The sequence below is a fragment of the Heteronotia binoei genome, chromosome 8, assembly GCF_032191835.1.
Source record: "Heteronotia binoei isolate CCM8104 ecotype False Entrance Well chromosome 8, APGP_CSIRO_Hbin_v1, whole genome shotgun sequence".
NCBI classification, from domain to species: Eukaryota; Metazoa; Chordata; class Lepidosauria; order Squamata; family Gekkonidae; genus Heteronotia; species Heteronotia binoei.
Window position 1 is genome coordinate 54,288,546 of NC_083230.1, and position 72,089 is coordinate 54,360,634.

The following is a 72,089-nucleotide window of genomic DNA, read 5'->3' on the forward strand; positions in this document are numbered from 1 at the left end:
CCTCAAACTGAAAACCTAACAACTCGAAATCGGTGGGGCGATGTCACATTTCGCCATTTCTGCCCCTGCCCCGCAATCCCAAATAACTTTGACTGCCTGGTCAAACGATGTATAACAAACAGAACATAGGTGGTCGGTAATGCCATCGTTCACCGAACCCCCGGAGGGATATGACAAATGGTGAATCAGCCTAAATTCCCCCACGGCCTTCTTCGGTACAACGCCCAATGGGTAAACCTTCAAACAAGGCACTGGCAGGGTCTTTAAAGGACCTAACACTCTCCCTTCAGCACATTCCTTTGCAATTTTGTTCCTAACCACTTGCTCCATGCCCGCAATGGAACGCAAGTTGGATGCCATGGACGGGGCCCTGGGCCCCATATATGGGATCTGAAAACCAAATGTAAATCCCTCCCACAGATAAACTCTGTCGGCGACCCTAGGGTAATTCTCAAGCAATTGCTCAAGGACTCTCAGCCGAATGGGGCTGGGACCCTTTTCCCAGAGGTTGCAAACCACCGCCACCTCCGGGGCGCTTGGGCCCACCCTTCGGCTTTGTATTATTGCATGCCGAGAAGGCGTGGGGGCCACCACATAGCGGGCATTCATGTCTGAATTTACATGACTTCCTGGAACATACTCCCTGTGAGGTTTATTCCCAACATAACAGTCGGGGTTGAACAGGCTGACCCGCCGTGCAGCGGGCTGTTGGGATACTTGTCTGCCTGTGAACCAAATGCCCACTATCCGCCCTGTCCCCCAGATTGGGCTTAGCCGGGGCCATCAACTGTAACCATAACTGTTGGTTAATTTGGTCCCACAGTAACAATGGGTTAATCGCCGCCCTCATGCGAAAAGTCTCATCATACTGTAACCAGGCTGCACCTGCGAAGTCGGTATAGGCCCTGTATATTATGTCACAGTATTGAAACAAGGGTGCAGCCCTATTTGGCTGCGCCCTAGTGATAACCTCCACATATATAAGAAAACCTGGAAGCCAGTTAGCCCAGGTTCTATCCACCTTCCGCCGCCTAAACTTTTCCTTCTCCTTTTCGCCTAATTCCTCTTTACTCTTCTTTTCTAGCTCCCTATACAGGAGGCTAAAGACGTCCACGTATTCCCCCCTTAGGATCTTCTCCCTGGTAGCAGGAGTGAGGTGGTCCCCCAGGGGCATTGCTGGGTCTCCAAAAGGGATGGATAACAAGGGAACAGACCCATATGGGTTATGTGGATAACCCCAAGGATAACAAGTCATGGCAGGCCATCCAAATGGTTGGGCCACCGGCATTTGGCCTCCCCACAGGAGGACTCCCGCCGTTGCAGCTGTTGCTGCGGGCCCATGGGCGGCCATCACCCCTCCCATGGCTGGGGACACCTGGCCCCACCCCGCCTGCATGCATTGAGGCCGCCCCATCGGTAAACTACCCATCACCCAAGGTGGTCCCGGTTGGGCTGGGGGCGGCCACTGCCCACCTTCCACAGGCGTGGACACCTGACCTGACTCCCCAAGAGGCTGTGTTGCCCTTGGGCCCCAACCCCCCCATGGCCAGTTTGTTTTCTGAGGGGTAAATGTAGCCCTACCTTTGTCCGATGCTGGTGTCACAGCAACAGCCACGGGCTGCGCCGTCTGCTGCCGGCCTTCCCCGTCATCCTGGTCACCGCCCTCTTCACTCAACACCACTTCTTTAGCTGCACTGACCTCCTGGCTACGGTCATCCCTTGACTTAGAGGCCATATTTTCCTGTAAAACAGAAAGCCTGGACAACAACTCCCTTTCAAAAGTGAGTGTCCCTGACCGCCCAGTGGTGCTGTGGTGCCCCGGCCAGACCACCTGTGACCCAGACATCCCTTGATCTCTTTCCATCACACAGATCCTATCTAAGATTGTCTGCCTTATTACTGTGCCATCAAGTTCATCCCCCGGGGGGTCCTGACTCCTCCACTTTGGAGCTGCCTTAGCTGGCTGCTTGCCCTTGGAAGGGCCCTGTCCTTTTTTGGGGCCCATGCCTCAAATGGACCGCCCCTCTAAAAATTCACACAGAATGAACTCCTGGTGGGAATGAGGGGGGGGTGCACCCGAGGCCCCCAACAACGAGGGAGGGGGGGAGAGTCTGGAGTGCAAAAAGGGGGGGGGGAATTGAGGTGGTGTAGGCCACACACAATGAACAGAGCACACCCCTGTCTGGCGCTCACCACACAAAGCACCAATCCACCTGACCCTTCCACCCAAGTCCCTGTCCTCCGTGTGCCTTCAAAGCGGCCCCAAAGACCTGCTGCTGAAGAAAATTACAGGGCGTCAAAACCCTCGTCCCCACGAAGAACACAGTAAAAAACGGGGGGGGGGGGGAGAGGCTGTGCCTAATCCCTTAATCTGCCCCACAAACCCGGCCAGCTGCACCAAGGCCTCCCAACAAGAGGCCGTCTTCAAGCACGCCGCCCGAATCGCCGCTGGAAAAAATTCACCCCTCCACACAAAGATCAGGCCGCCAGTCAGCCTGCCGATGCTCGCTGCACTCAGAGCCGCCTCCCGGCCCGAGGTGTGACGCAGTCCAGCGATTGAGGCAGCTAACGTGCCTCCGATCGCACCAAAAACTCCCCGGGACTGCGTGGGGAGAGGCGGGCCTAGGCTACTTATAGCCTCAACCCCCGCCTGCGCCAAGTTCCCGGATGCCCAGGAAGCAGCCCTTTCATCCTGTAGGGGCTGCAAAGCGTGGCCCCGCGGCCGCAGCTGCTTTTGCGACGTGGCCAGGGCGGGGCCGGATTACGTATATTTCAATTTCCCCCCAAATGTTCATTTTTTCCTCTCTGAGGGGGAATTCCATGGCTTCCAATTTCTAGAATTTTTACAGTTCTGTTCATGGCTGGCTGGGGATTTAGATTTCTTCAGTCCTAGCCTGACTAACCAAAATACCAGATAATGAGAAGGACACTCTAGTAGTCAAAGATAAGAAAAACAAAACACCCTAGTAGTCAAAGATAAGAACAGGTATGCTGAGTCAGTCTTACAGGGATGACCTCTTATGCCAATATGGACATGCAATTCTGGCATTTATATTTTATAGGTACACGAGTTTAACAAGTCAAGCAATAAGTATTTTTAATAGAAATCTGCTTTAACATCCCCTCTGCATTTGGGAACCATTTGTTCCTTGGTAAAAAAATTTGCTTTCTATGTGTTTCCTTATAAGGAAGCTCCTGTCCTAAGAATAAAATCTAAGCATAAAGGTAACCATGTTTTTGGAGGAAATAGACTAGAAAAAGTAACTGAATGATGTGTGGCATATTCACTCACAATTGGTGCTTACTAACTTGCATTAAGAGAAGATAACTACAGAACTAGGGTTCCACATCTTACCCTGTTGTCATGGGTATGAAAGCCTATGGTGAGTGGTGCTATAAGTAAAGACAGAACTAGGACAGAGAAAATGAAATTCTTCTTTACTGAACAAGAAATTAAATTGTGGAATCCACTTTTAGTGGATGTAGTGATGGCTACAAGCATAGATGGCTGTAAAGGGGGGGGGGGGGTCAACAGATTCATGGAGGATACTTCCATCAATGGCCACTAGACACAGTGAATATAGGAAACTTCTATATTTAGAGGGAGTAAACCTTTGAAACTCAGTGCTAGAAAGCAATTGTGTGGTCCGCTATATTGTCATGCCATGTATGATGTGATGTGGGAGATTCCGATGCTTGGCCAGGGTTTCCCAGAAGGCGAACAGCGAACTAAGGAATCCAATGACAGGTGGATTGGGTCAATTCTTGTCTCACCCTGGGATATGAGCGGAACTGATTGGCCTGTACAGGCATGATGGGGTATATTTCTCTGAAAAGGGCAATGATATGTTCCTGGAGGACTTGTGGCAAGGTCTGCATGCAGCATTAGGCTGCCTGGTGGGGGGCAAGGTCCTAAGCAGAGGTTTCGCCTTGGTGGTGGCAGGTTAGTGAGGGAAATGGGAATGTGGGTTCACTGAGCACCTTCCTGTTGGAGGACAAGGGGTCTGTCAGACTCAGCCTTCGGGTTTTACGACCCAGGATGAGGAATGAGGACTGCGTTGGAATTGCCCTGGCTGGGCTCCTTGTCTCTAAATTTTGCAGCTTTGGAGGAGAACTCCAGGGCAGCACCCCATTTGCCATGCTAGCTGGTTGTGAGCCAGAGGTTTGGCTCACATCTGGGGCAAAGGTAGGTCACCCAATATATAGCAAGGAGATGGTCTGGGACTACTCTTTTACTTGGCTCATTCCCACACTTGGGGTTTGCCCTTGCTGCAAATGGTGTAAATTGTTAATAATGTAACCCTGTGTCTGTCTCTTTCTTCCAACTGGGAGGCAATATGTGGTATACCTAAGGTTTTCCAGGATATAAACCTTGTTCTTGTAGAAAGCCTTGCACATCATCTGCATGCATGACTGTATTCACCAATGACGCATACATTCAACAAGAAATATGCTGGCATTACTTCTCTGTCCAGTTCATTCTCTTGTTACCAGCACTGTTTTTTGTACTTACTTTGATGGACTTTTACTGCTATTTCAACCATAGCAATCACTGTATGTCCTTCTGTAATTCCAGAATTAATATAGAATTCTATTTCTGTTAGCCAGGTTGGTGTAGTGGTTAAGTGTGAAGACAGTTATCTGGGAAAACCAGGTTTGATTCCCCACTCCTCCGCTTGCAGCTGCTGGAATGGCCTTGGGTCAGCCACAGCTCTGGCAGCGGTTGTCCTTGAAAGGGCAGCTGCTGTGAGAGCCCTCTCCAGCCCCACCCACCTCACAGGGTGTCTGTTGTGGGGGAGGAAGGTAAAGGAGATTGTGAGCCGCTCTGAGACTCTTTGGAGTGGAGGGCGGGATATAAATCCAATATCATCATCATCTTATATTTTATCACAAAAGAATTTACATAAAATAAAAAATAAACATTGGTCTTCCTTCCTCCATTTTATCCTCAGAACAGTCCTGTGAGGTAAATCTCAGAGAGGCAGCCATGTTATGGAGCTACCTTCAAGTAGCAAAGTATCTTATAGCTCCTTATTATGTATGTAAGCGTCATCAAGTCACAACCAACTTATGGTTATCCCAGCAAGGGGTTTGCAAGCCCAATGAGAAGCAAAGGTGGTTTGCCATTTCCTTCCTCTGCAGAGTTTTTCTTGGTGGTCCCTCCTCCATGTTCCGACCCTGCTTAGCTTCCTAGTTCTGACAAGATCAGGTAATATCATGCCACCTTCTTTCCTGCAGCATCTTAAAGACAAAGAAATTCATGTAGCATAAAAAGCATGACCTGAGTGACTTGCCTAAACCTGCCCATTTTGTTTCATGGCCAATTAGGCACAGTTTCTTCCCACACCTGCCTCTGAACTGCTTCACTATTCTGGCTGTCAATTCTCTTTGTTCAGCCAGAAGTGGAGAGGGGTGGCACAGCACAGGAACAGTTCAGGGGGGGGGGGGGGATTCACCTTCACTTACAGTCTACAATGTTGTACATTTTGAGAATGACTGAGATTCAAAAAATCACAGTGGTTGAAGATATTTCATGAACATTCAAAGAAGACCCACAGCTCAATCATAATAAGCTTCACTTCAAGATGGAACTGAAAGCTGAGCACAACAGCTTGCATATTATCTCAATTGCTACTACTGCCATCTCTGCCCCTTTTCATCTGACGATAGAAGGTTACCAGGCTGCTCTGCAACCAATGCCTGACACAGGTCTAGACCATGCTGCTTCCATCCCTGGCAGCTGACTGGCTGGTCTATAGCTACTGCCATGGAGAACCACTAAAGGGGGAATGGGATTTGCTAGAGGACACTAAAAAGAGCAATAGAAGCATCACAGCTGCTGAAGAACATTTGCAGCGTTGTAAGTGGATAGCAGAGCCTAGGAGTGAAAAGTGATGTCATTATTTGCATTCATGTCAGGTACAGCTATCCTCTCCACAATGCATATGCACTATGCAGCACAATGTCTTCTGTTGCCCCCTCCTGATACTTTCCAGTAAGTGCACAACTTCACACACCCCTCAATAGGCTCAGTGGCAACAGTTAGAAGCCACATAAGTTGGGCTTGCTGTAGAGAAATTGGTTAATTTATCTGACCTGTGCAGAAGAGGAGGAGGTAACAGTTGCAATGGTAACAAGCAGGAGAGGAAAAAAGTGACAGGGAGGAGCAAGACTTAATGGTTTAATAAGTGCTTTAACAAGAGCTTGCTTGGTTGGAAAACGTGTCTGTTGATTTACAGTGCCAGCCTAATCAGAGTTATACCACTATATGCCAATTGATTTCAGTGAACAAAGAAAGGTGTAACTTCTGCTTAGGATAGCAGTGCCAAGACTTGCAGCAAAGCTGAAAAATCCTCTTTTTTATGAGCTTCATCTTTACCTTTGAAGACCCCTCCCCGAACAGACTCCCCCCCCCCCCGGACCAGCCCAGTCCCTCCAGTGTAAGCAGTGAACAGCCCGGCCACCCCCACTTACCTGGAGGATGGAGGAGCCAATGTCTGCTACCACAGCCATAGCGACAGTCATCCAGAGGAGTGGGGGAGGAGCATGGACTCATGAAGACATGGAGTCCAGGAGTCACCCAGCAGACAGGCGGGTCCAGCCCTGGACAAGGGTGCAGCATTGCCTGCCCTCCCCCACTTCGGGGCTCTGCAGGTGGATGGAGCATCGAGGCTGGAGGGGGAGACCAGCTGGAGCAGGAGCAGCAGGGGTGCGCTGTTTCAAGCTGCGGCAGGCCCTATGGGCCTGCTGCACAGCGCCTTAAAAGACAGACAGCCACAGCTGGCTCAGCAAGCCCCGGAGAAGGGAGGGGGCTGCTGGGCATCATTTCTTTAAAAGGAGGGTTGGGCCTGGGGAGGCAGTCACTGGGAGGAAGGCAAGGGAACCGGGTGGGGAATAAAAGGAGAGAAGGACAGCCAGTGGGGAGGTCAGTGATGACCTAAGAGGTGGAGCTGGAACCAGATAGAGCCTCGTGCAGACAGAGAGAGAGGGAGAGGGAGACGGAGGCCCCTTTCCGTCTCTCTCTCACTCCCTCTCAGAGGGGTGACAGGGTGCAATAACCCGGTCCACTACCCTACTCTGAGACCTCCTGGCCACCCCAGGGTGGGGCTCCGGGGGTACCAAAGCAACAGAAGCTCAAGGGGTGGGGCCCCCAGACCAGGCTGGGCATGAAAAACTGGTTATTTATTTTATTCATTGCATGGCAGGGGTACACACCGGAAGTATATAATATCAAATATGTAACCAAGTTGATGCAATGAGTATGTAGACCAATTGGGCAATCCCCCTAAATACTAATATCTAGATTTTCAATGCACTCAATCACAGCTGGGGGAGTTCAAAGAGTTACATTATATTTTCCCGGAAGGCATGATGCTCACATTCCTGTGACAAATGGAAAATAGTTTTGCAGGCTGTACCACAGTTGCATTTGTGTCCTGGTATTTTGCCCCATTTAAACAACAGATCTGCACAACTGCAAAAACCTGATCGTATCCTGTTAGCTGTCTTCCATACTTTATGTGGTAGGTCAAATCCTGTGGGATTCTCATTATTTTTTATAAAGTTAACTGGCTTTAAAAAGCATTGCAGTCTGTGATTGTCCCCCAGCAGAGAGGATCTATGACTCCTCTCTATTGACCTTCTAAGTAGTGGGAGAACATTGGGAATAAATTTTTGAGGATGAATGAATTGTTAGTCAAATTGCCTTCAAATGAGGTTTGGGGGAATTATTTTGGTGGGCAAAGATGGCAAACTAAGCAAGGTCCATAACCTGTGTATACAGGGGTCAGTCCTCCCAGGAGCCCTCTTTAAATAACAAGAAAATTGGTGTACTAAAAATAGGATTTTTATTAGAAAAAAATATTCAAGCACACAAGAAAACTCAATTATCAATCATTCACACAAAACTAGGAAAAAAAGGTAGGAAAATGGACAGGAACATATGAGGGAAGACATACAGGGTTATACTACTTGACGAATGAAGGATGATCCTCCAGCAAAGACAAGGGGAGGGGGAGCAAGAGACAACCAGCATCACTTGCAATAATGGGCCCAATACTGAACAGGAATTGGGGTGGCTCTGGCAGCAAGGTAGGGGTACTGTCAGAGACACATCTTATTGGCCAAAAACCTGGCCTTCTTAGCCAAATTTATGTCCCAAGGCAGGATCATGTGATGGTTGACACCTACCTGGGGATGGCTTCCAGGAAAGAAAACAAAATAATTTGATTGGCATTGATGGTTTGCTAAGTGCAAACCATATTCTAAACAAAGAAACTAGAGTGGTCAATCTTGAGCCGAATCATTTCCCTATTGTAACACCTTGGGTAAAACAATGGAAAAGGGCTATGTGACAGGATGGAGCTGTTGACTGATGATCATCTTCAACTATGCTCCACTGTATAAGAAGCTTGTCTTAATGGGCGACAGGAAGGTTCTTTTGTTAGGTGAGAAGATGTTGCAGCAGCTTATGGTTGACTGTTGTTCTCTGCATTTACATTTCCAAAATGTGGCTGGTCTCTGGAATGTGATATGTGATGGAGACATCTCCTCTGCATGGTGGATTGCAGGAGTGAGTGTTGTCTTTTTGGGACACCTCAGGAACATGGCTTCTATCAGGGCTGCTTCTGGCACTGTCTTCTCAATGACAGAGATGCAATTTGTTCTGCAGGGTTGAGCAACTTGTCTGAGAAGCACAATCTGGAGTCCTCTAATTGTGGCAGGCATAAACAGTCACACAGTAACAGAAGGTGGTGTTGGCTACAAGCATAGACAGCTTCAAGAGGGGATTGGATAAACATATGGAGCAGAGGGCCGTCAGTGGCTATTAGCCACGGCGTGCTGTTGGAACTCTCTGTCTGGGGCAGTGATGCTCTGTATTCTTGGTGCTTGGGGGAGGCACAGTGGGAGGGCTTCTAGTGTCCTAGTCCCACTGGTGGACCTCCTGATGGCACTTGGTTTTTTGGCTACTTTGTGACGCAGAGTGTTGGACTGGATGAGTCATTGGCCTGATCCAACATGACTTTTCTTATGTGCTTATGTTCATAGGCACAGGCATGAAGCTTGCTGAAGTCTGGCTGGAAACACTGGATAGTCCATACAGACTAAATATTTATACTTGGATGGGCATAAGAGTCAAATGCTTATAATCCAGTGAGGCTGAATGTCCACAGCATGAGAGCCAAAATGATTATTGTCCATCATAACTGAATGTCCACAGTGAAGTTGACATAGAAGCTATAAGATTTTAGTCTATTGAAACAGCATGTCCATAGTGAGTCTGGCCTAGGAACCAGAGAACTATAGTCCATAATAGTTGATGAGGGGATCCAGGGCTAACAGAATGCACCACAACTTCCCCCCTCCATTTTATAATGTTTTGCAGTGAAACACACACACACACACACACACACACACACCAGTATATAAGATTAGTGACATTTCAAGCCATAGAAGCAAAAACTTTTTCTGAAACCACTGAAAGACTCCTGGGAACAAATAAACATTAACCTATATTTTAGCTGGTTTCCCCCCGCCTTCTTATTGCTATATTGTATTTGCAAACAATATTTGATGTTAAAGAACAAAGTAGGAGTCAAGTAGCTCCTTTAAGACCAACAAAGTTTTATTCAGAATGTAAGCTTTTGTATGCACGCATACTTCTTCAGACAAGGAATGAGGTACAGTGAGCAGAGTTATATATACAGTAGCTGGTGGGCAGTGATTTAGAATGCAAAGTGATACAAAGTTAAAATACAGTTTGAGAGAACATTTGGTATGGATAGCATTTGTGTGGGAAACCAATAAAACAGTAACATGTCAGAATGTGAGAATGTCTGTTAATTACTGTATTGCTAGCAAACCTGGGCCAAAATGAGGACATTTCTTTCTCAGAGGTTTTCCCCATCCAACTAATTTACCTTGTAACATGTAACATACATATAAACATTCTAGTTTGCCATTAGAAAAATACATTTTAAAAGATGGGTTTAGTAAACAGCCACTATCCTTTATTTGAGTATGTCAATACAAAAAAAACATTATTCTGATGCACTATTCTAAAAGAGAAATACATTGGACTACTGTGGATATATAGCTATACTTGGTGAAAGTGGGTTCAGCATATATAATGAGATTAAAAAACCCAATATCCCTGTTCAGTCCTGGGGAGGTGTTTGTTCCAAGTTTCATAACAATTTGTAATTCAGTAATTTCCTTCTCCATTCTGTTCTTGAAGTTCCTTTGCATTTGATGTTGATCATTTAGAATTTCTATTCAGAGTACATTTCAGTGGGGGTTTTGTACTTCTGTGCTTGGTGCAAGTATAATAAAATATGTTGTGCATGAAGCCCTGTTTTTGGGATGGTTGACTGAAAGAGCTGCTTTTGCTAGGAAATCTCTTTTTCAGGGAAATTTTCAGTAGATGGTTGGAGAAGCAGCTGTTGAGAATGCTTTGACATTGGGCACCTTGTCTCAGGGCAAAGACATTCAACTAGGTATTCCAATGGATGCTTTATAACTCTTTAAGTCTGTGGCATTTGCTAGATCTGAATCTGGGGGAAAATGTCCATATTATTCATGCTGGATGTGCATTAGTGAAAGGCATACTTAGTCCCTGATGTTGCCTGATTGCCAGAGTGTGGCAATAGAAGTGCTATTAAAAGGCATGGCACTCTCTCAGGTGTAGGACAGAATAATGGGAAACAAAGGCCTGGAGTTGTTTAATGACACCAATAAATGGAACAGCATTATCTTGAGTTTGTTTTCATATTCAGTGCTGATGAAGCCTTCATGGTTAGCACATTGTCCCTGCCCTCTAGAACTGTTTGGAATGTAAATGGACCTGCCGATAGTATAAGTTATCAGCCATCAATCCTGTTCTATTTAAGAGGAGATTCAAGGAAGCCTTTCACACCCTATTTTAAAACCTATACCAAGATTCTCAGACATTTCTGTCATTGCTGTCATGTTAATTATCTTATTTGTTTTTTACTAACTGAATTCTAGCATGTTTTTAATGATTTTAACCCATCCAACTTTGAGGATAAACAAGCTTTGACTTGTTTCCTATAGCCATATTTTATATACTCTGTAGGTATTGTTTGCATATGCCCCCAAATCCCCAAGGTGAAATGGTTTGTAGCAAAGCCACTGAACTGCAGGCTATGAAGATCACAAATTCCTCAATGGAAAATGCAAACTGTTGTTTCCATTTTCTTTTCTGGTCTCTTATATCATTTAAAAACACATTTTCATGTAAAAGTTCAGCTCTGGCTTGGATTCGATCTAATCTCTGCATACAATTTGTTGTCTCTAGCTTTCTGGATACAGTATTTGAATATCAAGGATTTGTTTGAACATCTTCCCTTTAAATGCTGTTTATCTATGCAACTGTTCAGAATATTGCAAACATATCTAAAGGCAATTTTATATCTTCTAGGGCATTATCTTCTTTTTCAGTTACTTATTTTGAAGTCCAAACATAATTAAATCTTAACATAAAAGAAGCTTGTTTATTTGCTAACCATCAAGGGAAATATTCGGTGCTCAAATAAAAACTCTGCACAATAGCAGCATTGTAGCCATTTCAATGCCAACTTTTAAAATACTCTACCCAGCATATAAGCTGTTAAGAAGCTGTTGCTTTAGTGTTTTTAACATCAATAGGGGAAGAATTTTTATGGAGTCTTGAGACTTCTGTATAAGAATGTGTTTTATAAAGTTTACAAAAATAACATTAATTCAAACATATAAAGAAACTTTTAACCAGGCACTCAAACTGGGGTACATTGTACAGTATAAGTTTCAGTGGAAGAAGCTGCTTGCTTATATTTAGGGGCCTGTGCCTTCTACTGATCTGACCCCATCACACCTTGGCAAGTAGAAGAAGACATGGAAGCAGTGACAGACTTCACATTTCTGGGATCCAAGATCACTGCAGATGGTGACTGTAGCCATGAAATTAAAAGACGTTTGCTCCTTGGGAGGATAGCTATGGCAAACCTAAGCAGTATAATAAAAAGTAGAGACATCACCCTGCCAACAGAAGTCTGTATAGTCAAAGCTATGGTATTCCCAGTAGTAATGTATGGCTGTGAGAGTTGGACCATAAGAATCGTGAGCCTGCAGCGTAGCTACTAGGCTGTGTCGGCTCTGTTTGCCTCCCTGGGAGGGAGGAGTCAAAGCTCGCCCGTTTGGGCGCGCAATGTTGGGGGTGGTGCCAGCCGCTTTAACGACTAGCTCCAGCTTTCCCCCAGCAGTCCTTCGACAATCAGTCGAGGGATCGTTTGCTGGTGTGGTCAGGAGCCTGAGGAGCGTCTGCTAAGTTCTCGTCGGCTGGGAAGAGTTGGGCAGAGTAGCAGCGGTGTCGGGAGGGCAGAGCAGCGTCGGAGGTTGCCTTCAGGCTGGGGAGCGTGCGGACGGCGTGCTTGGCAGTGGCGGCGGTGGCAGAGCGTCAAGTGGCTGAGTCTTGGCTGGGGCTTGGGGGTTGTTTGAGTAGGGGGAGGGCCATTGTGCCCCCCCCCTTTTCTTTACTGGTAGCTCTGGCCTGGCTGCCTGTGCTGGCCTTCTTTTGGAGGTGAGGGTGTTTATAGTGAGCTTTGGCTTGAGGGGTCTTTAATTGGGGTTGGGATGGTCTGTTCCTCCCCCCCCCCTTTTTTCAGTCAGAAACAGACAGCCTGAAGGAGTTAGGGTCTCATTGGTAGAGCAACAGCTTGGTAGGCAGATTGTCACAGGTTTGGTACCTGGCATCTCCTACTGGGGAGGGTGTAGGTAGGCTGTGAGGAGAACATCAGCCTGAAACTCTCGAGAGCTGCTGCCAGTATTGGCGGGCCTATAGGGGGCCATTGCTATCTCATTTAAACTGTGTCTCTGGGCAGGAAGTGGGTGGTGGCCATTTTAAATCCCTGCTTGGAGGGAAAGAGGCATTAAAGGCATTGGAGAGCGGCCATTTTGAGGCTCTTTCTGGTTTGAAAGGCGGCAGCCATTTTGATAGGCGGCAGTTGCTGCCTTGGTTTTCTTGGCTTGTGGGAAGGTGGGAAAGGCTGTTGGTGGCCATTTTAAGTCCCTTTTTTTAGTGAAGGAGGGTGGCGACCATTTTAGAAGTGTTTCTTAGGCAATAGTTGGTGCAGCTAACCTGATAAGAGATGGCTGGGGGTAAGGGCTCGGGTAAGTCTAAGGGCAAGAAGCCTGCGCCTAGGCCATCTAAGGTACCTCCTAAGAGACCACCTCCCCCGTCTTCCTCTTCGGATGAGGAGGGTGAAGCAGCGGTGGATTCTAATATTTTAAGCAGGTTGAGGGCGCTGGAGCAGGTGTCGGGTGTCCCTCCTCTAAGTGGGGGTGGGGGGGAGCGGTAAGCAATCCAAAAAGGTGAGGCAGGCTAATATTCTCACCAGACTGTCTTTGTTTGAGGGCAGGTCTGGTGGAGTTGGGCCTGGCTGGGATGTCAGTACTTGTGGTCCTGATGCGGGTTCGGTGGTGGTGGCTGGAACGTCTGGTGGCGGTTTGCCATTGGAGCCTGCTGGATTTGGAGGTAGGTTTGGTGATGCCTTGCAAATTGGGTCCGGACAGGGTTGGCCATGGGGGACATGGGGGCCTGCTTCAGTGGCTGGGCAGGGTACATCAGGGTGCCTGCATCTTCTGGAGCGGGAATACAACAAAATTGGGCATGGCCAGGTGGGCACGGTATACCTTGGGCATGTCCAACTACAGTGCAGATGAATTTGGCAGGTTCTGTTATGGGGGCACCTTCTCCGTGTGGGATTGTGCCTTTTGCAGCCTTGCCCATTGGGGAGGTTGCTTTGCCGCTGGGGGATCATCTGCTACCGGCCACCAGGGAGAAGATTTTGAAAGGGAATTATGTAGACATATTTTCTCTTCTCTATCATGAGATAGAGAAGACGGATAAGGAAGAATTAGATGATAAGGAGAAGGAGAAGTTGAAAAAGAGGAAGGTGGACAGGACCTGGGCGAATTGGCTTCCTGGGTTTTGTATTTATGCTGGGGTGATTGCCAGGGCACAGCCATGGCGGGTGGCGTCTTTGTTCCAGTCCCTGGACATAATTTATAAAGGCTATACTGCCTTTAGTGGACCAGCCTGGTTGCAATATGACCAGGAATTTCGTATGAGGGCCGCCCTGTATCCGTCTCTTCAGTGGGATCGGATCCATCAGCAGCTTTGTCTGCAGGTGATGTCCCCGGCTAGGCCTAATCTGGGTGATCGCTCTGACAGCGGTCACTTGGTAAGTAGGTCGTCCACTGCTGTTTCAGTTCCATCAGGCTCTCCCCGCAGTACAGCGGGGCAGGCGGTTCAACCCCGCTTGCTCTGCTGGGATTTTGGAGCGCTCGGGGTATGCAATAGGAAAGCATGCCAGTTTAAGCATGAGTGCCCCATGTGCAGGGGATCCCACTCTTTTGATGAATGTCCTAAAGCCCGGGGGTGTAGGAATTCAAAGAAACCTGGAGGGAGTGAGGGAGCTTTTCCACCCAAAAAAGGGACCCAGCCCAGTAAGGGTGGGGTCTTGAGCAGCCCAGTAAGGGTGGGGTCTTGAACAGTGGCTGGCAAGGTATCCTAGATGGGTTGATAGGTTGTATTTGTTAGAAGGTTTTAAGTTCGGTTTTAGGATACCTTTTCGGGGGTCTAGAGTTCAGTTTATGTCAGGAAACCTTAAGTCAGTTCAGAGTTTGGAACAGGTCGTGAGGGACAAGATCGCTAAGGAACTGGCTGAGGGGAGCATTTTGGGCCCCTTTTCACATCCTCCAGTGAGCACTCTTAGAGTCTCACCTTTGGGTATGGTCCCTAAAAAGTCGCCTGGTGAATTTCGTTTGATTCATCATTTGTCTTTTCCCAAGGGTAGGTCTGTGAACGATGGGATTCCGGAGCACTTGTGCTCTGTACGGTACACCAGCTTCGACCAGGCTATTGCCGTGGTCAGGCATTGTGGGGTGGGGGCAGAATTGGCTAAATGAGATATTAAGTCTGCATTTCGCATTTTACCTGTCCACCCCGATGATTTTGAGCTCTTAGAGTTTTCGTTTGAAGGCCAATTTTACATGGATAGAGCTCTGCCAATTGGCTGCTCTGTGTCAATTTTACATGGATAGAGCACTGCCAATGGGCTGCTCTGTGCTGCTTTCGAGCGTTTCAGCACATTTTTGGAATGGGCTGTACGGGAGAAAGTGGGTCTGCAGGATGTCATTCATTATTTAGATGACTACCTGTTTGTGGATCCCGAAGGGATGGAGCGTTGTGGGCGGCTGCTAGCTGGTTTTGCTGAGCTGGCTGCTGAGCTCGAGGTACCTTTGGTGCCCGAGAAGATGGAGGGTCCAGCCCAGAGGTTGACCTTCTTGGGGATAGAGATTGATACTATAGCACAGTTGTCTAGAGTGCCTCCGCAGAAAATAATGGAGTTGAGGTCTAGGATTGGTACCTTTCTTCTTAAGAAGAAGGTTACCTTGTTGGAATTGCAGCAGCTAGTGGGGCACCTCAACTTTGCATGCAAAGTGGTCGCTCCTGGAAGGGCTTTTCTTAGGAGGCTGTGTGATGCTATGGCTGGGCTACGCCAGCCTCAGCACAGAACTAGGGTTACCAGCAGCATGAGGGATGATTTGAAGGTTTGGCAGGAATTTTTGGAGTCTTTTAATGGAGTATCCTTTTGGAGGGAGGACTTGAGGCTTGAGGCCAAGCTACAGGTCATGTCTGATGCTGCTGGTTCCTTGGGTTTTGGGGTTTATTTCCGCGAACATTGGTGCGTGGATAGTTGGCCTGATTCGTAAGCATGGGTAGGAATGAACCGGGATCTCACGTTTCTCGAGTTCTTTCCCATTTTAGTCACGGTTTGGCTGTGGGGGAAGGATATGGCCAATCACACTGTTCATTTTTGGTGTGATAATATGGCGGTGGTCCACGTCATTAATTCCCTCTCATCCAAATCTGGGCGAGTTATGAGATTGGTGAGAGCCTTCACTCTGCGTTGTTTGCGGCTGAATATTTTGTTTTTAGCCAAACATGTTCCTGGGGTAAGTAACGGGGTGGCTGACGCTCTATCTCGTAAACAGATGGGGAGATTTCGTCAGCTGGCACCGAGGCAGACGGAGAGCTGGTGCCAATGCCACAGGAGCTATGGCTGATTGGAGAGCCGAAGCCTGCAGAGCGATAGGTCTAGCCATTGCGCCTAGCACTCAGAAGTCTTACAAACGGGCTGTGCAGCAGTTTGAAGACTTTAGGGTGGAGGTAGGGTATCGCAGGGTTTGGCCCCTTCTGGTGAAGGAATTGCTCCATTACTGTGTTTCGCTGAGAGGTAAGGGGTTGGCAGTACGATCCATCAGGGGGCGCTTGTCTGCTCTGGCTTTTGCCAGCAAAGCACTGGGTTATAAGGAGGATACAGCGGACTTTCATCTGCGAAAGATGTTGTAGGGGTGGTCTAGAGAGGCCGGTCCCAGGGTTGATACGCGGAATCCTGTGTCTCCATTGATTCTGCGTGGTTTGAAGAGGGTATGGGACGTGGTGTGTGCTTCGTCTTTCGAAGCATGCTTGTTTCATGTTGCGTCCTTAGTGGCCTTTTTCGGGGCTCTTAGGGTAAGTGAGCTGGTGGCTCAGTCTAGGAACGATGTCTCTGGTAGGGCTCTGTGGTTGGGGGATTTGCAGCTTTCTGGGGGTAAGGCAGTCATTACTATCCGTCGTTCCAAGACGAATCAGTGGCAGCATGGTACTGCGCTTGACCTTGGTAGTTGTTCAGAGCTTGAGCTTTGCCCGGTTACTGCGTTGGCTGCTTATTTAGCAGTTAGGGGGCCCAAGGATGGGTTTTTGTTTCTACATGTGGATGGTAAGCCATTAACGAGACACCAGTTTTGGGCCGTGACATCCCGGGCTTTGGGTGAGCTGGGGTTGTCAGGAGTGTGGTTTGGGACCCACTCTTTTAGGATCAGGGCGGCTTCTACGGTGGCCGCCATGGGGTATCCTTCCACCTCTATTCAGAGGTTGGGCCGGTGGCGTTCATCGGCCTATAAGACATATGTGCGACCTTTTTTCAGGCCGTGAGTGGCTTGTGGGTTGGAAGGTTATTGTTCTGGTTGTGTTTAACTGTTTCTTTCTCTTTAGATGCTGCTGTTCCTGGCCAGAGGAGCCAGAGCCGAGTTCTCATCTGCGACCATAGCCATGTGTTTTGGGCTGCTCTTCAAGCATGGAGAACTGCGGCTGGCTCTCAACTGGGACTCAGTCAGCATACTGTTATCGAATGGCAGGGGCGTCGGGGCCTTCAGTGGCTGGGCCTGCTGCCTTTATTGCTTAATGATAGAACGGGTCTTCCTCCTCAGATCTTAATTGTTCACCTGGGAGGTAATGATCTGGGGTTATTGAAGGGCAAGGCCTTAGTTTGGCAAGCCCGAGATGATTTCCAGCACATTCGGGAGCGATGGCCGGGGACCATCATTGTGTGGTCAGCCATGCTGCCCCGCCTGGTGTGGCATTGTGCTTTGGACCCTGCAGCTATAGAAAGGGCCAGGTATAAGGCTAACAAGGAAATTAAAAAGGTGCTGGAGAGGGGGTTGGGCCACTTTTTGCCCCATCCGGACATTTCGGTGAAATGTCCTGACCTCTACAGGGAGGATGGGGTTCATCTCTCGGAAAAGGATAATATGCTTTTCCTGAGAGATTTGCAGCAAGGGTTGCAGGTGGCTTTGAGCCTCCCGGTGGGCGCTAAGCTCTAAGTAGAGACTTGGCCTTAGTAGTGGCAAGTTTTTTGGGTTTAGGACACTATGCGGCTAGGGGAGGACTGCGAAGCATCCCCCTTTTGGGGAATTTGGGGTCTGGCATGATCAACCTTGGGGATTGGAGACCCGGGTTTGGAGATTGCAGACTGTCCAGGAGGCTCGGCTAGAGGGTGCCTTTCCATCGAGACGTGCGTCTGGGTTTGGGCCCTCTGGTGCAAGCCTCCCTGCTGGGCCTGCCTGGAGGGAGCTGAGTTGCTCAGCTCTGGCTGGGGGGCTGGGTCTCTCGCCCGTTAATGGCAGGGGAGCAGTTGCGGTGACCCCTAGCCCTGGCCAGGCCGCTGGTGGGGTCCCCTTGCTGTTTATGCTGTTAATTAATAAAGTGGCCCAAAATTTTATTCCAATGCATTGTGTCTGACTCTTCATTCCGACCTTGGGGGGCAAAGGCTGAGCACAGAAGAATAGATGCTTTTGAGCTGTGGTGCTGGAGAAGAATCTTGAGAGTCCTTGGACTGCAAGAAGATCCAATCAGTCAGTCCTAAGGGAAATCAGTCCTGACTGTTCCCTGGAAGGTCAGATGCTGAAGCTGAAGCTCAGATACTTTGGCCACCAAATGAGAAGGGAGCACTCACTGGAGAAGATCCTGATGCTGGGAAAGACAGAAGGCAAAAGAAGAAGTGGATGGCAAAAGATGAGATGGCTAGACAGCATTACTGATGTTACTAACACGAATTTGAGCAGACTTTGGAGGATGGTGGAAGACAGGAGGGCCTGGCGTGACTTTGTCCATGGGGTCGCAAAGAGTGGGACTCAACTTTGTGACTAAACAACAAGAAGGAGGGGACCTCTGAGTGCAAAGAGCAGATTCTCAGTCTACAAAGCACAATTGAATTCAGATGAAGTTAAGGCTCTTGGAGTATGTGCATAGGGTATCAGACAATGTGCAACAGCTAGTCACCAAGTAACTTCTCCTGTGCTTTTTCCCTTGGATCCCATTCTGTGGAATGATTTTTGAGGAGGAAGGAATAGGATGAAAATGCCTTTACATAAGAACATAAGAACATAAGAGAAGCCATGTTAGATCAGGTCAATGGCCCATCCAGTCCAACATTCTGTGTCACACAGCGGCCAAATATATATATATATATATATATATATATATATATATATATATATATATATATATATATATATATACACACACACACACACACACACTGTGGCTAATAGCCACAAATTGTTAGGAGATGCTGAAAGACCATTTTATTTGTGCAGGGTGTTAGTGGGTATAGACAGTAGGAATTTGGGGGATATTTAAGGGGTTTTTGTTCACATGTTTAAATTATGACACTTTTTTGTTGTACTTTGTAAACCACCTCGAGCTCCAAGGAAAGGATGGATAGAAATATTTTAATAAATAAATAAAATGTTCATCAAGTCAACCCTCTCCTCCTGAAGGCTCCAGCCTGTGAATTGCTCAAGTTATTGGGGCCACCATCAGTCTGGCCTTCCATATTCTTCTTTGTCATCATTATTGTTCTGATTGCATCTTCTGATTGTGTTATGTATGTGGACCAAAGTGAAGACTGATATGGGTGTTCCTGCCAGGCTCATTGGAGCCAGAAGGACTGAGCTTGGGGACTCGGGAACAATGGGCAGCAGGATCCAAATCGCTGCTGCCCTGCTCCAATCTAGGGTCCCCTGCTGGTTTGAATGATCCAATAACATGCTTGTGCGGGAATCCTGATTTGCATATAGTTGTCCCTGTGGGCCCAGTCAGCAGTCTTTGAGTGCAGCCCTATACTATGCTGCACCTAATAAAGACCCAAGATCACTACCACCTCACCTCTTCATTGCATTGAACCCACTATATTATAGATTGTTTTAATTATCTGAGCCTCCAGAAGCAGCTATGGAGGACTTGGGTCAGTGTCTTGAGGTTGTAGTCAACTGGGTGTGAATGAGCAAGCTGAATCCAGACAAGAAGAAAGTGATGGTGCTCCAAGTGCTTTCATTAAGTTATGGCTGTCTTAAAAATGGGCCCTCATTTTTGACTATGCCCACCTAGCCATGTTGATTCATGCTACCATAAATTTCAGACTGGCCGTAGTAATACACTCTACACTGGATTGACTGGAGAGGCAGAGTGGTGTAGTGGTTAGAGCATAGTACTAGGATCTGGAAGACTCTGCTATGGAAGCTTGCTGGGTGACCTTGGGCCATTCACACAAACTCAGCCAGACCTGTCTCACAATGTTGTTGTCAGGATAGAATGATGTAAGCCATTTTGGGTTCCCGCTTCAGAAAGAGGCAGAGTACAAATGAAGTAAATAAATTAAAAATGACATCTCAGAAGCTTCAGTTGATACAAAATGTGGCAATGAGGCTCCTGCTATGTCAACCACACAGACAACAGATGCCAATTGCGCAGACTCCTTATTTGCTTCAAAGAACTGGCTATAACTTTCAAAGTCCTTGTAGCTTGCAGCCCTTTTGAACTGTATCTCTCAGTATACTCCCACATACCTGCCTTTTCCTTGTGGTTGCATTTCTCAGGACTGTTTTGCAATAGCTGAGTCACCAGCCTTTTCTTTAGCAGGACCTGTCTGGAATGATTTGTCAGAGTGGTAGTGGATTGTGTCCAGGAAGGCATGCAAAGTGGTCTTATTTGGAAGGACCTTTGATGGAAGGTAAGTTGTTTTGAGGAGACCAGGCTGTGCTGCTCTTACAATGTTGACTGGTGGTTATATTGTATTTTAGTTGTTTGCAACAAGTTTTTGCTTTATTAGCAACCCTCAGTCCAAGCTCATAAATTGGGATAAAATATTTCATATGAATATATAAACTATAAAGGAAGCCCAGAAATGCCAGAAAGGATAATGAGGACACTTGGGGGTTCTGGAAACTTCATTGAATTTGATTATTGTAAAAAAAAAAAAAGTGATGGCATAAGCCTGTTTGTGAGAGTTCAGAAACATAACATTGGTTAATCAGATAATCAGAGAGCTCTGAGAGAGAGCAGAGAAGAAGTGATACAAGGGTGAGGTTTGGCTAGGCAGCTGGGGAAGTTGCTGAGAATTTCTGAGTTTGTGTGACTGCTGAAAATTCTGAGTTTGTGGTTGCTGGGAAACTGCTGTCTGTTTGGTTTGAGTGGGCTGAAGGTGAAGGTGACTGTTGCTGATTAATTAGGAGTGGCTGTGTTCCCCACCTTCTTTGCATTATTAAGCTGTGCCTTGCCAGAGACGCAAGCCTTTGGCGCGAGCCGAGGAGTGAGAGCTCAAGGGCTTTTGGCCTGGGGGCTCTGTAAGGACCAGGAACCCAGATCCCTAATTTCCTTGTGCTCCCAATAAGGTAAGTTGACCCTTCAGAAGGGGAGCCACATAAACAAACAGGATTTGAAAGGGGACTGTATGTTTTTGAAAAAAGCTATCATGAAGGTAGAATGCCAGCAGGGGGTTGGGGGCTTTCCAGTGTTTTGCACTGAGTGTCACATGTATGACTACCTGCCCACAGGACAGAAGTCTTGGGTGTGTTCTCGATGCAAGGAGCTCCTGGTCCTCAGGGAATGAATTCATTCCCTTGAGGCTAAGGTTACTGACCTGGAGAAGCAGAGACAGTCAGGCACTCGGAGAAGACTCTTCGGGACATATTAGATGAGCCCCACTTTGAACATGACAGCCCCGTTGCTGCCAGGGAGCATGAGGGTTGAGAGGGAACACGGCACTGTGCTGAGGATAAGGGGAATGCACCCTCAGAAGGGACCTCTTCTTCAGTTGGTGAGCGGAACTCCTTTTGCACCAAGGAACCATTCCTGGGCAGGGAGAGAGGGGGGGTCTTGGTAGTTGGTGATTTGATCCTTAGGCAAGTAGATAGCTGGGTGGCAAAACCTTGTACTGACCGTATGGTGACTTGCCTGCCTGGTGCGAAGGTAGCGGACATTACGCGTGTAGTAGATAGGCTGATAGACAGTGCTGGGGAGGAGCCAGTGGTCGTGGTGCATGTTGGCACCAACGATGTGGGGAAATGCAGTCGTAAGGTCCTGGAGGAAAAAAATTAAGCTGCTAGGCAGCAGACTTAAGGCCAGGACCTCCAAAGTAGCTTTCTCAGAAGCGCTACCTGTTCCACGTGCAAGGCAGGAGAGTCAGGCACAAATTAGAAGTCTCAATGTGTGGATGAGATGAAGGAGGAAGGGTTTAAGTTTTTTAAATACTGGGATGCTTTCTCGAACAAGCGGAAGCTGTAAAAAAAGACATTCTCCACTTTTCTCCAGATGGAACCAGGCTGCTGGTGCTTAAAATCAAAAAGGTGGCAGAGCAGTTTTTAAATGAAATCTTGGGGGAAAGCCAACAGGAAATGAAACATCTCTGGTTCAGAAGGAATCATCTCAAAGAGATGAAGGGTTAGCTGTTACTCTTCTACCGGGTAATGGATCAGAGTTGTCCACTGAGATGGTGACAAACAGTATGGGCTGTCTGCCAAAGTCTTGAGGCGGCAGGAGGAAGGTTGCAGGCCTAGCTTACCTTGGAAATTATAGATGTTTGTATACAAATGCTAGAAATGTTCGAAGTAGAATTGGTGAGTTGGAATGTTGAGTGTTGGGAGAAAACATAGACATTGTGGGAATTTCAGAAACTTGGTAGAATGAGGAGAATCAGTGGGACACAATGATTCCTGGATATATGTTATATCGGAAGGATAGGGAAGGAAGGGTTGGAGGTGGGGTTTCTCTGTATGTCGGAGAGGGTATACAGTCCAGTAAAACTTTGGTCAGAGAATTAGATTCCCTTCTAGAAATGCTTTGGGTTGAAATAGAGGGCCCAAAAGGAAATTTAGCTATGGGAGTTTGTTATCGCCCTCCAAATCAAAAGATAGAGGACAATTACAATATGATGGAAGGATTAAAGATAGTGGCTAAATGTAAAAACTGTGTGGTAATGAGTGATTTTAACTACCCGCAGATTGATTGGGTCAATATGTGTTCTGGTCAAGAGAAAGAGATTGAGTTTCTAGATGCTCTCAATGACTGTGCTATGGAGCAGATGGTCTCAGAACCTACCAAGGGTGGGGCGATCCTGGATCTGGTCCTAAGTAATGCCCAAGACTTGGTGAGAGATGTAAAAGTGATCACTTTGTTTGGGAGCAGTGACCATAACATTATTTATTTCACCATTTGTATAAATAGAGTTCCCCCAAAAGACCAGCACAACCACGTTTAACTTTAAAAGGGGTAAATTCTCTGAGATGAGGAGGCATGTGAAGAGGAAACTGAAGGAAAGGTAAATACAGTCCAAACCCTTGGGGAAGCTTGGAGGCTATTTGAAACTACAATCCTAGAAGCCCAGATAAAATATATACCACAAGTTAAGAAAGGCACAAACAGGTATAAGAAAAGGCCTGCATGGTTAACAAACAAAGTAATGGAAGCTGTAAAAGGACTCTTTTAAGTGGTGGAAAGCTAGTCCAAGTGAGATTAAAAAAGGGAACACACCTGTGGCAAATCAAATGTAAGACTGATCAGGCAGGCAAAAAGGGACTATGAGGAGCATATTGCAAAAAACATAAAGATCAACAATAAAAATCTCTTCAAATATATTAGAAGCAGGAAACTAGCCAAGGAGGCAGTGGGGCCATTGGATGACCAAGGGATGAAAGGATTACTGAAGGGAGGATAGGGATCTGACTGAGAAACTGAATGCATTTTTTGCCTCCGTCTTCACTGTGGAAGATGAGAAGTGTTTGCCTGCTCCTGAACCGCTTATTCTGGAAGGGGTGTTGAAAGATCTGAGTCAGATTGCGGTGACAAGAGAGGAGGTCCTACAACTGATAGACGAATTAAAAACTAATAAGTCACCAGGTCCGGATGGCATACATCCAAGAGAACTCAAAGTTGAACTTGTAGATCTTCTGACAAAAATATGTAATCTTTCATTGAAATCTGCCTCCATTCCTGAGGACTGGAAGGTAGCAAATGTCACCCCCATCTTTAAAAAGGGTTCCAGAGGAGATCCGGGAAACTACAGGCCAGTCAGTCTGACTTCAATACCGGGAAAGGTGGTAGAAACCATTATCAAGGATAGAATGAGTAGGCACATTGATGAACACAAGTTATTGAGGAAGACTCAGCATGGGTTCTGTAAGGGAAGATATTGCCTCACTAACCTCTTACATTTCTTTGAAGGGGTGAACAAACACGTGGACAAAGAAGACCCAATAGATGTTGTTTACCTTGACTTCAAGAAAGCTTTGGATAAAGTTCCTCATCAAAGGCTCCTTAGTAAGCTCGAGAGTCATGGGGTAAAAGGACAGGTCCTCTTGTGGATCCAAAACTGGCTAATTAATAGGAAGCAGAGAGTGAGTATAAATGGGCAGTCTTTGCAGTGGAGGACGGTAAGCAGTTGGGTGCCACAGGGCTTAGTACTGGGTCCCATTCTCTTTAACTTGTTCATTAATGATTTGAAATTGGGAGTAAGCAGTGAAGTGGCCAAGTTTGCAGATGAAACTAAATTGTTCAGGGTGGTGGGAACCAGAGAGGATTGTGGGGCACTCCAAAGGAATCTGTTGAAGCTGGGTGAATGGGTGACAACGTGGCAGATGAGGTTCGATGTGGCCAAGTGCAAAGTAATGCACATTGGGGCCAAAAATCCCGCTACAAATACAAGTTGATGGGGTGTGAACTGGCAGGGCCTGACCAAGAGAGATCTTGGGGTCATGGTAGATAACCCACTGAAAATTTCAAGACAGTGTGCAATTGCAATAAAAAAGGCCAACCCATGCTGGGAATTATTAGGAAGGGAATTAAAAACAAATCAGCCAGTATCATAATGCCCCTGCATAAATCGATGGTGGGCTCTCATTTGGAATGCTGTGTACAATTCTGATCACCGCACCTCAAAAAGGATATTATAGCATTGGGAAAAGTCCAGAAAAGGGCAACTAGAATGAGTAAAGGGTTGGAACATTTTCCCTATGAAGAAAGGTTAAAACGCTTGGGGCTCTTTAGCTTGGAGAAACATCGACTGCCGGGTGACATGATAGAGGTTTACAAAATTATGCATGTGATGGAGAAAGCAGAGAAAGAAGTACTTTTCTCCCTTTCTCACAATACAAAAACTCGTGGGCATTTGATGAAATTGCTGAGCAGTTGGGTTAAAACGGATAAAAGGAAGTACTTCTTCACCCAAAGGGTTATTAACATGTGGAATTCACTGCCACACAAGGTGGTGATGGCTACAAGCATAGCCAGCTTCAAGAGGGGGTTAGATAAAAATATGAAGCAGAGGTCCATCAGTGGCTATTAGCCACAGTGTGTATATATATATGTATGTGTGTGTGTGTGTGTGTATATATATATATATACACACACACACACACACACACACAATTATTTGGCCACTGGGTGACACAGAGTGTTGGACTGGATGGGCCATTGGCCTGATCCAACATGGCTTCTCTTATGTTCTTAGTCTCCTGTGCAAGCACCAATCATTTCCGACTCTGGAGTGACGTTGCTTTCATGGCAGACTTTTACGGGGTTTTCACGGCAGACTTTTTATGGGGTGGTTTGCCATTGCCTTCTCCAGTCATCTACACTTTCCCCCCAGAAAGCTGGGTACTCATTTTACCGACCTCAGAAGAATGGAAGGCTGAGTCAACCTAAGCCGGCTACCTGAACCAGCTTCCACTGGGATCGAACTCAGAACATGAGCAGAGAGTTCAGAATGCAGTACTGCAGCTTTACCACTCTGCGCCATGGGACTCTTAATGCAAATTTGATAAATATCAGATAACCAGGATTGTCTCTGGATTCCCTGCTTCAGAAAGGCAAGAGAACAGAGATGGCAGCTGGGTTTCTGGTGCCTTAGTCCCCAATCCCCCCAAGCCTGTTGCAATGAGGGCAAGTGCGGCAGTGACAGGCAGTCACTGAGTGCACCCACTGCCATGCTACCCCCACTCAGCCTTTCAGGGTCTTTCAGGGTCTGTGCTTCTGTCAGAAGCACAGTCTCAGGAAGGCTGAGCAGGGTTGGCAGGGTGGCACATGCACTCAGAGGTGCTCAAAGCCTGGCTCCAAATGCCTCCAAGTACACCCACCACTGGCCCGCCCAGCTACCCCTTGTACCCCTTCTCTGTGGCTTCCGCTCACCTGCAGGTAGGCAGTGAGGAAGAGGAGGATGGCAGAGAGACAGATAGCAGGGGCAAGTACAGTGGCAGGGAAGAAGGAGCAGTGGAGGCAGCTGGGTGCACATGGGGAGGGGGCACCCACTAGTTGCCCCTGAGGTTAGGTAGCACCCTAGGCAGCCACCTATCTGGTCTACTGGGATGCACCAGCCCTGCAAGTGATCAAAGTAAAATACCTCCTCTCTATACCTCCACAGTTTGCCTCTGCTAACATCCCTTAGTGGCATGTCTCTTCTGGCTGGCCAACCAGCCAATCTTGTCTTTGTACTGCAATGAAGTGTTTCTGACAATACATCTGAAGGCAGTTCTTTTAATTGAAGTTAACGAGAGTACAAGTGGTCACAATTGAATGTTAGATAATATTACAGAGGAGTGACATTATGTTTTTTTTTAAAACTATCCCAGTTATCTAAATGTCACAGTGCGATGAAGTGCATCTTTATACATATTGCAGAATTTACCTATTAAGTGGAAAATATTAATTGCATATGCTCCTTCAGCCTCAGATTAAAAAAAGAACATTCAGATTAGTGTGAAGTGGTAGGAGTAAGGTTGATAGCCAGAGATCCTGTTCTGCATATTGAATAGGCCTCTGTGCATGGAACAGCTAGTGAGATTCTTAGGCAAGAACAATCCAGTTATATTCAGAAAATGTTTCTACAAGCAAAAGCTCATGTTGCACCACTGATTGTGTGCATAATTTGTGCAAATAGTATTCATTTTATTTATTTGTATAAGATATTTCTATTCCACCTCTTCAAAGTCCTGCTGAAGGAGGCTTACAATTAAAATCACAAAGAAACAATAAAACAAGCCATTAAAAATAAGCTATTGGACAACACATGCAGCATAAAAACTGTTCATAAAACTGAAGCAGACCATTAAAATGCTGATAAGATAAAACCTGTAATAAAAACCTGGGTAAAATTGTGTGTTTTGTTCTGGTACATAAAGAAAACGAAAGCAGTTGCAGGCCTCAAGGGGGAGGACATCACAGAATAGGCGCTGTCTCTAGTCACCACCTGCTTCACCTCTGAAGTGAGGGTTACAGAGAGCAGGGTTTGAAAAACTGATCTGAACTGCTGGGATAGATAGTGTGGGAGGAGATGATCCTTCACTGTTTACTGTATTTCTATCCTACCTTCCTTTTTCTACAGAAATACTCAAGTTGGCCATTAATAAACTCTGAGTGGGGTGGGGGCAGATACTCCTCATTCTCTTTCTGCCAAGCTACCAAGTAGCTAGTAACTGATAGATACATTTGTGAATTAGCACAGGAAGACTGCATTCCAATCAAAGTCGTCTTGCTCATGGCCATAGTGTGAATCTCAGCAGACAGCAGTGTTCTACTTGGTAGTGAGTATCGGTTAATATTAATCTGCCACATTTGTGTGCCCTGCATTCATGCATGAATTATCCCATTTGTAGAAGAATCCATGCATCTAGACTTCTCATGGTAGTAGGCTTACATTGCATAGTCTATACTATGCAGGATATATTTATTCATTTATTTAATTCAATTGTAACCCATCTTCCTCCCCAATAGGGACCCAAAGCAGCTTGCATTCTTCTCCTTTCCTCCATTTTAACATCACAACAACCCTTTGAGGCAGATTAGGCTGAGAGGCTGTGACTGGCCCAAGGTCACGCAGCAAGCTTCCATGGCATGAGTTGATCTTCCAGATCCTAGTTCAACACTTCAAACCACTACACCAGACAGGTTTCTCCAAGCCTTTTGGGTTAATGCATTTGAGCCCCTTATGCACATAACATCTAGTGCATGGTTACTGAGCACACCAAGGAATGTAAAGATGATTCATTGCCCACACTAAGAATTCTAATATCTTCAGTGACCTAACAGCTATAATTAATGAGAATTTGAAAATAATGAGATCGCCACTGAAGACCAGGTAGTGGAAGCATTTACATGCAGTTTTATTAAATGAAACTTATTGTATTGACTCCCAAATAATTAAGAGGTCTTGGTAAAAAAATACAAGAGTTCCTTACATTTCAGAAGAGACAGGAATTCATAGCAAATACAACTGAAATAAAAGAAATTATCCATATGTTCTACAGCAAGATTTTGCAACAGTGCTTATCTGAAATGGTAATTGTCAAACAGTGACATAATTAAAAAGTTATGTACATTAGCACCTTAAAAGGTGCATTTTTAAAATGTTACAAGCACATTCTGTGTCATGCAAGTAGCACAGATATAAAAGATGATCAAAGAGTACAAAGCAATGAGAAATGTTGCAATTACTGTAATTTAAACATCTAAGGATGACACCACATCATTGAAACAGCCAATGTTAATGTGAATACTGAAAAAGTATGAACATTTACCCAGTTATAACTGTGATGTGGATCTTTCTGAAAATAAAAAAAAGTAGTTAGGCTATTCAGCTGAAATGTCCTTTCCCTTATCCTCTAAAAAATAGTTCATTTAATTATACAGTGGAAGAGTATGCATAAAAAATGCTTTGCAATTTAAAGGCTATTTTGCCTGTCATAACCCATCCACTTAACTTCTACTGAAGTCTGAACAGAAGTATAATGCTCTTCCATTGTTCATAGCATAATAATTCAGCATCCTGCAATATGAATTTGTCTACACTACTTGGCCCTGATGGACAACCAAAAGAAAGAAAGAAAATTGACTGAGTGCATAGAGAATTAGAAATGCCTTAGATCAATTTCCTCTGATGAAATGTGCAACTGTGATGTGTGTGACTTCAGCATACTTGTGCCAGTTTATACCAGCTTCCTACAGACTGTTCTTAATTTGAAAAAAGATCTAAAAGTGGAATTTAACAGCTAGTGCCATATAGTACTCTTCCTGTATCTCTGGGGGTTCTGTCAATGTGGCATTTTGTTATATATCGGGAGAATACACTGGTCATATTTGCTATATATTGGGAGGGTAAAGCCATATGGGTTTGATCTACAGAGAACTTTGGAAGTGCTCCTACAACACATACAGAAGGAAAACACAACTGCCTCCCCCACTGCCTTCCACCATGACCTCAAGTCCAATTATGACTTAGGATGCTAACAAGAATGCAGCCAATCACGTGCCCTTCTAAGCATGATATAAGCAGTCAGAACACACGTAATACTCAGTCAAATTACACATTACTGTTTACACAGATTTGTGAATGGGACTTGCATTCATACTGCAGCCTTGTTTTTTCCTGGCCCGCAGATAAACTATTCTGAGAAATATTCAGCAGCACCCCAATGTCCCAATCCTGGGGAGAATTATGGTTCAAAAGATGGTGCCCTGAACTGTAGATCACCCCACCAACCCCTTCGATTTGGTCAACCATTAGTAACCTCTTTCTTGAGTATAAAAAGTTGGCCAAGTTTCATCAGTGGTCTGATCTACAGGTTAATCTGTTTACTATTTCATTGATACTTAAGAATTTCTTTAAAACCATACCCAAGACTTCATTGTCTAACAAAATTCTACTCAGCTAAATTCCATTCTCAGCTTGTTTTTCTTCTCATCTAAATATCCTAGTTGATTTATAAATTAAATGTTTTCTGAAGCCTCAGTATCACACTCTGTTGTTTGGTTTATCTTTCCTATTGCTAAAAGAATGGGACTCAATAGTAGCAATAAAGTCATTATTAGTGGTTATTATTACAATTTCTCAATTCCACCTCTTTCATGTGTTCATTTTTAGATGTGATGCAGCTGTAGCATTCTTTCATTTTCCTAATATTAGGGGCAAGTGTTTTCCCACATCCACAGTGACATATGCATTATGAAGAACAATGTGCCTCCTTTGGAGAGCGACTTTGAATACAATTATTTCATTTACTATCTGCTTCTTGCATGTCAGGAAAGCAAGGCACCTAATTTCTTTGATCTCTTCTCTTTCCTCATTCTACATCAATATATTTAAGCACCTGTGCAAAGACTAGGCATGGACTGACTGTGAATTTTAAAGATGGGGAAATGAAAGGCATCTTGTTTTACTTATGAGGGAAAAGAAAAATCACAGAAGTACTTCAAGAATGAACAGAGGTGCCAGGATCCTTATCTTTGTAAATTAAACCATCAAGATTAGAATGAAAAGTAAAATCAGAGATCAGCAGAACTAGTGGTAGAAAAACACCTGGTGGTGATGAGTGCTGGTATAAGCAATTATCTCAGAAGGTTCAGAGAATATATCCAGGATTGATACTTGTATTCTGAAAGTTTCAGAGAACCTAACCAAATTGATTCAGTGAGGGGGAGGAAAATTAAATCTAAGAGTGCATGGGAGGGAGGCCAGGATCAACTTTTGTTTCTTATAAAAATACAGAACAAGCTTTGCCCATTCAGTTACTGAAAACAAAGAAATTACTCCTAATAAGCAATGAAAAAGTAATGAAATAAAATGCATGCTATTCACTGAGTCATTCATATTCCCACTTATATACACATACACAAAATGTATTAGATTGTTTAAAAAAACCTTATTCCACAATGAAAATTTTCTATATTATGTACATGCAGATATATAAAATATGAAGACACAGAGTACTGTCAGAAGCAAATTCCTATCCAAATAGCTATCTGGTGCTTCTCATTTAATTAGATTGTTAAACACCTGGAAGCATCTGGGTGGTGGGGGGGATGAAAACCACCCACTGATGGCTGAACAGTCCCAGGAGTCAAGGGAGGGGTTAATCCCTCTGTGCTGCACATCAGTACTTGAACCTTCGCAATACACTATGTGAGATGGTAGAGCTGATAGGCAACATCTCTTTGCAGAAGTCTGGTATAGGCAAGGAAAACCATGGCATGCCTTCTGGCCATGTTGAGCTTCAAACCATGTCAGGTTGTATAAATGCTGGCAAAACCTGTAAGACAGTTACACAATGAGGTGGGAGGAGGATGTGAGTTTAATGTTTTACATTGTTCAGATTATAATGAATAAATCCAAGTTTAACACATGCATTTTTTTCGGGTGTCATTTTGGGGTATGAGTCAACTACATAGTATAGTTTAAATATTTTGTGGTATGATAAAGTTGCACCCCTTTAAGCTTTATATATTCAGTCTGTCCTTAATTCTGGGTCCCATTAAAACATCTGCTTAATTGCAGGACTTTTTTTGTAGCAGAAACTCCTTTGCATATTAGGCTACACACCCCGAGGTAGCCAATCCTCCAAGAACTTACAGGGCTCTTAGTACAGAGCCTACTGTAAGCTCCAGGAGGATTGGCTACATCAGGGGTGTGTAAGCAACAGTGCAAATGCAAATGCAACATTGGTCAAACTATCTATGACCTTCCAATTTCTCTTCTAGCACTGCATTTGGGATCACTATTCATTCTTAGAACTAAAAAACAAACATGCCAGGACATTATTCTGGTTTGTAGGGAACTGACTCCAGCATGTTTTGGAGCTTTGGGGGAGAAGTCAATAGATAATTTTTAAAACTGCCCCCCTGTATTTTGGGTGTCCTCCCTAACATGTGGGAATCCTTGTAACTCTCCATTCCTCTACTTTTCAGCTCTGTATGTCATATCCATTTGAATATAAGGAAATAGACTTTTATGAAAACTGAATGGCTGGTCCAAATAAATTGCCTATCTAACCCTGACAATGTATTGTTCCAGGTATTGAAATGTACATAAAAATGAGAAACAGTAATGAATTATCAGTAAGCCAGAAATTCCTGTGCATGATACTATAACCCCTCTGGCAGTTTATGGTCAAGTTTCCAACTGTATGGCATATTGGCTGCTACCCCCTGTTCTCACTTTTCTGTATATGTATTTATGTTTTTATTATTATTAAGGTTACCAATCAAATGGACAGGGCCTGTATCTGTTTAATATTTTATATAGTGCATAAGGAAATTAATAAACATGACATTAAAAACAACTGTTTTTCTTAGGACATGTTTTTGATATTTAAAGCAAATATCCCATTGCAGCAAACATCTGTAAGGGTATGTAATATAGTTTTCCTTCTTTTTTGACTGCAGCTTTATACCTGTGGAGTATAGAGCAAGGGCACCATATTTGATTTATAAGGATGTTGTGTCAAAATGGCTAATGAAATTCACCAGTTCAATAAGCTTGATTACATTTTAGTAGGACAAAAGATCACAGAAAACCTATTTATATTAATTGCTGAAAGGTGGAATAACAACTACCTAATCCTTTAGGCTCATTAGCTGTGGGCATTAGATTTGTTAGACACTGTTAACATGCAGATGTTTCTGGACAGCTGTCCTGAAACTTCACCCAAATGTAGCATAAATAATAATGGACTGAAAGAGAAGAAATGTACTTGCCACTGTATTTTAGCCAATATTTTCCTAATCCAGATAATTAACAGTTCTGATGCATGCAAAAAGAAAACATGGTAAAATTTCTTGAGCCCAATTTTAACTTTTTAATGCCATAATTTACTTATACCTGAGCAGAGTTTTTTTTCCATTCACGCTCCACAGAAGGAATACCCATTTCCACTGTTCAGATTATAGATCTCATCATAGAAAAGTTGGCCTTCTGTAAATTGGCAAAGTTGAATCCTAGAATTGAATAGTCTTGATTAGTTGTTACATGGAATGATCTCTGAAATTTTATTTCTTCACCCAAAATGTCATTTCTCTATAAATACATGGTGAGCCTCTACAACTTCCCTAGGAACTTGTTCCCAACCAGATATAACAAAGTAGCAAGGAGGAGATAATGGAAGCCTTCCTCAGCAGAAAAAGTTAATTCCAGTAGTCCTAATGCATAAAGTCACTCAGAAATCTCTGGATTATGTGTATAATGTTCCTGGAGAATATGTCTCTTCTGGCTTCTAACAATTTTCCTTCCCTGACAATGGTGTTTCCTTCTGCCAAGGAATGCCTTGTTTAATACATAGTCTAGTGGCATCACTAGAGCTACTTGAGGCATGAAGTGCCACAGGAGACACTTAGCTGTTTTGTAATCATCATATCTGCAGACAAACTACTGCTTTTAAATTTGGGTAGTAATGCTGTGATTGAGGGTGCAATCTACAATCATTGTTAGAAGGATACTTGTACCATTAACTTCAATGGCATAAGAGTTAGACTGTAATTTACTTGATCTGAACAATGGAAGAGAAACTAAATATTCACTACAAAGCTCATGTCACTGATTTGAATGAATCACTACCTTAAAATGTCTGATATTTTTTTGGTTTTATAGCCAAATATATAGTAAGTTTTTGCCCAGTGAACTGGAGCAAATAGCCAAATTTTAACATTTATTGCTTTCCAATACCAATGACATTTGCAAATAGGTGCATACCAAACCGATCATATAAAAATATAAATTCTAGTTACAGGATTACTTCATATTTCAAAAATAATAAAAGTTAAACTGAAGAAATTAGGAATAAAATACGTAAATAGCTAGAATATTGTGACAGCATTGGATTCACTTATCTAGGCTACAACTCTCCAAAATAAACACACTGAAGGCTGCCAACATGGCTGCTTCTGGGCTTCCTTGCCTTCTCCATTCAATTCCTCACTTCCTTCCTCCTCTAAAGTAATCTTCTCTCTAGAAGCTCTTTTCCTGCATTTCCCATAACTGCCACTGCTGGGTGCCCTTTCACCTGGCTCTTAATTGGTTGTTTAGTTGGTTGCTACCAGGTCTTCAGCATTCCAGAAGTCAGGCATATCTTTGGTCCAAGCATCATTTATCTGATACAAACTTGTAAAATGGGTAAAGCAGTAGACAAGTTGCACCTTTAAGTCCAACTAAGTTTTATTCAGAATGTAAGCTTTCATATGCTCTAAGCAGACTTCAACAGACAAAATTGGAATGGCAAGCCATCTTTAAATATAGAGAAAGTGGGCAGTGAGTTGGTATGTAGAGTCATGGGAATGTTTTTAGCAGATTAAAAGAATCACAAATTGGGTCTGTGTTTGTTTGTTAGTATTGTTAACTGGGCTGTAACAACAGTGGAGGGTGATAAAAAGCAGACATGTCATAGGTGTGAAGTGCCATAAATGTGGGTGTCATTCTAGCTTCGCTAGTTGTGGGTTAAAATGGAGGGCATTAGTACCCGAAGAGGTTATAATATCATTATAGTTTGCCATTAGAAAAAAAGGGTACATTAAAATAAAGTGGGAGATGGGTTAGTATATGTAATGAGATAACCCACAACTATAACTGTAACTGTAACCCACAACTAATGAAGCCAGAATGACACTCACATTTATGGCACTTCACACCTATGACATGTATGCTTTTTATAACTCTCCACTGTTGTTACAGCCCAGTTAACAATACTAACAAACAAACACAGACCCCAATTTGTGATTCTTTTAATCTGCTAAAAACATTCCCATGACTCTACATACCAACTCACTGCCCACTTTCTCTATATTTAAAGATGGCTTGCCATTCCAATTTTGTCTGATGAAGTCTGCTTAGAGCATTTGAAAGCTTACATTCTGAATAAAACTTAGTTGGTCTTAAAGGTGCCACTTGTCTACTGTTTTGTTCTATTGCTTCAGACCAACATGGCTGCCCACTTGGATCTATCTTTGTAAAATGGGTCTCACTCCTAATCCCACTTTATGTTTACAATTTCATATCTCAAGTGGAAAAAAGCCTTTAATATTTTGATAATGGCTGGCATCCTCAGCTGTGCCTGCTACACCTCTAAGCCCTGGTGAAATCCCCCTTACCCCCAGAAACTTGGGTTCTGTTCAGGATGGTAGTGCCTACAGCATGAAAAGCAGATAAAATTACAGTTACCATATAAAATTTTTTAAAAATAATTTGTGTTCAAGAATTGCCAGGTCTGCCTTTTGTTATCTTCGACAGATCAGGCAGCTAGCACCATATCTATCCTCCCAGGACCTGACTACAGTGATCCATGCAATGGTCACTTCAAGACTAGACTACTGTAACTCCCTCTACGCTGACTTCCTCTTGAGATTGATCCAGAAACTGCAGCAGGTGCAGAATGCAGCAGCTCGCCTGCTGACTGCACTGCCTTTATGGGTGGGCATTTGGCCGGCACTCCGCAGTCTGCACTGGCTGCCCATTGAGTACCGAATCCAATTCAAGGTTTTAGTTTTAACATTTAAAGCCTTACATGGCCTAGGACCAACATACCTGTGGTACTGTCTCCTTCCATATATGCCCAGGAGGTTGTTACGTTCAGCCTCCCAACATCTGTTGGCCATCCCCGGCCCAAGGGATGCCCACCTTGCCTCAACTAGGGCCAGAGCTTTTTCTGTCCTGGCACCGACCTGGTGGAATCAGCTCCCTACAGAGATCCGGGCCCTACCTGGCTTATTAGCCTTCCATAGGACCTGTAAAACAGAGCTGTTCCTCCAGGCTTTTAGTTGAGGCTGCAGGCGTCTATTCTTGATTTGGTTGGCCTCCCCTATTGGCATTGTCACCTGTGCTATAAAATGGATTATCATCTGCCATCTCTATGAGATATCATGATGTGAGACGGCCAGGCTGGGCAATATGCGATGATACAGTAAACTTCTCTGAGTGCTGTTGAGTTGTCTGTTTTTAAAATGTTTTAATTGTATTTTATTGTTTTATCATATGTTGTACTCAGCCCCGAGCCCTACAGAGAATGGGCAGAATAGAAATATACCAAAATAAATAAATAAATAATATTTATTACTCGTGTTCAAATGTATCTGTTTACTGATGGCCGATAAGAAGAAGAAGATGAAGATATTGGATTTATATCCCGCCCTCCACTCCGAAGAGTCTCAGAGCGGCTCACAATCTCCTTTACCTTCCTCCCCCACAACAGACACCCTGTGAGGTGGGTGGGGCTGGAGAGGACTCTCACAGCAGCTGCCCTTTCAAGGACAACCTCTGCCAGAGCTATGGCTGACCCAAGGCCATTCTAGCAGGTGCAAGTGGAGGAGTGGGGAATCAAACCCGGTTCTCCCAGATAAGAGTCTGCACACTTAACCACTACACCAAACTGGCTCTCCTGGATTAATCAGTCCTCCCATTCTCCTATTTTCTATAGACTTCAGTTTCTCCACAGACTACTGTCTAGGGTTAAAATAACAAAATACCTTGTGTCATCTTTAAACATGGTAAGCTTTTGATAGATGCATGAAATGCTGTGTTCATGAAGAAATTAATATATGTGGATTGGAAGGGAGTGTTTTTATAAAACGACTCAAGCATTCCATGAGATTCATCTGTTATAATACTAGAACACAATTTAAAGCAATCCATTTGAATGTTTGGGAGGAACATTCTCTAAACTAGTTGGTATATCTTTGGAATTTATCAGCCTATACTTTTGTTTGGAAATAAGCAGTTTTAGATTTAAGGTAGGAAGTAGGTAGCACAAACATCTTCTGCCCCATGCTGGCAGATGGGCACATTGCTGAAAGTTATGAAGACAGGAGGAAGGCTGCATTTCATGGTCACTTTCCTGGGAGTAAGTCCAATTAAATAAAATGGGACTTACTTCTGAGTATACCTGACTAGGATTGCTGCCTCACTTCAGGCATCACCTCAAACAGCTGTATTCAAAACTAGGAATAAGGCCTGTTGTGAAAAAAAAAATACAATGGGCTCTAGAAAGAGGCTCTGGGTAAGTGTCCTTCCACCCTTGCTGTCTTCCCACTCACCCACCAGTCCTTGGCCTTCACTACCCCCCACCCTTGTCTTCCCACCCACTGGCTGAGGTTCCTCCCTTGGGGAGGAAGGGGGAGAAGCAGAGCTTGCTTTGCCAGGCTCTCTCAATTGCACAGCAGAGCTCATGACTGGATCTACATGTTTTTTGAGGGGGGGGGGAATTTAAAAAATGACGCCCCCTTATGGGCCATTCTATTATGGTCCCATATAATACAATGGACTCCATACACAATTTGGCACCCCCCCCTTCGTTGGCGCCCGGGGCAAGCATCCCCCTCTGCCCTCCCCTAGATCCAGCCCTAGCAGAGCTACTGAGCAAAGCCTCTCTTCCATCTATTGGCTGAGGCTCCTCCCCCCTGGGGAAGGAAGGAAAGAGCCAGAGCTTCCTTTGCCCAGTTCCCTGGATCCCATGGGAGAAATACAAAGAAAGCACCTTTAAGACCAAGTGCTAATATTTTAAACATGTTTTATTTTAAGCTTTTTAAAAAGAAAATATTTGTGTTTGTCTGCGTCCTTTATAAAATTTATATCTCTGCTATACTACCTAATCTTAAATAGGTACACTGGTCCGGCCTGATGTGGCCCGGCCCAACAAAGTCTCATTTATGTCAGATCTGGCACTCATAACAAATGAGTTCGACATCCCTGATCTAGTTAGCTTTGGAAGCCATTGTATAAACATGTTACCAACCACAAGAAAGGAAATGTATGCACTGTCCAAACAATTCATATTCAAATGTCTGTTTCTTCTTAAAGTAAAAGCTTAGCTGGGGAAGGTATGAACTTATGTTCAATTTTTTTTTCTTACTAAGAGACCACATGTAGTGTGAGAGTAATACAAAGAGTTGTGTTTCCCATGGCTTCTTCTTCAGGATCAAGAACAAACTAAGCATCTTATGTGTGTGCATTCTTATGTGTGATGCAAATAATTGCAAAAGAAGATGTGAATTGGTATTTCCGTTTCTTCGCTACAGAAGGTATTAGCTTAGACTCCAACCATAAGTATAAGGTAAATCAAGTACATAAGTTCATGTCATGGTTTATTGCATTTACCTTCCTCTTCTTATTCTTATCAGAGAGGTACTCCTACTTCACAAGCTAACCACATAACTGTCCAAAGCTGTAAAAGAGCTTAGCTTAATTTATTGGAATTCACACTGCTTTAATTAGTATATTTGCATATGTTTCCTGTCTCAACTTGCTTTCTCAGCTCTAGGAGTCAAAGGAGTCAGCTTTATTGTACTGATGAATGCTGCCTCTTTCTGGTGCTTGAGATTTACAGTAATGCATGAATCAGAAAGGAGCTTTGAGGGCTTGAGAGTTTATAAGATGTCCATCGTTGTCAATGTTCACGGTTAATGTCACTCAGCTGTCTGTTTGAAATGGCAGTGTAAATCCATGGCTGATCCTAAAATAACTGTTCTAAAAGTGGTCTACAGCTACATAATCAAGATTGGAAGTGGAGTGAACATGTTGAATTTCCTGAATATGTGCCTTCCTTTAAAACTTCCAAATTGTGCAGTGCCATCCCTCCACTCAGCAAAGCCCAGTATATGCATGTGGAAGTCAAAAGCCAGTCAATCAGCTCAAAACTGCAACGATTTCCAAACTCATCATGGTGTACAGTGATACTTCCTTGAACTCTGTCAAGTTTGACAGTTCACCATAAAAGCTGTCATTAAGAATTTGCATTCTACTTAACACTGGCATGGCCAATAGGATGGGAGAAGGTAGAGCATTGCATTAAAATATGTAGAAATAAGGGGAGACAAGAGTGAATGATGAAGCAAGGGAAACTAACAGATGGTGCATTAATGTTAGATTTTTCAGTACCAATAGCCAAGAGACATTACATTGTGCCTACCTGAAATAGCTGACCCTTGAACCCAACCAAACAAGTTCTCAAGTAACTCTAACAAAATAAATAAAATGCTCATCCTAAGGCAAAATTATGTGTGTAAAAATGCTTTCAGATTAGCATATCTCAAGGGAACAGAAAACATTCAGCTCCATAAGACTTGGTAAACAAAACGAGGCAAAACATGATGAGAGAGCTATTTTAAAGTATGTGCACTCTCTCCAAAATCCTCTGCACAATAGGCTTTGTTTTATATCCACCTTTTCTTCCTTGACCCATTTAGAATGAACCTTTTTTACTTACTGCTCTGAAATCTCACTTATCTGAAATCTTAAAACTTTCAAACAGATGATAAAGCTTGACAAAATTAATTAAACGGTATTAGTCATGTAAATGTTGAGTTAGTAACATTTTGTATGATTAGATGCAAAACCTTCAATATTGTGGTAAGCTAACAAATGCTGGAGTACAGGAGACTATCCAGGCCAGCCCACAATTCCAAGTGTTGTATTTCTTGCTTCTCTTCTAGTGTGCAGCTATCTCTGTGAATATTATATCCTGGTAACCATGGGAACAGTATCCACTGTGATTTCTTAAAGAGGAAGCATAGACAATGCCTAAAGTGACTTCATGGGAAAATATATGAGCACAATTACAATCTCTAATTATTATATACAATATCTCACATTGCTTTCACATGATGCTCTTGGAGCTGAATGAAGAATTAGATTGGTGATCATTTCTCTAGTGGCAATTGTGGTATATCAGAATGCAAGTAGATTCCAGAAAGTTCACTATTCCCTTCTCAGAAATGGAGAATAATGTTAGCAATAAAGAACTTTAATTTACACCCAATATGAATTTTTGATAGATCAAGCATTCGTCCACTCACACCAAGGGAAGGCTGTTGCTTGGTGTGTACATTTATTTAATGGTGGCTATTACAGTAAAATCACAATTCTAGATTAACTATAAGATCTAAATGATAGTTTAAAAACTTGAATAAGATTACCAGGTTGCAACACTGTGTTTAGAAGCAAGGATAGAATATGCTACAGCCAATCTAAGTTTACTGCAATGGTCAAGGAGAATCTTATTTGTTACAGAAAGCAAGAGAGCAATGGTCAGCAAAGGGGTTAATTGGTCAGTGAATTAGTAATTACATGGCTACATCTATGTGTGCTATATATTGTCATGCTGCTTTCATGCTCTTAAAGACAGACTATAGTTCGGGACCAAGCAATATTAGAATATCTTATATAGACATGTCAGAACATTGCCCCCCAAGTCAAAATGAAAAGTCGAACACAAGGTATTGGTATAACTAAGGGCCACTTTATTAAATATAATAACAAATGGCAAGGGCAACCAGAACTGCAGCCTGGTCATAAGAATATAAGAGCATAAAAGAAGCCATGTTGGATCAGGCCAATGGCCCATCCAGTCCAACACTCTGTTTCACACAGTGGCAAAAAAACCCAACAACAACAAGTGCCATCAGAAGGTTCACAAGTGGATCTAGAAGCCCTTCCACTTTGCCCCCCCCCCCCACAAGCACCAAGAATACAGAGCATCACTGCTAGGGGTGTGCATTCGGTTCAGCCAAACCGAATAAACCTCCGAATAACCCGATTCGGAAGTATACAGCGTCATACATCCAATTCACAGGCATTATACAGGAGCTGAATATGGCTCCCGTATACTTCTGAATCAATATTCGGAAGTCCATAGAAAAGGCAGGAAAGGAGCTTCTGCAGCCTCATGGAAGCTGCTTGCCTCCTTTCCTGCCTTTGGAAACCTTTTCCCGCCTCTACCATAGCCTCCCTGGGATCAGGGAGGGAAGGGGAGAGGAGCCCCAGCAGCCAATCCAAAGCATGCATTTGCAAAATGCATTGCAAATGCATGCTTTGCAGGGCTGTTGTGTAGTTCATGGCTGGGCTAATCCCCCAGCCATCAGCAATATTGTTGTTCTTTTGTTTACTTGGGTATCCAAGTAAACACTGTTCTCTGGCCAATCACAGAGCAGTGGTATTTTTTGAAACTGCTCTGTGTAGGGGCAGAGAACCTTTTTAAGGAGTCTGCCTGGCTGGACTCCATTCCATTGCTGCTGTGTTGGTGTGTGAGAGAGATTGTGCTGGCCTCAGCTGCTGCTGCTCTCTCTTAGTCTTGCCTGACCTGCCTGGAGAAGAGAAGACATCTAAGGTAAGACAGTCTTGGGGTTCTTAATTTTATTTTAGTTAGGATAAAAGTAAAATGACTTTTTAAGACAGAGTACCTTTAGTTATCCAGATTTGGGTGGGTGGGTATCTTATTTGAGGTTAGGGTTAGGGGGTTCTGCCGGGGGTCGGGGCCTGGGGTGGGGGGTTGCCAATTTGCCTATATCTTACTTTAGTGAGAGGACTTTTACTTTTCCTGATTTGGGTGGCTTGGATTTTTTGGGGGGAGAGGTTGGTAAAGTTCCTGTATTATTAAAAGTCATTTTTTTTACTGTTTTAAAAGGATTCTGTGTTTGATTTGTTGCTGCTATGTTGTGCTGCTGCTGTTCCTTTTCTCTTCTGGTTCTGGTTCTTGGGGGGGGGCTGTTTGGCCTAATTTTCATTGTTAAAACATCAGTTTTTTAACAGTTGAGTTTTTTGGCCTTTTCTCAGTGATTTGTTTGGATCTGTTGTTGTTGGTTTTGCATCCTGTCCTGTTGTCCCTTTTCCTGGTTCTGTTTTTTTTTTTTTGGGGGGGGGGGTGTTGACTGATTTGGCCTGAGGATTTTTATTGTTAAAACATCAGTTTTTTAACAGTTGAGTTTCTTGGCCTTTTCTCAGTGATTTGTTTGGCTCTGTTGTTGGTTTTGTATCCTGTCCTGTTGTCCCTTTTCCTGGTGCTGGTTTTGGGAGGGGGGTTAAAAGTGAAGTTTCTTTCTGTCATGTTTTGGTTTTTTTAAATTACCTCTTGTTGGTATGAGGGGGTTGGTGTGCAGGCTGTGTGGGGTGGGTCACTTTCATGTTTTTATAGAGTTATTTTTGGAGTCTGAGGGTGCTTTCGGTATGGCTAAGACCATTAAATAGGCTGCCCCACTAATAAGGATGTTTTTAGGGATTGTGTTTTTTATTTATTTATTTATTTATATTGGGATTTATACCCAATTGTGTTTTTTGAAATTAAAAAAAATTAAAAAAATTAAAAAAAAAAATTAATCCAGTTTAGGGCTTTATCTTCTTTCAAAATTCAACTAGGCCAAATAGGGGCAATTAAAAAAGATTTTAGGTTTCTCATAAAAGGCAACGTGATCACTAGGCCACATCAGGCTCCCTTTTAAAGAGACTAGAGCTGCAGTGCATCTTGCTTTCAGCCACTGAAAGCTGGTGCATCTTTAGATTTCCATAGGGTAAACCACAGCTTCTCTCTAGTTATAGGGGACACCTGATTTCTAGTTTGCAAGGAAATCTGGTTTGTCCCAGTATCTAGTTAGGAGTTTAAATAGGAGGATATAACAAGGATTGCCTTCATCTCCAGGTAGCCTTCTAAAAACTGTAGCCAGGTAGAGGCAGGATCACATAGTCTCCTAAAGTTTACCAGACTACTATTACCCCAATACAAAGAAGGACAGGTTAGGGATCAAAAAAACAAACATACAAGTTTCGGTGGGAAGGTTTTTAAAAAGAAGTTAGGGCACCTGTTGGTTCAGGGTACAGTGTAGTGAGTTAGGTTTGTAAAAAAACCCCACTATCAGTTCAGGTTGTGTGAGACTGGCCAAAGGGTGACATGAGTGACAGGCAGAAGAAGAGGGGCCCTGTGGGCAAGGCCAAAGAGAAGACTAGAGGGGTGAGGGGGAGGCGGAGGACCCAGTCCCCCACACACACACCTGTACGTAGGGTCACTCCAGGCCTGCAGGGCTCATAGAGTAGATAGATGGATGTAGTGCATTTGGGTCCTATAGAGATTCTCTGGTGTGAAGTTAGGTCTGGCTTTGGGTGCCCCAGGAATTGGACCCCCTGGTCCAATTGTTTTTTTTGGCCTTGTGGGTTTTGTGTGGGTTTTGTGTGGGACAGTACCCTGAAACTGCACAGCAGTTTGGGGGGCTCTCCTCAAAAACCCCTGCTCCCCAGAGCCACTTTTCCCATGATAATTACAGTGGGGGAAGTGGCTCTAATTGATTTTTTTCTCACCATTGGAAACAGTGTTCATTTTGGGGTGCCCACAGATGGTTACAGTCTTTTTGGGCCAGGGGGGTTGCATGTGGGGGAGTCCCCTGAAGCTGCCCTGCAGTTTTGGTGCCTCTCCCTCAAACCCCTCTCTGTTCAGAGCCACTTTCCCCACAGCAATTATAGTGGAGGAAGTGGCTAATTGGGCTTTCCCCAGCATTGGTGGCGATGGGCCTTTTGGGAAGCCCAAAAACAGGGACCCCCTGGCCCAATCTTTTTGGGACTTGGGGGTTTTGTAGGGGAGAGTCCCCTGCGGGTTTCCTGCAGTTTTGGGGCCGCTCCCTCAAACCCCCTCCTTTCCAGGCGGCTTCCAATATACCCTATTTTGCCATTGATTTCAATGGCCCATGTGGTATAATGGTGGGATAGGAATGGGAACCCCTGGCCCAATCATTTTTGGACCTTGGGGTTCGTAGGGGAGAGTCTCCTGCAGATCCCCTGCAAATTTGGGGGCTCTACCTCAAACCCCCTCCCCTCCAGGCGGCTTCCAATATACCCTATTTTGCCATTGATTTCAATAGCCCATAGGGTATAATTGGGTTGTATATTCGGAAATAGCCGTATATCTCCAGTATATACGGCTATTCCGAGTACCGGTATTTGGAAATATATGGTATTCTGAATATTTTGGCCCCGTATATTTCCAAATTCGATTAATTCCGAATTTCTTTTTTTGCACACCCCTAATCACTGCCCCAGGCAGTTCCAATAATATACTGTGGCTAATAGCCACTGATGGACCTCTATTCCATATTTTTATCCAATCCCCCCTTGAAGCTGTCTATGCTTTTAGCCACCATGTTAATCACCCTTTGATTGAAGAAGTACTTCCTCTTATCCGTTCTAACCCTACTGCTCAGCAATTTTATTGAATGCCCACGAGTTCTTGTATTGTGAGAAAGAGAAAAAAGGACTTCTTTCTCTACTTTCTCCACCCCATGCATAATTTTGTAAATTTCTATCATGTCACCCCGCAGTCGACATTTCTCCAAGCTAAAGAGCCCCAAGCGTTTTAACCTTTCTTCATAGGGAAAGGCTTGATAACCAGCACCTTGTAACAGACTTGGTACACTACTGGCAGCCAGTGCAGTCCGCGCAGCCCCGGCTGTATGTGCTCCCATCTTGGGAGTCCCAATAACAGCCTAGCCACCGCATTCTGCACCAGCTGCAGCCGCTGAGTTCAGCACAACTCCCCATGTAGAGGGCATTGCAGTAATGCAGTCTCGAGGTGACCGTAGCATGGATCACCGTTGCTAGGTCCCGGCGCTCCAGGAAGGGGGCCAGTTGCTTCGCCTGTTGAAGGTGAAAAAATGCAGACTTGGCAGTGGCCGCTATCTGTGCCTCCATTAATAATGAAGGCTCCAGAAGAACCCCCAAGCTCTTGACCCTATGGGCTGCTTTCAGCAGCACACCATCAAGGACCGGCAGGGGGATTTCCCCTCCCGGGGCACTGCGACCCAAGCAAAGGACCTCTGTCTTCATTGGGTTCAACTTCAGCCCACTCAGCCTTAGCCAACCTGCCACAGCCTGCGATGCTAAGTCCAGGTTTTCTGGGACACAGTCAGGTCGGCCGTCCATTAGTAGATAGAGCTGGGTGTCATCTGCATATTGGTGACACCCAAGCCCAAACCTCCGAGCAATCTGGGCAAGGGGGCGCATGTAGATGTTAAACAACATTGGAGAGAGAACTGCCCCTTGTGGCACCCCGCACACTAGTGGGTGCCTCCAGGACAGCTCTCCCCCAATTGCCACCCTTTGTCCCCATCCATCAAGGAAGGAGGAGAGCCACTGTAAGGCCAACCCCCTAATCCCTGCGTCGGCGAGCCGGCGGGCCAGTAGCCGATGGTCGACATTGTCGGACGCAGCCAACAGGACTAACAGCATCAGCACCGCCACGCCGCCTCGATCCAGATGCCGCTGGAGGTCATCCACTAAGGCGACCAGCATTGTCTCCGTCCCATGGCCGGACTAAAGCCGGACTGGTGGGAGTCTAAGGCGGAAGCGTCATCCAAAAAACTCTGTAACTGTAGCGCCACTGCCCTCTCAATAACTTTACCTAAAAATGGTAAATTCGAGACCGGTCGGTAATTCGCCAATTCGGCCGGATCTGCTGTACTTTTTTTCAAGAGAAGGCGGACCATAGCCTCTTTCAAGGATGTTGGAAATTGCCCTTCCAAGAGGATCTATTTATGATATCCCGTACAGGATATCTAAGCTCCCTCTGTCAAGATTTAATTAGCCAGGAGGGGCATGGGTCAAGATCGCAAGTTGTAGGGCATACAGTAGAGAGAATTCGGTCAACTTCCCCTAGGCTGAGTGCGTCAAAGTGGTCCAAGATAAGATCAGAGGACATGCACGGAGCCTCGGGTTCTTGTACTGCATCCAATGTGGCGGGAAGGTCCTGGCGGAGCGACGAAATTTTATCTGGACTTTTTCTAGTGCTATAATATCCTTTTTGAGGTGTGGTGACCAGAATTCTACACAGTATTTTAAATGAGACCGCACCATCGATTTATACAGGGGCATTATGATACTGGCTGATTTGTTTTCAATTCCCTTCCTAATAATTTTTAGCATGGTGTTGGCCTTTTTTATTGCAACCACACACTGTCTTGACATTTTCAGTGAGTTATCTACCATGACCCCAAGATCTCTCTCTTGGTCAGTCTCTGCCAGTTCACACCCCATCAACTTGTATTTATAGCTGGGATTTTTGGCACCAATGTGCATTAATTTGCACCTGGCCACATTGAACCTCATCTGCCATATTGACGTCCACTCATCCAGCCTCAACAGATCCCTTGGAGTGCCTCACAATCCTCTCTGGTTCTCACCACCCTGAACAATTTAGTGTCATCTGCAAACTTGGCCACTTCACTGCTTACTCCCAACTCCAAATCATTAATGAACAAGTTAAAGAGCATGGGACCCAGTACTGAGCCCTGCGGCACCCCACTGCTTACCAGCCTCCACTGCGAAGACTGCCCATTTATACTCACTCTCTGCTTCCTATTAATTAGCCAGTTTTGGATCCACAAGAGGACCTGTCCTTTTAATCCATGACTCTTGAGCTTACTAAGGAGCCTTTGATGAGGAACTTTATCAAAAGCTTTCTGGAAGTCAAGGTAAACAACATCTATTGGGTCCCTTTTGTCCACGTGTTTGTTCACCCCCTCAAAGAAATGTAACAGGTTAGTGAGGCAAGATCTTCCCTTACAGAACCCATGCTGAGTCTTCTTCAATAACTTGTGTTCATCAATGTGCCTACTCATTCTGTCCTTGATAATGGTTTCTACCAACTTTCCTGGTATTGAAGTCAGACTGACCGGCCTGTAGTTTCCCGGATCTCCTCTGAAACCCTTTTTAAAGATGGGGTCACATTTGCTACCTTCCAGTCCTCAGGAACGGAGGCAGATTTCAATGAAAGATTACATATTTTTGTCAGAAGATCCACAAGTTCACCTTTGAGTTCTTTCAGAACCCTTGGATATATGCCATCCGGACCTGGTGACTTATTAGGTTTTAATTCGTCAATCAATTGTAGGACCTCCTCTCTTGTCACCTCAATCTGACTCAGGTCTTTCAACACCCCTTCCAAAATTAGCGGTTCTGGAGCAGGCAAACACTTCTCATCTTCCACAGTGAAGACGGAGGCAAAAACTGCATTCAGCTTCTCAGCCATTTCCCTATCTTCCTTCAGTAATCCTTTTACCCCTTGGTCATCCAAGGGCCCCACTGCCTCCCCGGCTGGTTTCCTGCTTCTAATATATTTGAAGAAATTTTTATTGTTGGTCTTTATGCTTTTTGCAATATGCTCCCCATAGTCCCTTTTTGCCTTCCTGATCACAGTCTTGCATTTGATTTGCCACAGCCTGTGTTCCCTTTTTTTAATCTCACTTGGACTAGCTTTCCACCGCTTAAAGGAATCCTTCTTACCTTTTACAGCTTCTATTACTTTGTTTGTTAACCATGCAGGCCTTTTCTTATACCTGTTTGTGCCTTTCCTACCCCCAGCTGGAGCTATATGTCACAGCTCCCGCCAGGATGGCCCAGTAAGGAGGCAAGCCCCAGAGGACCCAACTACCAGACGCACATCTCAATTGAAGGCCTCAAGGACGGTCTGCATTCCCCCACCCCGGGTCATCAAACCCAAAGGCTGATCCTGCCAGACCCCTAAATCCCCCAAAGGGGGATGCTTTCTGGTCCTCCCCATGCCGCAATGTACCATAAACCCAGTAAAACCTGCCAAACTAAAATGACCAATCTATTCAACAGCACCTCCCTATAGCCAAATCCACAATCCACTGACCTGCTATGTACGGTAGGCGAAAAGCAACCCAGCAAACAGCCAATCAGCTGGAGAGCAAAAAATTCCTACCCGCCCCCCCCCCCCAAACCATGAGGTGACCAGCACTTGCCTACATAACAAACAGGGTGGGTGGGAGGGCCAAACGTCTGCCGAGGACTGAGATAGGGGGCAGATGGTCCTGCCGTTACTACGGCAAAACCCCATCCCCTCCAAAGTGCACCCAAACGGGCTGCAAAAGTCCTTCCTTCCCTTCCAGGGAGGCAAATACATTCCTGCAGCCAGGCAGCGTTGCTGCTGGCTGCTTGAAACGGATTGCCCCCCAAGTCGAAATGAAGAGTCGGACAAAAGGTAACTAAGGGCCACTTTATTAAGTATAATAATAAATGGCAAGGGCAACCAGAACTGCAACCTGGTCAGGGCTAGGGGTCTCAACAGACCACTCCCCTGCCATTAGCGCGCGAGAGACCCAGCCCCCAGCCACAGCTGTGTGTCACAGATCCCGCCAGGCTGGCCCAGCAAGGAGGCAAGCCCCAGAGGCCCAACCACCAGATGCACATCTCAATGGAAGGCACCCTCTAGTCGAGCCTCAAGGACAGTCTGCGTTCTCCCACCCCAGGTCATCAAACCCAAAGGCTGATCCTGCCAGACCCCTAACTCCCCAAAAGGGGGATGCTTTCTGGTCTTCCCCTAGCCGCATAGTACCATAAACCTAGTGAAACCTGGCACTACTAAGGCCAAGCCTCTACTTAGGCCTTAGCACCCACCGGGAGGCCCAAGGCCACCCGCAGCCCTTGTCGGAGATCTCTCAAGAAAAAGATGTTACCTTTTTCAGAGAGCTGAAGAGGTCAGGAAATTTTGTAGAAATATCTGGGTGGGGCAGATAGTAGCCCAACCCTCCTTCCAATGCCTTCCTAATTTCTTTGTTAGCTTTGTAACGGGCCCTCTCTATATCTGCAGGGTCCCAAGCACTACGCCAAACAAGGTGGGGAATCACGGCTGACCAAATTATAGTGGTCCTAGGCTATCTCTCCCTAATGTACCAAAAATCCTCTCAGGCCTGCAAGACTAAAGCCTTGCCTTTTACTAGCCCAAGATCATTTCCTCCCAGGTGAATGATTAAAACCTGAAGAGGAGGGCCCACATTCCCATGGAATAACAGTGGCAGCAGGCCAGGCCACTGAAGATCCTGCACCCATGCCATTTGATAGTAACATATTGGCTGAGTCCCAGTTGAAAGTTGACCAAAGTTCTCTGAGCCTGATGTGCAGCCCAAAACACATAGCTGTGTCCACAGACGAGAACTCGGCTCCTCTGGCCAGGAACAACAGCATCTAAAAAGAAAAAACAGTCAAACTAGAAACAAGAACCATAACATTTCAACTACAACAACGAAGCTAAGAACTGAGCAGAGGGCGAACATAAGATTTATAGGCTGATGAGCACCAATGGCCCAGATGCTGAATAGAGGAAGAAGGATATCCCAGGGCAGCAGCCGTAGAGGCCGCCCCAATTCTAAAGGAGTGGGTACCAAACCGCACCCCAGACAACCCCAGTTTAGCTAAAGCCGAGGAAGTCCCAGCCCAAAACTGATGCTTTGTCAGTGGGCTGCCATTAAGGTGACAAAGCAAAAACCCATCATTGGCCCCCTGAACTGCCAAATTAGCAGCCAAAGCAGAAACTGGGCGCAACTCAAGCTCAGAGCACATGCCCAGCTCCATGTTAACCTTCGTGGTTCAGCCTTTTAGTCTAAATTTGTAAGAGGAGAATCTTTAATTAAACCTCTGGAAATACCCCTTAGAAACAGAGAACAACAGACTCAAGAGCTCTTAAATACATGGCCATTTATTCAGAAGTACTTCCTAATACATAATTCTAAGATCAGAATCCAATCACAATTTCATAAAACAGTTACAATGAATACATAGCTATCAGTCTAATGTCCCATAATGTCTTTAGCAAAACAAAGCTTAAGCAAAGTTTACTTAATTCATTTCTTGCAAAGCATGGTAGCATCTCACCTTCCTGATGTACGCCTTCACAGATGAGGTGGGGAGACAAGACCTTGGTCAGGCTTGTTCCAAATTGCTGGTCTGCTAACCCTTCCTTTTATTCAAATCTTTGAGTGGTTGGACCACCCAATCTAGCCAATCCCATGTGAGGGGTCAACTCTTCGGCTCTGAAACCCATTACTTATTCCACCAAAAAGTCCCTTCCACGTCAACACTTGATGACAAATGTCATCTTGACTTTCCCTACCAAATGTCAGTAAAACTTTTTGGGGTACTGTCCATAATCCTTCCCCATTCTTACTTTGGCCCTACTCCATATTGCCAGAGACTCCATTTTGTATCAAGGAATCCATCTTGAACATAACCATTCTAGCTCTTTTCTAGGCCTAGAGCACATCCATCTACCAAAATACAATCTCACATGAATAAGCTGTTCTCATTTCTATCAGAGGCCTAAGATTCTCTTACTCACTTAAACAGATGAGGTGAGATAAAAAGCATGATTTAAGTACCAAAAATAATGAACCAATGTTATAAATCTATGCCCATATAGTGAATATGTATGTACTCTTCTTAATACCTCAAGAATTCACCATTGAAATGTATTGAATCTAAGAGTTCTTCTCAAAAATCTTATCCTCAGTGCTTTGGCATCACTCCCAGTCCTTCTAATCCCCTTCTGATCAGTCACATCACTCTATGGAACATCTCCATAATCATTTCCTTAATAATGAACATCTTTTGTATGATTAAAACAACCTTTAATATTAATTCTGTATGGTTCAATGTACACTGTATTGAATCTCTGTGTAAAGCAAGCTGTGTGTGTTTTCAACAAAAATTATGCTGTGTGTGTGTGTGTCAGCTAAATTGTGCCGTGAACTTTGGTCCATGCAGACCGCTTCTGGCAAAGCAACCCTTTCTCTCTCTTTCTCTCCCTCCTCCCATCCAGAAAGGGTACTTCGACCCGAGCTAATGTTTACTTACTGCCCTTTTCTCTAGTTTTTCCTCAATGTATATTCAAATTAAAGAGTTTTTCAATGTAGTCTATTCCTTTTTTCCCAATCCCTCCAACAGCAACATTATCAGGGCATCTTCTCAAGAGTCTTAAGGCCCCCCAAAGAAGATATTAATTCCTTTTACCCAATTTTCATCAGACAAGCCATTTTCTGACCTCCCCCCCCTTTCCTGTCTTCATTAGATGAGGGTTTAAAAGGGTTCTGGCATTCGTTCCAATAATCAATACTTTTGCATGTTTACAAGCTCTTGTTGACTGAGAGTCCTGGTTAAAATTTAGCAGAGTCCATGCTGACCTGATAGAGATTTCTGTCTCTTGCTGAAATCCAGTTTGAACTGAAAACACAACTTGAAGACACGCTTAGAGTCTGCAGAAAGATCAGGACTATATATGTCTTTCCAGCCATATAGGAATGGCTAACATCCAACACGGTCCCTTTGTGATGCTGGTCAGTCTTAGAGTGTCGAACGGTAATGACTGTCTTACCCTCAACTAACCTCAGGTTTCGTAGCAACAAAGCATTACCAGTAACATCATTTCTGGAGCCTGCCACTAACTCACTAACTCTAAGGGCCCCAAAAAAAGGCAACTAAAGAAGCAGCATGAAACAGTGTGGATTCGAAATAAGATGCACACACTGTACCCCAAACCCATGTCAGGCCCCTAAGAATCAAAGGGGAAATAGGCTTCCTCGTATCAAGATTAGTCCCAGCCTCTCTGGTCCATCTCTCCAGCATCTTTTGAAGACAAAAGTCTGCTGTTTCCTCTTTATATCCCAACGCCTTGCTAGCAAAAGCCAGAGCAGACAGGCATCCCCTAATGGATTGCACGGCCAATCCCTTACATTTTAGAGAAACACAGAAGTGGAGCAACTGCTCCACCATGAGGGGCCAAACAATGTGATACCCTACCTGTGTCCTAAAGTCCTCAAACTGCCGCACAGCACATTCGTAAGACTTCCTGGTCTAGGCACAATGACAAGACCTATCACTCTGCAGTCCTCAGCTCTCCAATCAGCCATAGCTCCTGGGGCATTGGCACCAGCTCGTGATCGGCATTTGGGGCCAGCTTACAAAACCTCTCCATCTGTTTACGAGAGAGAGCATCAGCCACCCCGTTATTCACCCCAGGAACATGCTTGGCTAAAAACAGTATGTTAAGCCACAGACAATGCAGTGTGAAGGCCCTCACCAATCTCATAACCCATTGAGATTTGATGAAAGGGAATTAATGACATGGACCACTGCCATGTTATTGCACCAAAAATTAATTGTGTGATTGGCCATATAATTCCCCCACAGCCAAACTGCAACAAGAATGGGAAAGAACTCAAGAAACGTAAGATCTCGGTTCACACCTGCCTGAACCCATGAATCTGGCTATGTATCCATGCACCAACGTCCGCAGAAATAAACCCCAAAACCTAAAGACACAGCAGCATCAGATATGACCTGAAGCTCCACCTCAAGCCTCATGTCATCTCTCCAAAATGCAATCACATTAAAGGACTCCAAAAATTCTTGCCATATCCTTAAATCCTCCCTCATGTTGCTGGTAACCTGTGTTCTATGTTGAAGCAGGCATAGGCCTGCCATAGCATCACATAGCCTATGCAGAAAAGCTCATCCAGGAGCAACCACTTCGCAAGCAAAGTTAAGATGCCCAACCAGCTGCTGGAGCTCGAGCAATGTGACCTTTTGCTCAAGAAGGAAGGAATTAATCCTTCTCCTCAAACCTGCCACTTTTTCAATAGGTATTCTGGACAATTGAGCCAGGGTATCCAGTTCAATCCCTAAAAAGATAAGTTTTGGGACCGGACCTTCCATTTTTCCCTGTGCTGACGGAACCCCCAATTCTGCAGCTAACTCGATGAAGCCAGACAACATCTGTGCACACCGCCTAGTCCCTACAGGACCCACAAAGAGGTAGTCATCCAAATAATGAACAACATCCTGCATACCAACTTTTTCACGAACAGCCCATTCCGAGAACATGTTGAAACACTCAAAAGCCACACATGAAACAGAGCAGCCCATTGGCAAAGCTCTGTCCATGTAAAATTGCCTTTCAAAGGAAAATCCTAACAGCTCAAAATCAGCCAGATGGACAGGTAGAAGGCGAAACACAGATTTAATATCGCATTTAGCCAACTCTGCCCCCTTACTGCAGCGTTGTACCACACCCACAGCCTGATCAAAGCTGGTATACCTAACTGAGCATGAATGTTCGGGAATCCCATCGTTAAATGACTTCCCTTTGGGGAAGGAGAGATGGTGAATCAAATGAAATTCACCAAGTGCCTTTTTTTGCACCACACTCAAGGGTGAAACCTTAAGGTTAGGCACAGAGGAATTAGAAAATGGGCCCAAAATCCTGCCCTCTGTCATCTCCTTGGCAATCTTATCCTGAACTACATGCTCTAAACCTTTAACGGAACCAAGATTCCCAGACCGAAATGCGACCCAGGGACCCTGAAAAGGAATCCTAAAACCAAACTTGAAACCTTTTAACAAGTAAACGCTATCAAACCTTCGCGGATACCTGGACAGCCAGTGTTCAAGAGGTCCCACCTTTATCAGACTGGGTCCCTTTTCCAGCCTGGTAATTACTTCCACCCCCACCTTGTTTCTTTTGGTTCCTGCGTGGCCGGGCTTTGGGGCAGTTACTGAAGGAGTGAGAGCTGCCACACATGGGGCATTCATGCTTGAACTGAAAAGCTTTTCTACTGCACATTCCTTGGGAGTCGAACTCCCAGCAAAGCTGGCGGGGTTGAACCGCCTGTCCTGCAGAAATGCAGGAAGAGGATGATGAAGCTGAAGAAGTCGCCACTGACCTGGCCACCAAATGACCACTATCTGAGCGGTCGCCCAAATTTGGTCGCGCAAGAGTCATAACTTGGAGCCACAGCTGTTGGAGAATGCAATCCCACTGAAGGGAAGGGTACAAAGCAGCCCTCATCCTGAATTCTTTATCATATTGAATCCAGGGAGGCCCACTAAACATTGTGTACCCCTTATAAATGATATCCATATACTGGATAAGCGCAGCCACCCAGTAAGTTTGGAAGTGTGCCATCACGCCAGCATATATAAAAAACCCAGACAGCCAATAGACCCAAGTCCGGTTCACTTAGCACTTCTTTAATTTCTCTTTTTCTTTGTCATCCAAGTCCTCTTTATCCCTTTTTTCCTACTCCCGGAACAGGAGGGAGAAGATATCAACATACTCCCCTTTAGAATCTTATCTTTTGTTGCAGGCAACAAATGATCACCCAAAGGTAATGCTACATCCCTGAAAGGTAAGGCAGTAAAAGGGACCTCCCCATAGGGAGAAGGAAAGCCCCAACCCCCCAAAAAAGACCCTGAAAAACCCTGCTGCTCAACAGCTGGACAATTTCCATAGGGGCCAAATTGTCCAGGTGGTCAAGACCAATTTGGCTGAGAGTCCATACCTGGGGAGAGAGCTACGCCAGAACTCCCAGTGGCAATGCCAGGTGCCGCAGGAGTGGCAGGACCCCAAGGCCAAGCCCGTCCGATATATGACTGTGTAGTGTCACCACCTTTACCCATTGTACCAATAGGCACCAGCGCCGACCCTGGTCCAGCAGCCCCTGGAGATGGAACTGATCCCCCATCTGAACTGCCAAGACCCATGGCTCCTCCTGTGATGTTTCCAGCAGACCTGCCCTTGCGAATAGACAACCCGGTCTACCTGAAGTGCCATTTTAGAAGCTTTTCCCAATTCTACACCTTGTGAGGGAGGAATACCAGACACTTGCTTGAGCACCAACAGCCTTTGCATAATAGCTGCATTAACTTCATCCTCACCCTCATCATCAGAAGAAGATAAAGGCGGTGGTGGCCTTTTAGGCGGGGCTTTAAAGGCCTTTGGCGCAGGCTGCTTACCCTTGGATTTCCCCGTCCCTTTTCTACCAGACATCTTTGCAATGCCAAGGGTCAATTAGACTACACAAAATTACACCAAAATGGCCCCTTGTTAAACCGACACTAAAACAGCCTCTCACTACTGAAGAACAGCCCAAGGAAGCTGATAGTGCCTGTTTATGTGAAGCTGTCTTATACTGAATCAAACCCACAAAATGGCTTTCCTTCTATAGCCCTTTAAAATGGCCGCCGTCCCACAGAAGAAGAAGGGAAAGCAAATATCTTCTGGGGTTGGATCATGGAGAATTGTTGCTTCTCAATAGGGGAGTGGACCGGAGCCTTTGTTCTGGGCAGAGAAGGCGAATCCAACGTCTGCTGCCTACTTTTCTCAGCGAGGGAAAAGGCTAAGACATGCATGGAATATTCTGAGGGGATTTACTTTGGCTGACGAGGAATCCAAGTGGGGTTCCTTTTAGGCTTTGAAAAGTCCCCATCGAGGAATCGCATTCCAGCATCTACAGAGGGTCTCCGTGGTCGTTAAATTGACTTAAATTCATCAAGATTCAAGCTTTCTTTGGACTATTTAATTCCTAAATATTAATCTTTGAAGAGGACGGTGTTAAGGAGGTTAAATATGGCTGCAAGGTAAGGAGATCTTTATCTTTCATTCCGGGACTAAAATCAATTTTATATGAGATAAAGATTGAAATTTGGACTTAGCTACAATATTCTAAAGTTATAAACAAGAGAAGGGGGTAATTTTGAGACTTTTTAGAGATTTAGAAGCAAAGTTAAAGGCTGAAAAACAACTTATGTTTGGAATACTTGTGGTTTCTGCAAAAAAACCCCATCGTCACTGAGTTGCTGAGCTGGAAGACTGCACAGGAAATGACACAAAAGTTGTATCGTGAGATCTTTCAACCATTGGGAACAGGACTTCGTGGCAAGAAAAGAAGGAAGAGGCCATTGGAAGAAGGGAATTTAAAGTCCTCCTGGTCTTCTCTAGGACTTGAAAATCATAGAAAAATTGCGGCAGCCATTAAAAGAAGGTCAAAATAATTTAAAAATCTAAAGGAAAAAAATGGGACTTTAAAAGTTATTGGAGCCGGCAGAATTCATCACTACAGAGTGAAACATATTGGAATATATAAGCGGTATTAATTTTGGTGGCCTTTTGGAGAAAAAGAAAATTTTAAAAAGGTTAGAAAATTGCGGGCGCCATTTTGTCTATTTTAAAAAAATTAAAAATTAATATCTCGGACTGGGAAGCCCTGAGAACAGCAATTTTGGGTGCATTGGAAAGGGCATCTCCCAATCTATAAGATCCAGTGGTTTATTTTTAATTTGGCGAGATCAACCTGAAAGCTCATTTTGGCAATAAGGGGAGTGAAATGTCTGAGCAGAGGCTGCCAAAACAGACACGCACAAGGACTGCTTCACTTGAGGAGGGAAAAATGCCAAAAATACAAGAACAACTAGATGTCATGGAGGCAAGACTGATCAAAGTGATGAAGGAGCTAATAACAGAAAATAAAAAGCAAGTAGTCAAAGAACCAGAGGTGGTGAAGTCAGAAATAAAAAAAAGAAATTGAAGATCTCAGAAAGGACTCACAAACAACGTTAAATAAAGTACATGTGGTTGAAAATAAGATGAAAGATCAATCTTCCATGATTAATAAATTGCAGGAGAAAGCAGCTCTGCAAGATTGCAAGTTGATGGAAAACCAGATTCGTTTGATAGGAGTACCTGAAGATGAAGGATCTGATTTAAGGACATATATAATAAGAATCATTGCTGAGTTTTTAGAGATGGACTCTGATTAATCTAGTTACCTGTATGATTATATATATAGGGTTAGCTCCCTGTATGCAAGAAAAACAAATTACCAAGAGATGTGGTAGTTAAATTCATTAGAAAGATATGGTGGGAAAGATCTTTAAAAAGCAATTTGAAAAAACACTGGAAATTGAGGGAAGCAGAGTAAGAATTATGAAAGAGTTGCCAAGAAAAGTCATAAGTGACAGAAGACTATACAAAAAGTTAACAGATAAGTTGCAGGACATGGACATGAGATACGGATGGATACTGCCAGAAGGTTTAAGTTTTGAACATGGAGGAAAAAGGATTACAATTACAAATGTACTGGAACTGCAGAAGTTTTAAAAAAAACATAGGGGATTTGGGGATACAAAATAAAGAGAAGAACTATTATGGATTACAAATTAATATCTTGGAACGTAAATGGACTAAATTCACCGCAAAAAAAGAAAGGCTACATTTCAATGGATCAAAAAACAAAAATGTAATATAATTTGTTTACAAGAAGTACATATTAAACAATTGGATTACAATTTTTTATGGAATAAACAATTGGGAAAAGAATTTTTCTCCTTGGCTAAGGAGAAAAAAAGGGGTGTGATTTTTTATGTTAAACAAGAATTAGACAGTGATGGACAGTGATTTTTAAGGACAGTGATCTAGCTGTGGAAGTGACGATGAATGATAAAAAGACATTGTTGTTGGGATTGTATGTCCCAAATGGGGCAAAAGACTCTTTTTTTTAAAGACATTATGCAACAATTAAACCAAGTGATCTATGAACAAATAATGATAATGGGAGACTTCAATGGAACAATTATAAATGATTTGGACAGATCAGGAAAAAGAAGAAAGGAGGGGAAATTACCAAAGTCATTTTTTTACTTAGTGAAGCAAGAAAATCTGGAAGATATATGGAGGAAATTTAATCCTAAAGTGCAGGATTATACTTTTTTTTCAGCAAAGCATAACTCTTTCTCAATAATTGATATGTTATGGACTACAAAAGATCTTGGACTTATGGCGAAAAAAAAATAGAGATTCTTCCTAAAGTTGGGGCTGATCACAACTCACAGACGTGGTTGGCAAAAAGTGTGAAAAAGACTAGGAGATGGAGAATAAATGAAGATTTGCTACAGAAAACAGAGACAGTGGTGTCTCTAGAAAAAGAAACTAAAGCTTTCTTTCAAATAAATGAAAATTAGGACATTCAATTTCAAACTGTGTGGGATGTGTACAAAGCTGTAATTACAGATTTTTTAATTACAATGAATAATAAAGATAAAAGAGACAAAAAGAAACAAGTGCTGGACATTCAAAAAGAGATTGGAAAAAAAGAAAAGGAACTTAAAAAAAAGACCGGGAAAAAAGAAATTAATAAGGGAAATTACAATATTGCAGAATCAATTGAGAAATTTGTTAAATAAAGAGGTAGAATGGAACTTTAAGAGATTACAACAGAAATCCTTTGAAGGTTTACCTGGTTTGGCAAATGAAAAAAAAAGGGGAAATAAATTTGTTACTAAAATCATATTGGAAGGTAAAGAAATAGTTGACCAAGCAGGAATTAAAAGGGAATTTTATAAATACTATGCTAAGTTATTTCAAGGTCAACAGGTGGAGGAAAGAAAAATAGATGCATATTTACAGAAAATTCAAGTAAGCCCCTTAACAGAAAATATGGAAAAGGTCTTAAATGAACCAATTGAAAAAAACTGAAGTTGAAACAGTAATAAATTCAATGAAATTGGGAAAGGCACCAGGTCCAGATGGTTTCACAGCAAAATTATATAAAGTCCTCGCAGAAGTGTTAGTACCAAAACTTCAAAAATTGATGAATATTATAAGGATTGATGGGAAAATACCAAACACATGGAAGGAAACAGTAATTAGTTGATACCAAAAGAAGATAGAGACACCACAAATGTAAAAAACTATAGACCAATTTCATTACTTAACAACGATTACAAAATATATGCTAGGATACTAGCAGAATGACTCAAACAGCATTTGAATAATTTTATTAAAGAGGAACAAGCAGGATTTCTCCCCAGGAGACAAATTAGAGATAATATCAGAACTGTCATAGACATTGTTGAATATTACGAGAAGCATCCTGAAAAAGAAGTGGCATTATTCTTTGCAGATGCAGAGAAGGCCTTTGACAATGTGAATTGAGACTTTATGTTTTCAGTGATGGAGAAATTAGGACTTGGAGAAGCTTTTATAAGAATGGTTAAGGCGATATATACTGAGCAACAAGCAAGACTCTGTATAAATACAGATTTGATGGAGAAAATTATAATCAGCAAAGGTAGAAGGCAAGGTTGCCCTCTATCTCCATTGATATTCATAATGACGCTAGAGATATTGCTTATGCAAATACAAGAAGATAAAGGAAAAGAGGGGCTGAAACTGAAGGACTTTTCTTATAAATACAGAGCGTTTGCTAATGATGTAATGTTTATTAATGAAAATCCCCTATTTGTGACACCATTGCTGCTTCGTAAAATTCAAGAATATGGAGAATTGGCAGGCTTCTATATAAACAAAGAAAAATCAAAAATTTTGTGTAAAAATATGACAAAGAGTCAACAGGAAGAACTGCAAAAAATAACAGAGTGTGAAGTTGCTTCAAAAGTAAGATATTTAGAAATTACTATGAAAAATATAGATTTGTATAAAAATAATTATGAAAAGCTTTGGGGGGAAATTGATGAAGATTTGATAAAATGGAATACACGGAACTTGTCTATGCTGGGCAGAATTGCTGCAATCAAAATGAATGTTCTACCAAGAATTATGTTTCTATTTCAAACAATTCCAGTTGTGAAGGACAATAAATAATTCAGTAAATGGCAAAGAAAAGTCTCAGAATTTGTATGGGCAGGCAAGAAACCAAGAATTAAAATGAAAATTTTAACTGATGCAAAAGAAAGAGGAGGTTTCCAATTGCCAGATTTAAAATTGTATCATGATGCAGTATGTTTGGTATGGATTAAAGAATGGATGAGGTTACTAAATAAGAAGCTGTTGGCGTTAGAAGGTCATGGAAATATTTTTGGTTGGCATGCATATATGTTTTATGGGAAAAATAAGATGGATGGCTTTTTCTCGCACCATTATATAAGAAGAAATTTGCTAAGCACTTGAGTAAAATATAAAAAATATGGTGATGAGAGAAAGCCGCTATGGATTGTGCCAACGGAAGTATGAAAATTATCTTCAGAAACTGATGCAGGGATGTGGTTAACGTACAATCAACTATTAAAGATACAGGGAGGAAAGGTGGAACTCAAATCAGCTGAAGAATTACACTATAACTATAATTGGTTTCAATTGCAACAAATTAAGAGTTTGGTGGAACAGGATATCAAAAATGAAGGTATTAGACAAGAGCAAACAGAATTGGAAAGAATGCTGTTGGGAGACAATGAAAAATTGATTTCAAGAATTTATAAACTATTATTGAAGTGGTCTACAGAAGTTGAAGTAGTTAAATCTCAAATGATTAAATGGGCAATTAATTTTAACAAAGAAATACAAATGAGATCATGGGAATATCTGTGGAAGAACTCTATGAAAATTTCGACATGTTATAATATGAAAGAAAACTTTCAAAATGCTATATAGATGGTATATATACAAATACAAGTTGATGGGGTGTGAACTGACAGAGACTGACCAAGAGAGAGATCTTGGGGTCACGGTAGATAACTCACTGAAAGTGCCAAGACAGTGTGCGTTTGCAATAAAAAAGGCCAACGCCATGCTGGGAATTATTAGGAAGGGAATTGAAAACAAATCAGCCAGTATCATAATGCCCCTGTATAAATCGATGGTGCGGTCTCATTTGGAGTACTGTGTACAGTTCTGGTCACCGCACCTCAAAAAGGATATTATAGCATTGGAGAAAGTCCAGAAAAGGGCAACTAGAATGATTAAAGGGCTGGAACACTTTCCCTATGAAGAAAGGTTGAAAAGCTTGGGACTCTTTAGCTTGGAGAAACGTCGACTGCGGGGTGACATGATAGAGGTTTACAAGGTAATGCATGGAATGGAGAAAGTAGACAAAGAAGTACTTTTCTCCCTTTCTCACAATACAAGAACCCTTGGGCATTCGATGAAATAGCTGAGCAGACAGGTTAAAACGGATAAAAGGAAGTACTTCTTCACCCAAAGGGTGATTAACATGTGGAATTCACTGCCACAGGAGGTGGTGGCGGCCATAAGCATAGCCACCTTCAAGAGGGGTTTAGATAAAAATATGGAGCAGAGGTCCATCAGTGGCTATTAGCCACAGTGTGTGTGTATATATAATTTTTTTTGCCACTGTGTGACACAGAGTGTTGGACTGGATGGGCCATTGGCCTGATCCAACATGGCTTCTCTTATGTTCTTATGACACCTCTCTCTCGGCTTGACTTCGCGAACGAAGATTTAAGAAGGGTGCAGTAGTCCACGTCTGCTGCAGGTTCGCTGGTGGCTGACAAGACCAATGCGGGACAGGCAGATCCGGCCACAGTGGCTGCAGGGAAAAGTCTGATTTGGGGTTGGTGCTGTAGCAGTGCGATTCTTCCTCAATCTCCTTTTGTCCTCAAGACCAGCTATGCGTGTGTTCTCAAAGGAAGAGACAGCCTGGTGGATGGTGTGCCTCCATGCTTTGCGATCTGAGGCTAGGTCAGACCACTGGTGATGGTTGTGTCATGGGTGCTGGGGACCCTGTAGAGGAAGTTGAGCCTGCAGCAGAAACTGTGCCCCTGCCACCTGCACCAGTGCCCCTGCCTCCTGCTGGAGAAGATCCCAGCCCCCCTGCCTCGCCCTCTCGGGTGGCGCGTGTGCGTGACCGCCTCCGTCAGGACCTCAGGGATCGGAGGAGGGCGGCACGCTCACAAGCAAGACGCTCCCTGAGCCCTGAGTTTTGAGAGGATTCTGGCCCTTCTAAGAGCAAGGATGCTTGAGTTGCAACAGGATCCTGGCTGCCTCTCTGAGCCAGCAATTAGCCCAAATGGGCAACAGCCAGCAGAGGGCTATATAGCTGTAGGCTTTGGGAGGAGGCTTTGTGGAAGCAACTAGTCATCTACCTGACGTCCTAGCATCCACTTCGGCTTTTGACTTTGGACCTCCTGACCTTGGCTTGACTTCTGGACCCCCTGACTACGGCTTCTGAACCTCTGACCTACGATACCTGGACAACGATTTGGCTTTGGCACCTTGGACACTCTTGCTCACCGGTTACAGACCTTGGACTGCCCCTGGACTTCGCCTGGCCTGGCCCCAGCTCGTGACAGATTGCTTCCACCCACACAAACACCCATTCCACAGGATGGATGCTGAAGCAAGTGGAACCGCAGGACTACTGGCTGCCCTCCAAGCCCAGGTACAGCAGCTGACACAGGCAGTAGTGCACTTGCAGCAACAGCCTGCAGCCAGTGCTCCAGCCAAGTGCCCAGTTCCCCCACCTGACAGATTTGGGGGTGCTGTGGAAGAATTTCCTGCGTTCCTGGCACAGTGTCAGCTGTACTTTGAACTAAGAGCACGGGACTTCCCCAATGACAAGACGAAGGTGTGTTTTATCATTAGTCTGTTAAAGGGGCAGGCGGCCAAGTGGGCCACACCCCTACTGGTTGGGTCCTCTCCCCTACTGACTGATTACCAGGGGTTTGAGGCCCACCTGTCTGCTGCCTTCTCCAACCCAGTCCAAGCAGCCACAGCCAACCGGAAAATCAGGGCCCTGAAACAAGGCCAGTCCTCGGTGGCTCAGTATGCCACCGAATTCAAGCTCCTGGCCCAAGACTTGGCGTGGAATGAGGTTGCTCAGATGGACCAGTTTACCGAGGGGTTGGCAGAGGAAGTCCTGGACGAACTGGCCAGGGTGGAGCGGCCCCCCACGCTCCAGGAACTTATCACCCTCTGCCTCCGCATCGATGGCCGCCTGGAAAGTCGCCGCCAAGCCAAGACCCGAGGGCGCCAGCTCCCTGCGCCATGCCACTTGGCTCCTCTCCCATCCCCAGCTAGTACCAGAGACGAGGGTGAGCCTATGCAGCTTGGAGCTGCTCGACCCCGCCTGACTCCAGAAGAAAAGGCCAGACGCCGCACGCAGAACCGGTGCCTCTACTGCGGCACGGCAGGCCACTATGCCTCTGGCTGCCCTGCTAAACATCGAATACCCAGACCTACATTGCCACCGCCGCCAAAAGGCCAGCCCCAGGCGTAAGTGGACCCTCCAGCCTGGGGCGACTAGCTGGGTCCTCCGAACAACAGGCTGATACCCCGGGCCCGTTCCTGCTACCAGTCAAACTCCATCTGCCCGATGGACGCTGGCTGTTCGTGTATGCCATGCTGGACTCGGGAGCGGCCCACTGTTTCGTAGATGCCGCCTTTGTAAAGCAGCACCAGATCCCAGTGCAGCCAAAAGAGATTCCGACGCTGGTGGAGGCTATTGACGGGCGCCTCCTCCGTTCTGGCCCCGTCACCCAGGAGACCTGTCCCATCACCTTCCACGTCCAGCAGCACCAAGAACAGCTGCAGTTTGATGTCGCCCGCATGCCTCGCTTCCCGCTGATTCTAGGCCTTTCCTGGCTGAAGCTGCACAACCCCATCGTGGACTGGGCTCAGCAAGAACTACGCTTCCGAGACCCATGCCCCCATCTGACTCCTCCCACCACTCTAGCAGCCGGCATCCCGAGTGGTGGTCCTCAGCTCCCTCAGAAGTATGCAGATTTCGCAGATGTCTTTGAAGAGACAGGAGCAGATCAGCTTCCCCCTCACCGACCCTATGACTGTGCCATTGATTTGGTACCTGGGGCACCACTCCCGGTGGGGCGTCTGTACCCAATGTCGGAGCCTGAGTTGGCAGCTTTGCGAGACTACCTGGACAAGAACCTGAAGCGCGGATTCATCCGACCCTCAACTTCTCCCCTGTCTGCTCCAGTCCTCTTCGTGAAGAAGAAAAGCGGGGAGCTCCGGCTGTGCAATGACTACCGGGCCCTGAACAAGATCACCATCCGCGACCGGTACCCTCTACCACTGATCCCTGAACTCTTGGATCGTTTAAAGGGGGCCCAAATCTACACCAAGCTGGACCTCCGCGGAGCGTACAATTTGGTGCGCATACGGCCCGGAGACGAATGGAAGACCGCGTTTGGGACCCGATACGGGCAGTACGAGCACCTGGTGATGCCCTTCGGATTGACCAACGCCCCCGCTGTCTTCCAGAGGTTCATGAATGATGTATTCCGGGACCTGCTCGACCGCTTCGCGATCATATACCTGGATGACATTCTAATTTACTCCCGCAATCCTGCCCAGCATGCCGAGCACGTCCGCCAGGTCCTACAGCGCCTACGCGCCCATGGCCTCTACGCCAAGCTGGAGAAGTGCGACTTTGACCTGCGCTCCGTCGAGTTCCTTGGTCACATTGTGTCACCACAGGGAATCCTCATGGACCCGAAAAAGGTGGAAGCGGTCCTGACCTGGCAGGCCCCTCAGAATCGCAAAGACCTGCAGCGGTTCCTTGGTTTTGCCAACTACTATCGGCAATTCATCCCAGCCTATGCATCTCTGACAACACCCCTGACTCAACTACTCCGCCCCAAAGAACCTTTCCACTGGTCCCCAGAGGCCGATAACGCTTTCTCCACCCTGAAGATCCGCTTCGCCACCGGGCCACTCCTGAGATACCCCGACCCCCAGCTTCCCTTTACGGTGGAAGCTGATGCCTCCAACGTGGCCCTGGGAGCAGTGCTGTCCCAGCGCGAGGAGCCGTCCCAGCCACTCCAGCCCTGCGCCTATTACTCACGCCAGCTCACTGCGGCAGAGAGGAACTACACCATCTGGGAGAGGGAGTTGCTCGCGATCAAGGTGGCTTTTGAGGTTTGGAGACATTACCTTGAAGGGGCTCGCCACCCTGTCCAAGTGCTCACCGACCACCGGAACTTGGAGCATCTCCAGACCACCCGCCGTCTCAACCAGCGCCAGATCCGGTGGTCCCTATTCTTCTCCCGCTTTGACTTCAAGATCACCTACATCCCCCATACCCAGAACCGGAAAGCCGATGCGCTCTCGCGGAAACCGGAATACGCTCCTGCTTCGACTGAGACCGTGCCTGCTGCTCCCATCCTGCCACCCTCAGTGTTTGCAGCCACCTCCACTTCACCAGCACTCGTGGAGGACATTCGTGCTAGCCAGGCCAATGATCCCTGGGTCCAGCAACACCTCCAGGCACTCCAAGATGGCTCAACAGGCGAGTTCACGACTCGAGGCGGCCTCTTGCTACACCACGAACGCCTCTATGTGCCGCCCGGGCCCTTGCGGGCAGAAGTACTACGCATGACCCACGACGCGTTACCCGCTGGGCACTTTGGACAACATAAGACCACCCACTTGCTGACACGGGAATTCTGGTGGCCACGAGTTCGCTCCGATGTTGCCCGTTATGTCAGCTCCTGTGACGTCTGCCGACGGGCCAAAGACGTCCCAGCCAAACCCTCGGGGTTGTTACAGCCCTTGCCCACACCCTCAGGACCCTGGGATACCATCTCGATGGACTTCATCACGGAACTTCCACGATCCAAGGGTCAGACGTGCATCTTGGTGGTCGTCGACCTATTTACCAAGATGGCCCACTTCATTCCGTGCCCGAAACTTCCCACAGCTCAGGAGACAGCCCAGCTCTACCTGCAACACATCTTTCGTCTGCACGGACTCCCAGCCCACCTGATCTCAGACCGGGGCCCCCAGTTCTCCTCTCGGTTCTGGCAAGCCCTCCATTCCAGCCTGGGGACTCGAGTGCACCTGTCCTCAGCTTACCACCCACAGACAGATGGTCAGACAGAGCGCACCAATGCCACGCTAGAGCAATATCTCCGCTGTTACACCTGCTACCAGCAGGACGACTGGATCACTCTGTTGCCTCTAGCGGAATTTGCATACAACAACGCGGTCCATTCCTCCACCCAAATGACCCCGTTTGCTGCAACCTACGGGTACCACCCTCGGTTCTTCCCGGCGATCCTGCCACCCACGAATGTCCCCGCCGTTGAGGCCTACCTGCAAGAACTCCGCGCCAGCCAAGACTTGCTCAGAGAGCAGCTACAGCGGGCCAAGGAAGCCTATAAACTAGCTGCGGACCGGAAGAGGCAGGAAGGCCCCCCAATCCAGCCGGGGGATCAGGTGTGGCTCTCAACTCGCTACCTGCGCCGGCCTGGTCGGTCTCACAAGCTGGATGCGCGGTTCATTGGACCCTACCCTGTCTTAGAACAAATAAACCCCGTCGCCTTCAGGCTCCAGTTGCCACCCCACCTCCGCATTCACCCCGTGTTCCATCGCTCCCTCCTTGTTCCAGCTGCACGCCCTGACCCAGCTCGGCCTCCTTCTCCACCGCCACCACCACCAGTGTTGGTGGATGATGAAGAAGAATACGAGGTGCGCCAGATCCTGGACTCCCGGTACCATCGTGGAGGCCTCCAGTACCTTGTGGACTGGGAGGGATACGGCCCAGAAGACCGGTCTTGGGAGCCCGTGGACAATCTTCATGCCCCAGACTTGGTGCAACGGTTCCACAACGACCACCCCGACCTCCCAGGCCCCTCGACGGAGGGGGGCCCTGGGGGGGGGGATAGTGTCATGGGTGCTGGGGACCCTGTAGAGGAAGTTGAGCCTGCAGCAGAAACTGTGCCCCTGCCACCTGCACCAGTGCCCCTGCCTCCTGCTGGAGAAGATCCCAGCCCCCCTGCCTCGCCCTCTCGGGTGGCGCGTGTGCGTGACCGCCTCCGTCAGGACCTCAGGGATCGGAGGAGGGCGGCACGCTCACAAGCAAGACGCTCCCTGAGCCCTGAGTTTTGAGAGGATTCTGGCCCTTCTAAGAGCAAGGATGCTTGAGTTGCAACAGGATCCTGGCTGCCTCTCTGAGCCAGCAATTAGCCCAAATGGGCAACAGCCAGCAGAGGGCTATATAGCTGTAGGCTTTGGGAGGAGGCTTTGTGGAAGCAACTAGTCATCTACCTGACGTCCTAGCATCCACTTCGGCTTTTGACTTTGGACCTCCTGACCTTGGCTTGACTTCTGGACCCCCTGACTACGGCTTCTGAACCTCTGACCTACGATACCTGGACAACGATTTGGCTTTGGCACCTTGGACACTCTTGCTCACCGGTTACAGACCTTGGACTGCCCCTGGACTTCGCCTGGCCTGGCCCCAGCTCGTGACAGGTTGATGCGACAGGTGCCAAGGGATTTCTTCAAGGAGTCCTTGTACATCTTCTTTGGTGCCCCTCTATTTCGATGGCCGGTGGAAAGTTCGCCATACAGAGCAATCTTGGGAAGGCGGTGGTTTTCCATCCTAGAAATATGCCCTGCCCAGCGCAGCTGCGTCTTCAACAGCAGTGCTTCGATGCTTGTAACCTCTGCCCTCTTGAGGACTTCAGTGTTGGTCACAAAGTCACTCCAGTGGATGTTGAGGATGGTGCGGAGGCAGCGCTGATGAAAGCACTCAAGGAGTCGCAGGTGATGACGGTATAAAACCCACGATTCGGAGCCGTAGATGAGTGTTGTCAACACAACCCCTTTGTAAACATTGATCTTTGTACCTTTTTTCAGATGCTTGTTGCTCCATACTCTTTTGTGCAGTCGGCCAAATGCATGGTTTGCCTTTGCCAGCCTGTTGTCGATCTCCTTGTCGATCTTGGCATCTGAGGAGATGATGCACCCCAGGTAGCTGAACTGCTGGACTGTCTTCAGTACTGATTCACCCACAGTGATGCAGGGAGGGTGATAATCTTCCTGGGGTGCAGGCTGGTGGAGAACTTCTGTCTTCTTCAGACTAACTTCTAGGCCGAATAGCTTGGCAGCCTCTGCAAAGCAGGACGTCATATGCTGCAGAGCTGATACCGAGTGGGAGACGAGTGCAGCATCATCAGCAAACAGTAGCTCTCGGATGAGTTTTTCCATTGTCTTGGAGTGAGCCTTTAGTCGCCTCAGGTTGAACAGGCTGCCATCAGTGCGATAGCGGATGTAGACACCATCGTCATCATCTAGATCTACTGCGGCTCTTTGAAGCATCATGCTAAAGAAGATCGTAAAGAGAGTTGGCGCGAAAACGCAGCCTTGCTTTACACCTGTGCCTATTGGGAAGGGCTCCGAGAGGTCGTTGCAGTGTCTGACTTGGCCTCGCTGGTCTTCATGTAGCTGGATGATCATGCTGAGGAATCTCGGGGGACATCCTAAACGTTCCAAGATTTGCCACAGGCCTTTCCTGCTAACGGTATCGAAAGCTTTGGTAAGGTCGACAAAAGTCACATATAGACCCTTGTTCTGTTCCCTGCATTTCTCTTGGAGCTGCCTGAGAACAAATACCATGTCGGTGGTGCTCCTGTTAGCTCTGAAGCCGCACTGACTCTCTGGGAGGAGTTCTTCTGCAATGGTGGGCACCAGTCTGTTCAGAAGTATTCTGGCAAGGATTTTGCCTGCAATGGGGAGCAGGGTTATCCCCCGGTAGTTGGAGCAGTCTGACTTTTCTCCTTTGTTCTCGTATAGAGTGATGATGATTGCATCGCGAAAGTCCTGTGGTAGTTTGCCTTGTTCCCAGCAGGTGACAAGTGCTTTGTGAAGTGTGCTATGTAGTACTGTGCCCCCATGCTTCCAGATCTCTGGTGGGATTCCATCAACTCCCGCTGCCTTGCCACTTTTCAGTTGCTTGATGGCTTTAACAGTCTCTTCTAGGGTGGGGATCTCATCCAACTCTGTTTTCACTGGTTGAAGTGGGGTGAGGTGGATTGCTGAATCTTGAACTACGCGATTGGCACTGAAGAGAACCTGAAAATACTCCGACCACCAGTTCAGTATGGATGCCTTGTCTGTGAGGAGCACTTGGCCGTCTGCACTACGCAAGGGACTCTGAGCCTGATATGATGGGCCATATACTGCCTTCAGGGCTTCGTAGAACCCTCTTAAATCACCAGTGTCTGCACACAGCTGGGTTCTCTCTGCAAGCTTGGTCCACCACTCGTTCTGAATGTCTCGAAGCTTGCGCTGGAGGTTGCTACATGCAGCGCGAAAGATTGCTTTTTTCCCGGGACAGGAGGGCTGAGCAAGATGTGCTTGGTAGGCAGATCTCTTTTTCGCTAGTAATTCTTGGATCTCTTGATTGTTCTCGTCAAACCAGTCCTTGTTTTTCCTTGTGGAGAACCCGAGGACTTCTTCAGAGGTCAACAGGATGGTAGTTTTTAGGTGTTCCCAGAGTGCTTCTGGAGAAGGGTCTGTGGGGCAACTGGGGTCGTCATTTCTTGACTGGAGTTTTGCCTGGAAGGCAGCTTTAACTTCAGCTGACTGAAGGCTGCCAACCTGAAGCTTCCTCCGAGGGATACCTCCTCTCCTGGGTGTGGGTTTTAAGTGAAGACGGAGATTGCAGCATACAAGACGATGATCCGTATGACATTCCGCACTGGGCATTACTCGGGTGTGTAAGACATCTCGAAGGTCTCTCTGGCGCACCAGAATGTAGTCGATAAGGTACCAGTGCTTGGACCGTGGGTGCATCCAGGTTGTCTTCAGGCTGTTCTTCTGCTGAAAGATGGTGTTGGTGATGGTAAGCTGGTGCTCCGTGCAGAATTCTAGCAGGAGGCGCCCGTTGTCATTGCAGTTGCCAATGCTGTGTTTGCCAAGTACTCCTTTCCAGGCTTCCGAGTCTTTACCTACTCTGGCATTGAAGTCGCCAAGGATGATCACCTTGTCCTCTGTAGGGGTCTTCCTTATGAGGTTGCGTAGATCAGCATAGAACTTGTTCTTTTCTGCAGGATCTGCTTGAAGAGTTGGGGCATACACACTGAAGAGTGTTGCATGCTGCTTGTTTTGAAGTGGGAGACGCATGGACATGATGCGATCTGAGTGACCTGTTGGCAGGTTTTTGAGTTTGGAGGCAATGGAGTTCCTGACCATGAAGCCAACGCCAGAAAGGCGGCTCTCAGCCTTTGACTTACCCGACCAGTAGAGGGTATAGCCAGCACCATGTTCTTGAAGACTACCTTCCTCAGGGAAACGGACCTCACTGAGAGCTGCTATGTCAATATTCAACCTGAGAAGTTCGTGGGCAACTAGAGCAGAGCGTCGTTCAGGGTGACCACTGTCTACTGCGTCAAGCATGGTTCTGATGTTCCAACACGCAAGCTTAAGTCTTTGCACACTTTGTGAGGCAGGTGCATGCCTTTTCTTTGTTGTTATTTTTTGACCGCAAGTAAGGATGCCCGTTGACCGCGGCTAGCCAACTGGGGTGCGGGAGACGAGCTTTGTTTAGGCCACCTTTTCTAGGCCCCTCTCCGTGTGGAGCAAGCAGTGCTGTCCCTAGATAAGGCTGCTTGGTCATTCAGGGTGCTGCCGAAAGATGCTTTCGTCTCCGGGTTAGCATCAGGCGACCAATACCCTGAACCGCCTACATGCAGGATCGGGACTGTGGCTTCCAGTGGCATCTTCCATCTGCCGTTTCGCCCCTTGCCCATCGCTGCAGGACTTGGTGTGTTGTGGGTTGTGGATGTGGATATGCCCTTCAGGCCTGCGCAGAGGAATTTTTAGGTGAGGCACAGTGTGCGCAGTACTGGCTCCACCCTTTCACCTTGGGGTCATCTGCCATGGCCCAGTAAGCCGGGACGCCGGCAGCGAGTCCTCCAGGTGGTAGGTGTTACATTAACGAGCTCTATCTGCCCGGGTTTGATGTTAGAGTTTTCCTTCTCTTGGCTGACAAGTTTGGTGAGCCCAGCCTGCCCATCCGGTTATACCGCCGGACATTCGGTCGCACCATGACATGGCAAACTCTGTGAGAAACGGGGGGGACCAGCGAGAAGGTGTTGCCACGGATGCAGTAATGCAGGAGAGGCCATTGCAGTGACCATCTGCCAGGCATAGCCGGACAGTGACCACGCGGCGTTCACTACACCGGGAAGGAGAGGCTATGTATTGCGCATACACTTTCCCTGGGGTGGCAGGATACCCAAGAGGGAGCCCACCCCTCCCCCCCCCTTATGACACCTAAGAAACTGGAAAATGAACAATCAGGTGCCAGATAGGGGTTGGAAATGTAAAAAACATGAAGGATCTTTCTACCATATGTGGTGGACTTGTGAGAAGGCAAAGCAATTTTGGCAAATGATTCAGCAAGAAATGTCAAAAAAATTAGGTTATGACATTGTTGGGATTACAAATGGAAAGTTTTCCAAAACAAGATAGAACATTGGTGTGGTATTTGCTTTCAGCACCAAGGACATTATATGCGCAGTCATGGAAGCAAGATAAAATACAAGAAAAATAAGATTGAATTTTAAAAACTATTTCTTGGAGTGAAATGGACAAACTTACAACAATCTTAAAAGACTATGATATGGAGAAATTTAGAAAGGAATGGGAGAAATTCCAAAAATATGTTGACAAATATTGGAAGGTAAAGGGACACTTAGTGATTTTTGATAATAGTTGAAGCAATAATGGACTAATAAAAAAAAAGAAGGAAGAAATTTCCAGAACTAAAGGTGTGAGGAGAAAAAGTAAAGATGGATTTATAGACTTTACCTTTTCCTATTTTTTAATTTTTCTTCACTTTTTAAAATCTCTTTCTTATGGTTGTAGAACTTTAAAATGGAGATACTTGATTTGATAAAATTACCTTGTATTTTTTTTTAAATAATTTTAAGTAACACCGGCAGGGGTCAAGAAAAGGGGGGGAGAGGAGGAGGGGTGAAAAGTGCGATGTATTGTTTTCATAGCGTAATGTTTTTACTTTTTTAGAATATTGTAACAATATGTTGATTAATAAATTTGTTTTGACACAAAAGAAGGGGAAGCAAATATGGCCACCATCAAACAGTAGAAGAAGGGGAAGCAAATATGGCCCCACCCGACCCCAGCAGGGTAGTCGAAAAATAAGCCTTCTTCCCTATAAAAGAAGGAAATGATGATGATATTGGATTTATATCCCGCCTTCCACTCCAAAGAGTCTCAGAGCGGCTCACAATCTCCTTTCCCTTCCTCCCCCACAACAGACACCCTGTGAGGTGGGTGGGGCTGGAGAGGGCTCTCACAGCAGCTGCCCTTTCAAGGACAACCTCTGCCAGAGCTATGGCTGACCCAAGGCCATTTCAGCAGGTGCAAGTGGAGGAGTGGGGAATCAAACCCGGTTCTCCCAGATAAGAGTCCGCACACTTAACCACACTCCCTCTAAAAGAAGGAAAGGAATTTAACAAAAACGAGGTGCCTGTGTGTGCAAATACCCCCCCCCTTGAAACTCAGATCCTAAGCAAGGGGGGGGGGCGATAGGATCAAAACTGGAAAGGAGAAGGGGGGCAAAACAGGCTGTTTAATGGAGCTCCTTTCCCCCTGTCCACAGAACACCGTGGTCACTGGAAGCCTGAACCAAGCCCGATCTTCTGGCCAAAGCCACTGAGCCCGGAGCACCAAGCGAACGTTGTCACCACTACCGCAGAGCCGTGCCTTCCCACCTTATCAGCGATCCGATCACTGGTAAGGGAAACTGACAAAGGGGCCAGAGAAGGAGCGAATAAAAACAATCCCCTCGGCTCTCCACTTGCTCAAAATGGCCCAGAACGGCCTGGAGTGAAAACAAACACTCCCAAAGATCCCAGCAGTCCCAGCACTGAAACTGACAGAGAAAAGCAGGAGCCAGCACACAGCACTCCTGCTCTCCCGAACATCTGCCAAGGACTGAGATAGGGGGCGGATGGTCCAGCCATTACTATGGCAAAGCCCCGCCCCCTCTAAAACACACCCAAACAAGCCGCAAAAGTCCTCCCTTCTCTTCCAGGGAGGCAAATACGTTCCTGCAGCCTTGCAGCATTGCTGCTGGCTGCTAGAAATGGATTCTGTTTGTGCTGTGGACCCCTCCACTGGATTATTGCTTATGCAAGCCACCATTTGCTGTTGTTGTTAAGAGACAACTGAGATAGCACTTGGATTTGTGGTTTCTCAGCTTTACCAGTTACTGGACTTTCCTTTTTGTACAGCATCATAGCCATACACAATACCAAGTATAGCTTACTTCTATATTTTTCACAAAGGAAAACATGGTAATCAGCTTGCTCTCTTCACAAAGAAAAAAAAGAGATTCCACAGCTGCCCATATCTACAGTATTCATTGATGTAGTGATTTGTATTTTGAGAATTTCTCTTTTTCTAATTCAACACCTAATTGCAATCCTAGTCTTCATTTCTAACATAGACTTTGAGAATAACCACTTGTTTCAAATTCAAACTTCAACCACAAATGAACCACCATTAAAAAAAATACAGGAAGATCTTCACAGTTCTTTTTCTTTCTGAACGATATGCAGCATTCCATAGCACAAAACATATTTCACTATGAATGATGTAAATATCTATCATGAACATCAATGATGGAGACAGACGTTTGATATATCTCTAAACCTCTTCGCAGTTACAAATTTTAAGAAAGGAATTTCAGTCATATAAAGAGACTGACACAAAGC